The sequence below is a fragment of the Perna viridis genome, chromosome 10, assembly GCF_037379345.1.
Source record: "Perna viridis isolate PV_CMFRI_1.1 ecotype Kerala chromosome 10, ASM3737934v1, whole genome shotgun sequence".
Taxonomy (NCBI): Eukaryota; Metazoa; Mollusca; class Bivalvia; order Mytilida; family Mytilidae; genus Perna; species Perna viridis.
This window is the reverse complement of record NC_142454.1, coordinates 28,634,642-28,695,589: the sequence shown is the minus strand read 5'-3', so window position 1 is coordinate 28,695,589 and position 60,948 is coordinate 28,634,642. Positions and strand designations below refer to the sequence as shown.

At 33.4% G+C, this 60,948-nt stretch overlaps 2 protein-coding genes across 3 annotated transcripts; both read right to left on the bottom strand.

The window, feature by feature from the left end:
- Positions 1-2,142: 2,142 nt before the first annotated feature.
- On the bottom strand, positions 2,143-13,902 carry LOC148605255 (uncharacterized). 2 transcript variants are annotated; one of them, XM_088548082.1, is made up of 2 exons: positions 13,788-13,902; positions 2,143-4,628 (listed from the first exon to the last, which is right to left on the bottom strand). In XM_088548082.1, the coding sequence occupies exon 2, from the start codon at positions 4,460-4,462 to the stop codon at positions 2,348-2,350; it is 2,115 nt and encodes a 704-aa protein (XP_088404208.1). In that variant the 5' UTR covers positions 4,463-4,628; positions 13,788-13,902; the 3' UTR covers positions 2,143-2,347. The 2 variants fall into 2 exon arrangements, with proteins under 2 accessions (XP_088404208.1, XP_088404210.1); XM_088548084.1 differs by having other exon boundaries at positions 13,803-13,902.
- Positions 13,903-18,280: 4,378 nt separating this feature from the next.
- On the bottom strand, positions 18,281-35,324 carry LOC148605254 (uncharacterized). Its single transcript, XM_088549648.1, has 2 exons — positions 35,209-35,324; positions 18,281-21,611 (listed from the first exon to the last, which is right to left on the bottom strand). Exon 2 carries the CDS (start codon positions 21,447-21,449, stop codon positions 19,293-19,295), a length of 2,157 nt encoding a protein of 718 aa, XP_088405774.1. The 5' UTR covers positions 21,450-21,611; positions 35,209-35,324; the 3' UTR covers positions 18,281-19,292.
- Between the last annotated feature and the right edge of the window lie 25,624 nt (positions 35,325-60,948).

The window sequence follows — 60,948 nt, the reverse complement described above, 5'->3', positions numbered from 1 at the left end:
TGTAAGGGAAATTTATAATTTAAAAACTAAAACTTTTATCATAAATCTTAGTACTGATATGATCAAATTCGAGATGAAGGTCAAAAAGGAAAAAAAAGTGAAAAGTGCTGAGCAAGCTGTTTCTATATTTCCTTTATCTCGAGCTCTGGTGAATATATTGAAGGTAACTTTTTTCCAAAAAATGGTTATTAAGTGGCAATACATCATCAATATATCAGAATGTGAAATTAAAGGATTAAGCATGTTTTATATTCTATGCTTTACGATATTCTGAAGAAATTCAGCGTATGAATATAAAACAGGTCGACTCGACTAAAAGATTTATGAAAGAATCGGTCTTTAGATATACGACTGCGTTTGGATGGACGAACGGATATCGGTTTTCAACATGACGACCATCAAGAGACTGGTGTGCAAACAGTCAGGTTTCTAAAATGATTCAGACCATTATAAGAGTAATCAAGGGAACCAAGGTTATAGCGGTAATCAAAAGAATGTAATCCAGGGACAAAGACCAGACATAGAAAACAGACATACACAACAAAGAACATAAAGGAACTAAAATCATACATACAAAGTAACAAAAGTAAATGAGCAACTCGGACTCCACTAAAAACTGGGAGCATGGACCAGGTGCACCGGTAGGGTAAGCGTCCTCTGCTTTTCTAGAAACACCTGCTGAGTTGCTGATAAAAAGTCAAGTCCGGGGTAGACAAACGAGGAAAGGAAAACTATGACCCGTTGAATAAATCAGTTTTCATGGTGCTGATGGATACACCATAACGATCCACGAGTTCATGATGACGACCATAAAACTTCTGTAGTGATGACTTCAATCTTGTAGCAACATAACCCTGTTCCAGAAGCCTGTTTGTTAGAGTTCTAGCGCGATACAAAAAGTCTGCGTAGTTTCGGCAAGCTCTGGCATAACGTATGAGTTGTTGTATGAACATTCCATACGCAGAAGCCGAAGGGATGTTGCCACAGATGAAAAGAAAGTTGACAATTCTGAATGAAAAGTCATCAAGTTTGTCGTAAAGTTTGGTCAATAGTTTTCCTTTACCATCGATTTCTAAGTGTAGGTCAAGATATGAGGCTGACTTCACAGTGTCTGTAGTATCCTTTATCTCAAGTTCTTTTGGGTAGATGCGATGTATCAAATCCCCGAAATTAGGATTGTTTAAAGAAAACACGTCATCTATATAGCGGAAGCTGAGATTGAAGGATCTAGCCAAACAATATTCTTTCTTTCTGATCAGATCAGCTATAAAGGCATCCTCATAAGAGTGAAGGAATAGGTCAGCTAGTAAAGGAGCACAATTTGTTCCCATTGGAATGCCGACCGTTTGTTGAAAAACACGTCTACCACACTGGACAAATATGTTGTCGATTAAAAATTCCAGCATTTTGTAAACATCTTCCTCTGTATATTTGGAAGATGATTTGGAATTATTTCTTACAAAGTATGAGGAATCTCTACCAAGAACTATATATTTGTATCTAGGTGTACCATCTTTTTTTGGAAAAACAACGATGTATAATGTTTTTAAGTCGGGAGTTTAACTGAGTATGGGGAACAGAAGTATACAGTGTTGAAAAATCATCGGTTTTAATGCTATTATATTCAGATAATAGTCTTGAACTGATTGTCTCCAAAAGTTGTGAGTATAGAAGTTAAAAGTTTTGAAAGAGGTTTGGTGGTACATTTTGCAGATCCAGCTATGAAACGTTGTTTGTATGGATTCTTGTGAAGTTTAGGAATCCAGTGCATAGACGGTAAATCACAATCATCGTCCTTGGTAGAGAGACCAAAAGAGGATAGCACAGATTTATGGTTTTCCACAATCTCTTCTTTGGAAAGAGTGGTAGCAGTGTAGGTCTTATCACTGCTATTATTTTCTACGTCTACCTCTGATAATAAACATTGGATATAAAACGTTTGTGAGGCAATAACGATTGATTACTTTGAATGTACTTTAACTCGTGGATACCGTTTTTCGTGGATTTGGGAAAAAAAGTTAGTGGATCCTTGAATTCATCGTTTTGAGGTTTTCAGTATGTACACCATTGGAAATCTCCTTTGCCGTCAGGAACCAAATTTTGGTGGTTTGGCCTACCTACGAAAACAACGAAAATTGATACCGCACAAACAACAGTACTTTCACAGTATATAGATAGAAGTGCTGTTCAAATGTTCTTTGTGTAAAATGCAAAATAAATGTGTTAATCAAGAAGCATTGCAGATGTTTCCGTAATTATAGTTGCATCAATTGCATAAATATGAACTAGTATTTTTCTTTGCCTGACGAGCTTGAAAAGAAAATTTCATAGTTTCTAAAGTAATTTATTATGATGTAAGGATTTTACAAAAGCAAAATTTTTTTAGATGATGGACGTCTATGCAATAAGATTGTTGTCCATATTTATTGATACGGCTTACATCACCAACTAAATCGAATGATTTGTTCTCTTCGTCAAATCGAATAGTTCCTTCAAACACAGCGTCTCCTGGACTTGTTTGGAGGGTAACTTGGTAGTCAATATATGATTTTGCGCGTTTCCCATACACCACGTGACGATCTAGGACGTCATTTTTACTCTCTTCGAAACGAAGAACCTTGTCTGACGGAATAATTCGAATAGCATAACGAATTGCTTTTACATTTAATCTTTCACATACTTCGAACACAGTTTTTAATTGGTCATTAATCTTTCCTACCATAGTTTTACCAACATTTATCGCAGTCTCGTTTTTTACGTCGAGATTTTCGTGGCTTGAACATGTGCACCAATGCGGGAGAATGTCAGCATCTTCACAAGATCTGTCTTCCGGAATTTCATTGAAAAGACTTAAAGTCCTTTTTTTCTTTACTTTACCCGTTGTTTTTCCATCAAAGTATAAAATGTGTTCTAAAGTTGCAAATATATCGAAAGGTGTTACAAGTCTTTGAGTATTTATTTGTAAATTCTTGCGAATTTGAGGATATTTGTTTAGGAACCAAGGAGGCGGTACTATTAGCATAAAAGGAAGACGTTCTTCTAATTTACCGACGAATGTTTCTCTGACATCGCCGAATCTCATACCATGATCACTGAAGAAAAACAAAATGGTGTTGTTAAAGTTTCCCTTTTCATGCATCTCTTTTAAAAAATGAAAATTTAATTTGTCTGCTTTGTAAGCTTCTTCTAATGAATCATGTGTAAGCTTTGTGGTAAAAGAAAACGAGAAATAAGGATCAGAACGAAAGAGATTTGCAAACTGTTTAACATAGTCTAATATCAACTTAGTTTCGGTGCGACCATGCATACAATGGTGGTGAAGTGTCCAAATATCAACGGTTTCTTTAGCAGCAACACTGAGAGGCCTGTTAAAATAGTCACAGGGAGGCTTTTCAAACCCCGCTTTGAGGTAATCAAAAATAGCAATGTCAGGATGATCTTCAGCGTAAAGTGTACGATACCCGTTTTCTGAATAGTTGTACCAAATGAAGTTGTATTTATCCATTGGAATTCCTTGGAGTGTTTCGTTCCATGGTAACTCCTCAACATATTTTCCTGCTGTCATGGGAACTATATTGACAAAGGTATTATCTGCAACTTTATTATATCCAAAAAAATCAAATGCTGACATGGAGTTTACAAGATATGTCCAAGTTTTTTTCATATAACGAAGCATGTTGTTCCTGGATATTGAATCCAAACCTATCATCATAACGCTTTCTTTTCGATTTTTCGCATTCTTAATTAATTTTTTTATGCATTTTTTCTCTACTCTGTCCTTCTTGAAAACAAAAGCAAAAACATTAGTATATGATACACCACCAGTCTTATTAAAATATCTCACTCTAACAAATTCGTCGGAAATATTAGTTATAGATGTAAGATTGATTCCCGTGGCTCTGACCTCGAAATAATTGTGATCTTTCGCTTCATCGTAAGATCGATAAATAACATCATAATCGCAGAACTTTATATCTAAACCAGAAGCTCTTATTGCTGTCCAATTAAGATTGAGGGAAGTTCCGACCTGGTATACTAAATCATACTTCACGGGACATCTTAACTCAGATCCATTACGAAGCATATGTTTAATTGATTTATCAAACGGACCAATGTTTGGAATTTTACAGGCGGAGGTATCAACAAGATATGCACTTTTTGTTGAATTATTTTCTTGCTTTTGACTTGGATTTAGTGATGATTGAACTGGTGTCTGTTTTGAAGGTTTTGAAGAGTTAATATGTGATTGTCGAGATGACAAAACGTGTGGTTGTTCAGATGACCAAATATGTGACTGGTCAGAAGAAGGGATGTAGGCTTGATTAAAAAAAGAACGATACGGTTGCTCCCAAGACGAGCTATATTCGTGTATATAAACGAGTTGAAAATAACCAAAACATATATAGATGAAAACACACATTCCCAGTAAAAAAAACAAAACAATTATTCTACTATGATTCATTCCTTTGATTATTTTTATTGTCGGCAGGGCCACTAAATGAATAATATAGTCCACTACAATGGATTGGTTTGTAACATATATGAGTATTTCTGGTTCATCTGATAGTCATGTATGTGTCATTATTCTAATTGAATATACCCATATGGAGTTTATTGACGAATATAATCTGCAAATAAAGAAGAAATAAAAATAAACAGGACTTAATTGTCAGTCTCTGTAAGAATCAGGCAGAGGGTGAAAGATGGTATAAAACCATTTTGAATGTGCAATTTGCCCATTTGCACCATCAGAATCAATGACATAATAGTAGTTTTCCTGGAAAAGCAGAGGACGCTTACCCTGCCGGTGCACCTGGTCCATGCTCCCAGTTTTTAGTGGAGTCCGAGTTGCTCATTTACGTTTGTAACTTTGTATGTATGATTTTAGTTACTTTATGTTCTTTGTTGTGTATGTCTGGTCTTTGTCCCTGGATTACATTCGTTTGATTACCGCTATAACCTTGGTTACCTTGATTACTCATCCATATCATGTTGGTAAATTGAGTTACAATTTCATCGCAATGCACCGAAAATGATAATATCAGCGGTAGATAACTCTGTCAAAACCTCATCTTTCTTACATTAAATTGAAAAATTTCCGAGTAAAACAAGTGGTCTTTTCAAATAGAGAAAGCATCCTTGGGTGAATTTAGACTGTCAAATAGATGGGATTTTGACATGCATACTTCTGTTTTTCCCATTTTGCCTATTTCTTACAAAAACTATTACTTTAAAATTAATTATTTATTGACTATCATATATTGCGCTATCAGCTCATGATATGTCAATTCCTTCGTATTAATGATAGAAGAAAAAAGAACATAATAAAAATCCATGGAAATTGCCGGAAGCGCCCTTGAGTTTTAAGTCGAATTGTGAACGACAGAAGAACAGATATGCGGACGGACAAAGAACGTAAACCATGATACATAAATATAGTAAAGTTTCCTAGAATGCTTTATTTCTTTAGTTATTTCTATAGTTAAAAAATGACAAAATGAATAATATATTCTCCGACAATGTTTGCCATTGATATGAGTATTTCTGTCTCAAATGATATGTTTGTTAAAATTGTTAACAAAGAATTGTAGAGTGAGCAATTTCTTCACCGAACTCAATTTGCATAATTTTTTTTTTTTATAAAATAAGATCTTAATGTTTACTGCGATTTAAACAAAATGATAAAGGCCAGATAGAGAACTTTTATTATCCTTCATGACTTTTAAAATAACTGCTCTTTTTATCTTCAATTTAAATTCACATTATTAATAAATCAGATATTATTAGAGCAATTATTATTATTAATTATTATTATTAATTGTTATTATTAATTATTATTATTAAAATTATTATTAAAAGGTAACAACGAAAAGTAAGTGGCCACATCTGAACTTTGACATGACATGGGGAACCAAGTGCCAGTTTTAAGTATTATTTCGGTATTGTGGAAGATACCTATACTTAGAGAATAAAGGTAATATTATAACATTTCGTTCCGCGATATTTTAAGTGGAGTATCATATGAGTATTCCGGTCGTTTTGCTTGGTTTCTTACACCCAGATAAACGATATGGGCCGACTTACATTCAACTTTGTCAGTTAAAATATAAAGTGGAAATCTATGGAATTAATAATTAGGATTATTTTGCCAACTCAGCAACATGAATAAAATTTGCAAAGCTTTGAACGGCAAGGTTAAAGGAAAGACTATACTTTGTTGAAGAATACAAGTCGAAGATCGAAGCATAGAAAAGACTTAAACATTAAAGCTTTAAAGTACTTGATTAAACAGGAGTTATCATGTAACACTGCACGAAATGATACGTTTAAAACTTTTAATTAAATATGACATTTCTAGTTTAGAGTTTAAAATGTAATTTACTGCAATTATTTTTTATCTTTCATAAAAAATAATTTTTTTTTATTAAACTAAAAATTTATTCCAATTTCCTTTAGATTTAATGTGTATGATATGTGTATGAAAATAATTATCAAAAAATAAATTTTAATTTCAAATGTTTTAATAAGAATTTAAGGAAATTAAATTTGTAGTATAAATACAAATTTACTTATAGTATAAGATACTTATATACATCAAATTTTCATTAATTTATAAATCATTCAACTTGAAATTTAGGTTCAAAATAATTTTTTTTTTCGTTTTCCTATATGATTTTTTTTAAAGTAATTTTACTATTTACATTTACATGTTCATGAATTTACTGGGTTTCTATTTAATATGTAAGTTTTGGTGAAGAGAGTTACACTATTTTTATTTTCTAATATTTACGTTAGTTCTACAACCTATTTAAGCTAATGCTGTTGAAATGAATTTTGTTCCGAATCAAAAATAAGAAAAATATTTAAATCCCCGGATTGTTGAACAAACTAGAAAAATAAGTCATCTCCAAAGTAGCCAACTGGCCCTTTCCCACATTCCCTTTCCACCTTCAGAATCAAGTAGGTACTTCCGCGGTGCCCCACTATTAAACTGTAACTACTTCGCAAAATGTTTCTCATCTAACATATTAAACGTTATATTTATCGCCCTTTGATAACAATGGGACGTAATTGATGTTGATCCTGAAATCGCGGTATGCAGTGATCAGTAGTGATCCTCTGTTTGGATAACAGTCAAGATAACAAATAATACAAATGTACGTTTCTGAACTATTAAATATTTAGACTATATCACCATATGATATCACCATAATCATAAATAGAAGTGCAAAATGAACTAGATGCACAGCGATTTCGATCGCTAATTTAGAGTTTTGACATGTTTTATATGGATTTTATTTGATTAAAAATCGTACATTCACATACGAAAATGAACTCTTGAGACCTATCACGAGAACATTAAAAACATGGAAATTATTAATGATTTAACATCTTTGTCTGAACAGTGTCATATATATAATAATAATTTACTTGTCTCTTTAACATAACACTGTAATCTGTAATTGCAAGGAATGCCATATAAGATTTGGTGATGTAGTTGATATGAAAAAAAAAAACAAAACAAAACAAATAAAAACCAAAAAATTAAAGCCATTGTATGAAAAATTCGCATAATTGAGAATAATGTAAATATCGGTTTTAACCTCTCATGGAAGCTGTGGGAAGAACGGGCTATAGGTCAGATAGGTCAGTTCTAAAAGTGTTGTAGAACAATCTTACGAGTTCTACCAGAGACAGCTCAAAAATTTTACTCGGAGAGCTGGCTCTGCCAAAAAACTGTCATAAGAGGTGGCTCTACCAGTAGATCTGCTCTTGTACAGCCGGCTCTGCTACGACTGTCTGTACAGCTTGCTCTACAAGTAGACATGGCTCTCTGCTACAACAACCAAAAGAGCTGGCTTTCTTAAGGTGCCGGGAGAACTGGCTCGGCTGGAACAACCAAAAGAGATGGCTCTACTAAGACTGTTCATGTCACTTTGTGGTTTAACCTTAGAGTTCTCAAGATTAAACATTGAAAACTTTTTTTTCAGAAACTGCAAAACCGGATCAAGGCACTAAGAGCAAAAAAGATGCCTGCATATGAAGAAGAAGAGATTACGAAGGCTCTTAAGATAGACCTTATGTCCAGTGAAGAAAGCGATTCTGGAGATGATACTCTTCTTGTAGCCTGACCCATTCCCTGGTTATCAGAAGAGTATAAAAAGGCCATTGAAAAACTGGATAAAAAATATCAAATGGATCTAAATGCCCAGGGTAAAAAATTAAGATCTAAAAGAGAAGTTGGTAGGCCATCCAACCGACCATGCCCCAAAAAACCAATAGATCTTGCATGGGTATTTGTATAATTGTACAAAACTAAGCACTTGAGCTAAAACAAAATGCTTACACCATGACATTTATACTTGTTGTCATTTTTTTTTTCAAAAATTGATATTTTTTCATCTTTTTCCCTTGGATCATTCAAATTCTTTTGATAATGTTAATGTAATATCCTCTGTTATTACCCATCTCTTATAAATGTTATATGGCAATCACCTTGTTGGTCCATCCGTCTGTCTGTTTCACAGTACTGTAACAGATTTCTAAACTTCCCTTGGAGGGAATGCTTAGATAATTGGAAAACTGCTTTTGTTATCGTGACATGTAAAGTACCCCTTTTCCTAGTTTGTCAATTTTCAACTTACTGTTTACAGTATATTGTTGATTGAGTGTGACATAACGGGCTTTAAGTAGCTATATATGAAGATTTTGAATTGAATGGAACTGAAACACTTTACTGGTATGTTAGATGAATGAATCCTTCTGTTAATCTCATTTCTGTACATAATGGTGTTGTTATTTTTGAATAATTTCCGCTGTCAGTTTTCTTTCTTTAATAACTGATCATATAGTCTTTATAATAAGGTTAATGTTTTCATTCATGAATAATCAATATTTCTTTCTGTATAGAAGCAAAAGTAATCAGGCAGCTGTTTGCATTGTTTCTCAAATTCTCATGACTTTTTTATGCTAATATTTTTAATATATTTGAATGGGTATAAACAAGGGTTTTCCATCTCAAATTATTATAATTATATCTTAGTTCAGACTCTTAAATGATGTATTCATTGTGTTTTATCATGAACATGCCTTCAGGTTGACACTTATTCAATCTAAAATTTAGACATTATGAAAAGTATGCACTGTACAGACGTTCATTTTGTGAATAAGAGGTGCCTTAAGCTTGTCTTATACATTTTATAATCAGAAGTACTAACATTAACACTAATAAAGTAGGGCTTGTTATTTACTAAAGAAAATTTAGTAAAGAAAATTTTCATACAAAGGGAGAAAACTCAGACTATTCTTTGCATAGACCTGAATTGACTATAGGGTCCTAAGGTCATAAGTTAGATCCATTCAATGGCCTAAAATTGTGCTGAAATGTTTATTTTTTTAATTTTTTTACAGTTAAAATGTATGGCCATGGGTGGTTAAATGCAATGAAATGTTTAAACAACATTTTAGCACAATTTTTGCTTATTATATTGATCTTATAACCTCAAGTTCCTGTGGTCATGACACTATTGCTAAATTGAGTTTGTCTCCATAATAGTTTTTCCTCCAGTTAAACCAACAAAATTTTGGGCTTAGTAAACCATTGACTATACCCTGCCAAAAGATAACTTTGAGCTTTTTGGAGCATGTTGTTTTGCATTTTTTGTAATATTTATTATTGTTGTCTCATATGTACAATGGGAGGTAACTCATTTTTTATATAATTATTTACGAAAAAAAAACTTTTTAAGATTAATAAATAATTGAATGCATTAATATGTGTTGCCTTTATTTCTAAATGAAAAAAAAAATATTCGAAATGCAGTATTTGTGTACCCTTATATCGTATCAATTAACACTTAGTAAGAAAAATCATTATGCTCCAAACAACCTTCAAATATTGAATGCAAGACAAATTAAATAATACCATGAATATACTCATTGAATACCACGAATTAGCTGCATAAATGCTGATTTCCTAGCACTGTAGTAGATACAAGCATACATTTGCATACACAATACAAAAAGGTCACACAAAATGTACAAATAATTCACCCTTAATTTTGATATTTATTTTCATTTAAACTTGAAATTTAATCGACAACATAGTTTAATGGGTTTATTTTCTACTTAAATTATATATTTATCTAAATTTAATATACTTGAAATTAGAAATTTAACACAAATGCATTTAATTAAATTATAAATTTAAAACGAATACATTTAATTAAATTATAAATTTAAACAAAAATTATTTTTTTAAATACGAGGTTTATTCAGATTTAATATTGCCCTTTAAACTGGTATTAAATCTGGGAAATTAATTGTCAAAATAAATCTGGTTTAAATGAAAAGTAAATTTGAAATTTTCCACTACTTTTTTTTCACTTTACACTTTGCAATTTGAAATTTAAAGTTCATCAAATGTTAATTTAATTTCATATTAAATGCATCATTTCATGCAGTGTAATTTTTGCCAAATTATTGACGTTCTTCGCCTACTTTTGTATATGATCTAATTTATACAATAAATAAAATTCATTCTAATTTGGTTTGAGAATTTGTCCAAGGATCGTGGACAAGTACACACGTAAGATGCTTTGTTTTGTCATCAATCCATAAATGCCTCTTGTCGTAAATTAGTCGGTTTCTCAAGTTTTAAAATGCCTACCAAAGACGTTATGTACCTTATATTCGTTAAAGGAATTTTCCCTGTTTTTGTCTTCATGGTATTAACTGATGACAATATTTATGACCCTCATAGCCAGCCTTACACATGTTACAAATGTTTTTTTTATATTCTTGCTTTGTTGGAGGTATAAACTGATCAAGGTTTTCGTCCGTCCATCCTTTCGACCACAGAAGTTTCGTTTTTCACCAACTACTTAAAATTTTGACAAATGTTTTATATAGGTAGGCCATATGGTAAAAAAAGAATTCAGACTAAAGCGATATCAACTTTTTGTAATATGATTTCGTTTAAATTTCGACCATATCCTTTGATTTGGCTGATAAATAAATGAATCAAAAATGGGTTGGCCAATTATGTCACATAAATTACGACAAAAATGACTAGTCCGTGATAAAACAATGAGAAAATTAATGGAGTTTCCGCGATTTATTTCGATTCTAATACGACTAGTTTCTTCATATTTTTGAATAGACACAGCCAATGTGTTGCACGAAATGGCAACTGTTTTGGAGAGAAATTATGTTGTTACGGTCTGTAAAATTGGGTAAAATATTACTATGACTTCGCGAAAAAGACCATCATACGTCTATGACGTTAGTTATATGTTCATCACATGTTTACCGTGCAAAATTATCATCCTGTGCATATTCATGCACAGAAAGCCTATGTAATAAATAGTTGGTAAAAGGTGACGAACGAGTCACTTCAAATTCAATTACTGACCATCAATGTAATGACCATTGGTTTTTTATCAACAAGTATTAAGCCCTGTCTTATCCATATCGTTTACTGCATTGCAATCATTACAGTAGAACTGTGATTTTTAAAAAAGCACGACAAAACGTCAGATAATTACCCTTTATTCGTTATAACGTCATTTATTATTAGTATTACGGGTTAATGTATCACGAGTTTCTCGGCACTTTTAATGGATTGCCTGATGACAACCACAGACCTTCAACCCTGCCTCTCATGTAGTGCCATTGCCAAACTGGTCTTAAAAATGTACGAGTTTTTCATATAAGAGAAAACGGACTACGGACATTACATAACGTTATATTACTCAACATTACCTCTGTCGAAAAGTAATTTTAAATTGATTTGATTTATCTCGCTTTATCTAGAAATATATAATTATTTTAGTATACTGAATCGGTTAGAATTATTCCCCTTTTCCTAGCTTTTCTTCTTGTGTTATGTACATTCGGATATACTGTTAAGAACTTTAAAATGAATATTCATTTATAGAATTTATGGAAAGTAGCTAGAATTGAATTTATCATAAGCAGTTTACAGTTTAATTGCCACATTTATACCTAGTTAATAAAGTCCAAATGTTTTATATGCAATGCATTGTAAAAAGTAAGTATTCTTTTCGGACAATGCAAAATTATTAAGTTCAGTCTTTCCACCCAATACACATGTTTTAGTTGAAAGTGCCTATGATAAAATGAGGCATTTGTCAAATGCCAAATTTCAATATGCAACTTAGATATTAATCTGTTATAATGGACTACGTTTTAACTTATTTAAGAAAAAAGTTTAGAATGTCACGAAGAAAATCGGTTCCTCCAAAATTCACCCCGTAATGCAATTTTAATGAAAAGACCCCTGTATTTTTACTAGCTCATTATGTGGGTTATAAGGAAAGTAAGAGATTTTCTTTATACTGTCAGAAAATATTTATAACACGTTGTGTAAAAATGTTTTCAAACATCCGATTTAATGCATGTTTTAAGCTGTAACTTTTGCGACAGGTATTGTACTACTTAATATAGAAAACATGTATTGAAAAAAGTTATTAAAAAAAGACTTGCACGTTCCAAACAAAAATTCCCCAACTTTTCAAGGGAGAGCTTGAACTACTGAAAATGACATGATTTCCACTGCTTCTAAGTACCATACTCAGCAAAGGAATGTATTCCCCTCGTCTTTTCAATGTAGCTTTCATTAATGTGCGGCTTATTAGTATTTCACAATAAAAATTGATTAAATTGATATACCATGAATAGTGTCAGAACAGGGATCATTGTGTTAATACTGTAGTACCTGTGGTCCTTTTCACAAAAAAATCATAAGTGTAAAATTAGTCGTAAGTTATGACGTCATAGTAAATCAAAGTATAGTGACGTCACAACTTACGACTAATTTTACACTTACGATTTTCTGTGAAAAGGACAACAGGTATCAAATGGTCAAAACAATTCACTAAAGAAGATTTCAGAGTAGCCAAATATATTTAAGTAGCACTCCAGCTAAGAATCATGCAAAATGTGATTCATGGGTAAAAAACCTACATGTTTTTATTTTTGATATTTTGTTTGAATTGCCATCATAGTAAACAGAAACTCACGTTCAGTTTTTCATATAACCTGTGTTCTTAGGAGATAAAAATTATATAGAATGCACTGTACATTTCAAAATTAAGGGAAATAACTCTGTAAATGTCGCTCAAATACAACAGAATCTACTGTATTTTCAATGTCAATTATCTCCTAAGAGCAGGCAGATTTGAATGAATAATTACACATTTCATAGTACAGACCCATAAAACAACTTAATTACAAAAATAAAAATATGTAGCCTTTTTTGAGGTGTATAGTATTTTTCAGATTTTGCATGATTCTTACAAAGACAGATACTTAAGCTGATTACTAGGCCCCAACCTCTAGGCAATAACGTTTTACTCAGCTACTGAGTAAAGACCATACGCAGCAGATGTGGGTATACTACTGCACATAAACAGGAAATGTATTATTTCAAAATCAAAATTGTCTCGTTTGTCATATATTTTTGTACTAGGATGACTACTTTCGTCGAATTCGAGGTAAAGGTCTAAAAATGACACAGTGTCATAATTCTCAATAATTTTCTAGTTCTGATGGAAGACAAATTTTAGCTTTGAGATAGGTTATCAAATGTATTTGAGTTCTCGTTGACAATCAAGACTGCAATTTCAGCTTAGAAACTAGGATTCCGACTCATAAAGAATAATAAATAAATACTAGTATTTGATCGACAATTTTCCAGCTCCATCAACCTGAATATTGGTTTCTTGATAACAAGAACTGAGAAAAAATGCAAAGTTAAAACTTACATTATAGTGACTGACCTTTCTTTCCATGCACAATATCTAACTTTTACAATGACGACTGTATACGATGCAACATTCTCTTAACACATCTATATGGTGAAACATAACTTCCTTAACCACGTCATATTATTTTGTTAACAAAATATCAACGTATGTTTACATATTTATAGCGATTGTTTCCATATTTCCGGGTTTTACCTTGAAAATGACAGTTGTTAAACCGGCTTTCCTTTTGGCTTATTCCCTTTGCAGAGTTGTAGAGTTTATCATTTCGGTAATTTTAAAATCAAAATTTTATGATTTTTGTGAAAAGGACCACAGATACTACATTATTAATTATTCATGGTATATCAATTCAATCAATTTTTATTGTGAAATGCTAATAAGCCGCACATTAATAAAAGCTACATTGAATAGACGAGGGGAATAAATTCCTTTGCTGAGTATGGTACTTAGAAGCAGTGGAAATTATGCCATTTTCAGTAGTTCAAGCTCTCCCTTGAAAAGCTGAGGAATTTTTGTTTGGAACATGCAAGTCTTTTTTTAATTACTTTTGTTAATACATGTTTTCTATATTATTTCAAAATATCCATAGAAACAAGATGGCGGATAAACAATACGTTCAGTGCAAAATTGTCGTAGGAAAAGTAAATTTGATTTTTTTTCAATCTCGGAGGTAAGAACGAGAAATAGATGTATGAGAATTGTAGTACAGAACGACATATATTAAATGGCAAGTTTTTTAAAGGTACTTTTGAGTAATAAAAAAAAATCTAAAACTGCAAACAGACTGTGGTGAATTCGAGTATAGTCTGTTGTCCTTTTCACAAAAAATCGTAAGAGTAAAATTAGTCGTAAGTTATGACGTCATAGAAAATAAAAGTATTGTGACGTCATAACTTACGACTAATTTTACTCTTACGAATTTTTGTGAAAAGGACCACTGTATCCTACTGATCATTGCAGGTCAAATAAGCATTATAATAAAATTATGTTTTGTTCAGTGAATCATTGTACAAATGCATAAGGTCTTAAGAAATTCTTGCTGAAGGCATGTTTTCGAATACATCAGAGCTTTAACATATCATTGTTAATATTTTGGTAGAAGGCAACCTTTATCGAATAGCTTATATGTGCAGCAAATTCCTTGCGTAGCATAAAGCCGATGATAAACAAATTCAAACTTAACAAGAAACTCTTGACATGTTACAGCCTCTTATTGAATATATGGACCGTAACAACATATCCAGTGAAGCTTACCAAAATATTATTGACCTTGGTCTTACATAACATTTAAGTATAAATTTAGGAGAAAACATCAAGAGGCCAATGATGAATATTTAACCAAGAGTAACGTGAATATTTCTTGGTCAAGCCGAATGTGACCTTAGACTACTCTGGAAAATGATAAAGCGCTTTAAACCGAATAAAGGGAAGGTGTATCTAGAAATCAGCCCCAACGATAATGTCTATAACACTCCCGAAACTATTACAAACGCTTTTTCTGATTATTTCAGTCGTCTCTATAATCATGATTCGAGACCCGACAGGGTAGTCTAGAACGTTAAAAAAAACCCTTAGTCATGATGCAGACTAATTTGATACAGATATGAAATTAATAAACTCTTACCCGGTGGCATAATCAATGAAGCCGAGATCAATGCGACGGATGAAAAATTAAAGAGACAAACAGCTAATGGTTGTGACAAAATTTAACAAGAACATTTGACATTTGGTGGACGAACCCTTTCAAAATGTATAGCTAGTCTGTTCAACTTAAATGTTCGAGTAGATAAAATTCCTGAAAAATGGAAATATGGTCTTATTGTTCCAATTTTCAAAGAAGGGGATAAACAGAAAACTTCATCTTACAACTACAGACTCGCCAGATTTCTACTTTGTATGCTTAAGGTGTTTGACATTAGTTTCCTAATTGCCTTACAGCAAGGGTTTGAATAGTACCTATGTTGCTTAACTGTATTGTTTAATCTCCAAGAAACAGTTGATCCCAATCTAGAAATGCTTGGCAAAGTTTATATGCTTTTCTAGACAGAAGAAAAGCGTTTGATTTTGTATGGCGTGTTAGTTTAACGAATAAACTTTACACACTACTTGGAGTTCACAGTAAATATGATTAATTATACATGTCATGTCAATACTACAAGTCCTATTGCTGTAAATCAAACAAAGCTTCATTTAGTTCCTGTGTCAGACAAGGAGGTGTTCAATCAAGTGTTTTGTATATAGTATCTATTGATCAATTACTATAGAACTCTAAAATTGTAATGCCAAAACTGGTATTCTTAATGGAAACAGCTATCGCCTAACTTAAGCTTATGATTTTACGTATATAGGTGTAATACCGCATGGTCTGCAGCGCATGAAAGATATATATTCAGATTACGCATATAAGAGGATTTTTTTTAATTCGAAGACATCGTGTATTGTTTAACTTTAATTTAATTGCAAATAAAGAAGTACGCACTAGGTATGACAAATTCGTAATGAAATAATTCTAACATCAACTCATAATACAAATTTTGGTATTGAACTGAACTTCAATTTGACTCACAGCGACAGGTTTGAAAACTTGTATAGGAAGGGAAGAATACGTTGTACGCTAAAAATATTTCCGATGTTAAAGGGACTTTCCCTTGTGCTTCACTTGATTTATATATATTACCTACCATGTTGTATGGTTGTGAAGAATTGTCGAAACTTTAATCAACTGACATGTCAACTCTGAATTAAATTCAACATTTTGTTGTTAAGTGCATACATGGGTTGAAAAGAACAACGAGATCTGATATTTGTCAATGTATTCTAGGACTTCATCCTATTCTTGCCTACACTGACAGACGAAAGAAAAGTTTCATTTCCTATAAAAAAACTTTGTAACTTAGATGACACATTTTTTCCAAAATTTTTCTTACAATGATCTTTCCGTACTTCGGCGCCTGTTATAGAAATTGTTATGGGTTTACACCCGATTTTATTGACATTCTAAGTAAATATAAGCTTTAAAATTAATTAACTGAATTTATATTATAAAGTGTTTTCCCGCCCAAACAAGTATGAAAATCAATTGTGAGGACTGCAGTCGATAAGAATGAAACCGAATATTGGCTAAGTAGAGAGAACAATATCCTGGTTCCTGGGACAACGTTCCAGGTATTAGCTACTAGCAATACTCTCTTCATAAATTGCTTATTATCTGTGTGTAACATACTGAATATTGCGATCAGGAACCAGTCTAAGAGAACAATGATACAGAATTTTTCCGATTAAGAAAAAATCGTTCTCGTGGTTCCTCGTTTCCTTAAATATTCCCGTATTGCTCCTGAAACCAGAACTCCTCTGTTTAAACTTAAACTCATCACTGAAATACCTCATGCAGCAGCAGGGCAGTGCCTTGTATGTCTTCGAAAAAATTATAGTTATGTGTATATATACATGCATGTTGCAACTGTTCCATTAATAAAATGTTGCAAAATGTATGACAAGACATTATCCTAGAAAACGTTTTCTTAAATATTTGTCTATTGTAGCACATTAGATGAGGACAGCTTATATAAAGCACTGTTAGGTAATTGCCATGTGATGGAAAATTACGGACAGACGAATTTATTAGGCTCTGTCACACCCATATCGTTCAATTATAATTCAAGAGGAATTAAAGATATAAATAGACTTTCTTATGCTTGTAAAAATTTTGATGTTTTTGAAATCATATTTTGACATAATGGAAAACATTTTCTTTATATTGTTAGAAAATATTTATACTGTGAAAGAAGTATTGTTCGTTGGGTTCCAATTTTCGTGGTTTTAGTGGGTAGGATAAAGAACGAAATATGGTTACCAATGAAAAGGGGATTTTCATTAAAGTGTATACTAAAAATCTCAAAACCACGGATTCAAGAATCCACGAAAAAATATCAACGAATTAAAGTACTTTCACAGTAACATGTAAAAATGTTTTCCAACATCTTAATGTATATATGATTTAAGCAGCAGTCTTAAAAACAAACAAAAAAAAAAAAACAAACAAACAAAAAAAAAAAAAAAAAAAAAAACAGACATGAGATGATTCATGCATATCGTTTCAGATGTATTTCTTGTTCAGGAACAGATTACATAATCAGTCTTAGTTTTTCATTTGGTTGTTTTTTTTTGTGATAAAATTATATAGATTGTACACGAAATTCGCATTTTGCAAGAGATTTGGTTGATTTTTGCAAGAGATAAATATATGATTTTCTAAAAATCCATATCTGAATGCAGAAATGATTATCGTTATTTGAACAATTCAGTAAAGATCATTAAGCTGTACATTGTTGATGTCATTCTCAGTCACATGTACATGTACGCTAGTCTACATGTAACACTAAAACAAAGCATTTTAATTTTTTTGGTATAATTCCAGAGTTATTGACTTTGTGATGACACAGAAATAAAATAAGATTTTTAGTACTGATAATCGTTATCTATAAGGTTAATCAAGTAACATGAATTTATTCTCATGAAACATTTCACATGAAAAACAAACACACATGATTCAAACCAATGTATATGTAACAGCAATTTTTCCGGCCAATAAATATTTACTTCTAAACGCATCCAATGTACAACGACTAAAAATTACAGTCAACAGCTAACCAATAAGTGATAAGAACTGACATCAATGGAAATATGAAATAAAACATGTCAAAAGTTAACGAACGTTTTTATGCATTGCATGAATTGTATATGCTCGTTTAAGTTCTAAAATGCATTGCCGTCTACTTTTCTCAAATTTCTCTAAACACTCTTGCACCTCTTATGTTCAAAAATAACACATAAAAAATAACACGAAGTATGACTTTCTGCATTACATTCCTCTCCACCTCTCATTCTTTCCGCATTATTATATTTCTCTCTTAGTCTTATTACGCACACATTCATCCTTACTTATCTTTATTTTCTTTAAACTGGGGCTTTATTATCATTGCTATAACACCACGATTTCTCTATTTTCAACGTCTCACGTTTTCTTTCCTCACGTTCGGCAAATTCGTTGTAGGAAGAGGAAATCATATTTTCAGATTGAATATCATGCATCTTTACTCCAGGCGTCGATTTCACAAAAAGTCGTAAGTGTAAAGTTGATCGTAAGTAATGACGTCATAACAGAAAATAGCATTGTTACGTCATGACTTACGATCAATTTCACACTTACGACTTTTTGTGAAACTGATGCCAGAATAGCATTCGAATTGTAAACTTTTGTTATATGTTTAGTAATATAGTTTACGATTTCAAAATGTCCGAAATAAACAATTTATCAATTCAGAAATAATTACTTGAATTAACTATTGAATTTGTCATGATGAAATACGTTTTTAGCTTTCTCTTTAGTGATATCTTGCAGTTGAAGGATTGTATAATTTCAGCATTTACATTTGCAAATACATGATTTTTTTTCTATTGTGAGACTAGTATGAATTAAAAATGTCGTTGGTTCTTAATTAATCAGGTTTTCTGGATCTTACAAAAGCAAAATTTTCTGAGATGATGGACGTCTATGCAGTGAGATTGTTGTCCATATTTATTGATACGGCTTACATCACCAACTAAATCAAATGATTTGTTCTCTTCGTCAAATCGAATAGTTCCTTCAAACACAGCGTCTCCTGGACTTGTTTGGAGGGTAACTTGGTAGTCAATATATGATTTTGCGCGTTTCCCATACACCACGTGACGATCTAGGACGTCATTTTTACTCTCTTCGAAACGAAGAACCTTGTCTGACGGAATAATTCGAAGAGCATAACGAATTGCTTTTAAATTTAATCTTTCACATACTTCGAACACAGTTTTTAATTGGTCATTAATCTTTTCTACCATAGTTTTACCAACATTTATCACAGTCTCGTTTTTTACGTCGAGATTTTCGTGGCTTGAACACGTGCACCAATGCGGGAGAATGTCAGCATCTTCACAAGATCTGTCTTCCGGAATTTCATTGAAAAGACTTAGAGTCCTGTCTTTCTTTACTTCACCCGTTGTTTTTCCATCAAAGTGTAAAATGTGTTCTAAAGTTGCAAATATATCGAAAGGTGTTACAAGTCTTTGAGTATTTATTTGTAAATTCTTGCGAATTTGAGGATATTTGTTTAGGAACCAAGGAGGCGGTACTATTAGCATATAAGGAAGACGTTCTTCTAATTTACCGACGAATGTTTCTCTGACATCGCCGAATCTCATACCATGATCACTGAAGAAAAACAAAATGGTGTTGTTAAAGTTTCCGCTTTCATGCATCTCTCTCAAAAAATTAAAGTATATTTTGTCTGCTTTGTAAGATTCGTCAAGATATGAATGTGTAAGCCTAGTAATAAAAGAAAACGAGAAATAAGGATCGGAACGAAAGAGTTTTCCAAACTTTTTCACATAGTCTAATATTAAATTGGTTTCGGTACGTCCATGTACACAATAGTGGTCTCTATTCCAAATATCATCCGTTCTTTCAGCAGCCAAACTAAGAGGCCTGTTGTAATAATCACCGGGAGGTTTTTTAAACCCTGCTTTCCCGAAATCGAAAATAGCAATGTCAGGATAATCTTCAGCGTAAAGTGTACGATACCCGTTTTCTGAATAGTTGTTCCAAATGAAGTTGTATTTATCCATTGGTGTCCATCGGATTGTTTCGTTCCATGGTAACTCCTCAACATATTTTCCTGCTGTCATTGGAACGATATTGACAAAAGTATTATCGGCAACTTTATTATATGCGAGAAAATCGAATGCAGACATGGAGTTTACAAGATATGTCCAAGTTTTTTTCATATAACGAAGCATGTTGTTTCTAGAAATAGAATCCACACCTATCATCATAACACTAAGACTTTCTTTTCGATTCTTCGTGTTCTTTATGAAATGTTCGGTACAGCGTTTCTCTACTTTATCTTTCCTGAGAACAAAGGCGAAAAAATTAGTGTACAACACATCCCCCGACTTATTAAAGCACCTCACTCTGACAAATTCGTCTGTAATATTAATTGTTGATGTAAAATTGGCACCTGTGTCTCTGAAATCGAAATAGTTGTGATCTAGGGCCTCATCATGAGATCTATAAATAACATCAAAACCACAGGTAGTTATTTCCAGACCAGAGGCTTTAATGGCCGTCCAATTAAGATTGAGAGTATTTTCGACCTGGAACACTAAATCATACTTCACAGCACATTTTAATCCAGATCCCTTTTGAAGCATATGTTTAACTGATTTATCAAACGGACCAATGTTTGGAATTTTACAGGCGGAGGTATCAACAAGAAAAGCACGTTTTGTTAAATTATTTGATAGCTTTTGAATCGACTTCCGTGAAGAAGGAACTAGTGCCTGTTTTGAGGGCGACACATGTAATCGTTCAGAAGAAGATACATATGGCTGTTCAGATGACGAAGTGTGCGACTGTTTAGATCGCAAAATGTGTGCTTCTTCGGATGCTGAAACATTAGACTGTTCAAAAGACCTAATGTAGGCTTGTTTAGAAAACGAAATATATTGCTGATCTTTAAACGGATCGTACTCGTTTATATAAACATGGTGAAAATTACGATAAAACATGAAGATGAAACCACACATTCCGAGAAAAACACACAAAAGTTGTCTATGACGCTTCATTTTATTTGATGATTCAGATTATCAGTAGATCCAAATTGATAATAAAGTCCGCGACAACTTTTTGGTTTGCAATTTATATAAGTATTTGTGTTTCATCTTGGATATTTGTAGCAATTGTTAACAAAAAATCCCATTTTATTGTTTTCTTTGTCGAACCAAAATCTGAAAATAAAATTGTAGACATACAATACAATAATAATTGTTATGTTATCAAAAAAAATTTCTACGCCATCTACACATAATACGCCAGTTCTTTTATGGGTCGCTTTTATTAATGGAATCAATAAATATATAACGCTTAACCAAAAGCAGTTTGAGTTATCATCAGAAATGTGAACGTCGACGACGAACGGACAAAGTGTAATGAAGAGAACCAAGATTCTAGCGGAAATCAAAAGAACGTAATAACACATTCCACATATAACACAGAACACATAACACATAGCAAAATACATCTATTGAAACGGGACTATAAGAAGATGGAACTTATGTTAATCATACATACCCAAATGTATTTGGAAGAGTAATCAAGGGAACCAAGGTTATAGCGGTAATCAAAAGAATGTAATCCAGGGACAAAGACCAGACATGGAAAACAGACATACACAACAAAGAACATAAAGTAACTAAAATCATCCATACAAAGTAACAAAGGTAAATGAACAACTCGGACTCCACTAAAAACTGGGAGCATGGACCAGGTGCACCGGTAGGGCAAGCGCCCTCTGCTTTTCTAGAAACACCCGCCGAGTTGCTCATAAAAAGTCAAGTCCGGGGTAGACAAACGAGGAAAGGAACAGATCAATTCCCTTTTGTACAAGGCGTATGTATACTCTACTTCTGTGTCTTTCATCTCTCATAAATAGATGTTACATCACTGAGCATATAAGAGGATATAAATCAAAGCTAGTCTCCCAATATTCTTTTTCTTTTCCCTTTCTTATTGGCCTGTGTATAATTTTGAAAACATATGCATCAAATAGGAACTGAAGTAGCACTCAAGCCAAGAATCATGCAAAATGTGATCTATGGTTGGAAAGACAACATAGTTTTAATTTGATATTTTGTTTAAAATGTTATAGTAAGCAGAAATTAACATGTGGCTTTTCGTAAAACCCTTGTTCCTAGGAAATACAAATTATACAGAATGGACTGTAGGATTCAAAATTAAGGGGGATAACTCTGTAAATGACACTGAAATACAATAGAAACTATTGAAATATCGGCGTGAATTAGACAGATTGGTATAGTTAGTCCCAAAATTCAACTCTGTAACCTTTTCAGGGGTGTATCACGTATCACAGAATTTGCATGAGTCGTACAAAAACTTCGTTACTGCGTAATCGTAATACATAAGAGAGGCGAGAGAGTGTCCCTTGTTTTTATACACGAATCTTAGAGTATTCATGAATATTTCCCCTATTTCTTATATTAAATTGTTGGAATTGGGATCATGGACAGAAAAAGCCAGTGCATATAAGAAATCAACAATTTATATCAACTGTCGAGAGGTTTGAATGGCACGAGTACAGGTAGTCTTAGTAAGATTAATAAATAAAAGTCAAAGTTTTGTTGATCAAAATCGATGTTTAAAGTCTCAATGTGTTTAATTGTTTCAAAGCACTTATTCATACATGAATGCCAAGCTTTTTGCACGGCAATAGCTTAGAAAACGCAGCATCAATCGGTCTAGATTTCATAATCGGCATATTTTTCTTTCAAAATAGATGAAATATAATCCATTGTTATAAATTTGATGATTTCGAAAGGGGAGTCAAAGGAACCAGAATTCAAACAGTAATAAAAAATAACATATAATAAATATGTACTCACTAAAAACATCATTAAATAACCAAAACAAAAAACAAAACAAAACAAAAAAAAACAAAAAACAAAAGTAAATGAGCAATGTACATTCGATAAAACACCGAGAGTACAGACCGGGAGCATTGTTAGGGTAAGCATTATCTGCACATACCCAACCATATTGTTGTAGCAAACATTCTCAAAACGCTTCAAGTTTATACTTTGTAAACTTGTATTAATTTACTTACATTCTATAATTTTAAATGAGCATTTGAAAAACTAAATAGTCTAGGCAAAGCGCATACAAAGTTGATGACAAGCTAATAAATGAACACTTTGTTTACGTGGGCAACACAATCTAAATTGTTTCAATCTCGGTATAGAAACAGACCTTCACTTCTCAAACAATTCAATTATAGAAATACTCCTTTTTTCAAAGGTTAAAAGATTACCCCAATAGACCAAATTCCAACTTGAAATTTTATCAACTGTTACAACAAAACGCGATAACCAACTACTTTTAAAAATCAACATATAAAGGCATTCGTAAAGCAGAAATCCTTTATGAAACTTGTTCAACTTTTTTAACACTAAATTGACGTGCTGATATGAATGATTTAAGAACTGTTTTTTTTTTTTATTTGATAGTACCAAATTTAAGGGCCGCTTCAATTCATGAATCGAGGTTTATGTACAAGCGGTAAATTGTCTAAAAGAGGATAGTACAAGTTTTATCTAGACAAAATTAAATCAAAAACATGTTTATAATTTAATTTTTAATCGATTCCAGTTTAAATCAAAATAGTATGGTGGAAGTTAGAGCTGGTCGGCCACAAAGCTATATACCTTTGCACTTACTACAACCCTAGAACATCCAATGAAGAGAGTATTAAACAATTTGGCAAGAGCTTGGAAAGAGCCTCCAGAATAAAAAATGCTTTCGTAGTGGTAGCTGGAGACTTTAATCTTCCTGGCTGGGACTGGAAAGGAAACACACTAAAGACGAACACTCAGTATGCAAAAATTCATCATAATTTTACAGACATATTAGACGATCATGGTCTTACACAAATAGTAGAAGAACCAACTAGAGGTATCAACACCTTAGATCTCGTCATCACAGTTCTAGTTTCCGTAGGACAGAGATCATTCCAGGAATATCCGACCATGACATTGTTTACACTGAAATAGATATCATTCCAACTAGACAACAACAGAAACCACGACAGATTCCACTGTATAGCAAAGCAAAATGGGAAAATGTTGTCAATGATGTCAAATCCATCCATGAAGAAATCATCAATATGAAGAGCAATGGGGAATCAGTGAACTCTATGTGGAACATTTTTCAGTCTAAATTAGAAGACAGCATAAAAAGAAACATACCACACAAAACAGCAAAAAATAAAGATGGATGTCCGTGGATAAACAGAGACTTAAAGAGATTGATCCGTAAGAGAGACCGATGCTATAAACGAAAGAAGAAATCTGGCAACAGAGCGGATAAGGAGAAATATAAAAAGTTAAAACAGGAAACACAGAGACAACTTAGGAAAGCATATTAGCAGTATATAGAGGGCATAGTGACACCAGAAACAGATGACCGTGCTGGAATTGGAAACTGTATGAAACGCTTCTGGACCTATATAAAGCATAAAAGATCAGATAACAACAATATACCACCAATGAAAGCAGATGGAACGTTACATCCAGATTCCAAAGATAAAGCTAACATCTTAAATAAACAATTCCAGAAAGCATTTTCAACCAAGTCCGAAGTATCAGTTGAATCTTTTACTGACACCTGTAGTATGAAAGGTACATACGATACCATGCCAGACATCCAGATTACAGAAGTGGGTGCTACTAAACTATTGAAAAACCTGAACCCTCACAAGGCCCCTGGACCGGACAATATTACACCAAGAGTCCTGAAAGAACTGGCCATTCATCTATCACCGATATTTAACATCATATACAGAGAGTCCTATAACACCGGAGAAATACCCAGTATCTGGAAAACAGCCTTCGTTTGTCCCATCTTCAAGAAAGGCAAGAAGTTTGAGGCTATAAACTATCGTCCAGTATATCTGACTTGTATCGCCTGCAAAATAATGGAACATATCATCACCAGCAACATTATGGCACATGCTGACAGACATGATATATTACATCCAGTACAGCATGGGTTCCGGAAAGGTCTGTCCTGTGACACTCAACTTGTTGAGTTTGTTGATGATATAACCAGAAACCTTGACAACGGTAAACAAACGGACTGTCTGATTTTGGATTTTAGTAAAGCTTTTGACAAAGTGTGCCACAGCTTATTGACCCACAAATTACATCATTATGGGATAAGAGGTAACACCAACAGATGAATACAAAGCTTTCTTTATAATCGAAATCAGGCAGTAGTCGTAGAAGGAGAAACATCCCAATACATACAGGTGTAATCTGGTGTTCCTCAGGGATCGGTTTTGGGTCCCAGCTTGTTCTTATACTACATCAACGACATGCCGGAAAACATCATATCAAAAACCAGATTGTTTGCAGACGACACTATTGCATATCTTACAATAACATCTGATATCGATAGGATAAGTCTACAAGATGACCTAACTAAATTGGCAGAATGGGAACAAAGATGCAAAATGAGCTTCCATCCCGAGAAATGCAATGTTCTGTCAATCTCAAGAAAGAAACAGCGTATTCAGAACAGCTATTTCCTCCATGGTCATGAACTGGAGCACGTAACAACTGCGAAATATCTAGGTGTTTCTATTACATCAGACATGAAGTGGAACCAGCACATATCAAACATCTGCAAGAAAGCAAACAACACCTTGAGCTTCTTGAGACGAAATCTTAACATCAGAAATGCCAACATTAAGGAGAAAGCTTACCAGTCATTAGTTAGACCAACCATGGAATACGCATGTACAATCTGGGACCCATACTTGAAAGAGGACAAACACCGGATTGAAATGGTCCAGCGTAGAGCGGCCAGATATGTATCGAACAGATACCACAACACTTCTTCAGTTACCAACATGCTAGAAGATCTAAAATGGCCAACACTAGAAGAACGTAGGCGGAGAGCTAGACTAGTACTAATGTACAAACTGGCAAATAGTCTGATGAAAATCGACGCGACCAACAGATTGAGCAGTCCAGCAAGACTCAGTCGAAATATGGGCATACACTCCTACCAATTACCATCATGCAACACAGTACTGAGGAAAGAGTCATTCTACCAAAGAACCATCCGGGACTGGAATGTTCTGCCCACTGACATTGCCTCTGCCAAGAGTCTTGAATCTTTCAAGGCTCATTTACTTGATTAAATTAATCAAGTTGTTTTTACTTGCATAGTTAATTGTACAGCACACTTTGTTAATTTTTCTTTTAATGGCTACTAAAAGTAAAATAGGGCATTGCGCACTAAAAGTGATAGTGACAGTATCATCAGTAATTGATGGCGGTCGCGAACTGGTAGAAGTAGAAGAAGAAAATTTTATTCTTAAACACAAAAGTTAAAAAAATGTTTGAATCGTGGATTGGGAACCATTTGATCGTAATGACGTCACATTACTAGATTCGTTTTTACAAAATACCCTATGTTGTGCAGAGGGAATTTGCTAATCTGAAATCAATGGAAAGCTTGAAAGTCTTTGGTGAAATTGAATATGATACAAACATATCACTGATTGAAAGAGCAATTTCCCTTACCCTAGGTCTACCTCCTTAAGTTTTCCATAAAACATGATATAGCTGAGCTGCCTTAACTGTATAAAAAAACAATGGATTGAATACCTTAAACCCGTTTTTACTTTGAAGGATTCTTTTTTTTCAGTAATTATCATAGTATAGCAGAATTACTCTCCATATTTGTTTTGGTTTCAGTATCGGGGGTTAACGGTTAACTCAGGGTAAAGAAAGAGGAAAAAAACCCTCCCATTGAAATATGGACTAAACAGCTCACTTATTGAATATAAATAGGGAGACTACAAGATAAGTTTAATTAATAATTAAATTGGTCAATCTATTGTTTTATCATTTGTTATTTTAGTATTTGTGTTTCAAACTTGGTTCCTCAATTAATAGAATTGTATATGTAAAACATGAATGTTTGTCTGTATAGGGTATGTAAGTCTCTTTATGTGACTCCGTGATTTCAGGAGAATGGGTCCTAGTCTACCATTCAAAAGCATGGAAATAGGTCATTTAAAGAGCATTGAATTCGGTGTTAAGGGCAAAACATCTTTTTGTGTAAAAAATATCGATAAAAATGACAAATATCTATTCCTACATGATAAAGGTATTAAGAAAAAACATCCGTACCCGGAAGTAAACAATTAAATGCAGACCGGTCTTCGGTTTTCAATACGTTCTACGTCGGAATTTCCGGGAAAGAAAAGGAAACCAGAACGAGACTTACATACCCTATTCCAATGTTTATTCATTAGTTTAGCAGAATAAAGTATCTAATAATATGGTGATATATTGACAAAGTGTACTATGGGCATGGATATGGTGTGGGCTTCAGATAAGAGTGTTAGAATCATATCAACATGAGATTGACTAATATTTTAGTAATGACAGCTTATTTTACTGAACAATGCATTGCCCCTATGGAAACGATGATGTGGAGTGACAAACCTACTATACGGTCTAAGTATACACCGAATACAAAATAATCAATCCAGTGTGAAACGTCATATCAGTATGTTTGTAATAAGACATTAGAGGCTAATTGTACTAAGTTGATTATCCCACCCAAAAAAAAAAAAATTAAAAAAAACAAAAACAAAAACAAAAACAAAGACAAAGACAAAGACAAAAACAAAACAAAACAAAACAAAACAAAACAAAACAAAACAAAATAAAAACAAAAACTAATTTAAAACTAAACATTTACAACAACAACAAAATAATAAAATAAAAAAAAGAAACAAAATAAATAAAAAACAAAATAAGAAACTGAACCAATTACAATTGCAATGTTCAACAAATCGAATGCTCTTAGAAACGTTTTTTTTTAATCAAAGAAAATGAGTCAAAATCTTCATAATATATGTGAAGCAAAAACGGAGCTTGTGACGTAGTGTACACAGAATAGAAGACACATGTTTTTTTTATATCCGGATTTTACTGGCTCCAATCTCATTAGATAAATGCGATATTTTATGAATTGGTTTTTAGCACTTCCGAGAGTTAAATTTTAAAACTTGAATCAAAGGTTCGAAATGTTACAGTTTTATTACCTCGACAGTTATAATAAAATCTACATATTAAGTGTGACATTTACGCATTTTTTACAAGGAAATATACTAATATTAACTTATTTTCCTATCATACAGAGTATTAGGACATTTGCATAATGCAATACGGGTGTTTTAAAATGTTTAATTAGATAAAAAATTAATTTTTTATTACCAAAACTGTTAACATAGGTTAAGAAAAAAAGTAGAGAAAATTCACTACTATATACATTTGAAAAAGTATTCAAGGGAACCAAGATTCTATAGGGAAATCAAAAGAATGTAATCCAGGGACAAAGACCAGACAGGAATAACAGACACACGCAACAAATAACATAAGATAGCCAAAACAATACGTACAAAGCAACAAAAATAAATGGGCAACTCGGACTCCACTGAAAACTGCGAGCATGGACCAGGTGCACCGGTAAGGGATGAGTACTCTGCCTTTCTAGAAACACACGCCGAGTTGCTCATAAAAAGTCAAGTCCGGGATAGCCGAAAGAGGAAAGGAAAACAATGACACGTTAAAGAAATCGGTTCTCAATGTGCAGAGCATCGATTACTTTATTTGTATGACCAAGACAACTACCTTTTGATATTACAAGTTCAGATAAGGATTTTAGATTAATCCATATAAGTAGCTGTTGTTTAGTTTTTTTTAGATGTCAATTTATACCACATCTATCACATAGTCCTTTGCAGGTATCTTACGTGGTGGAAAATCTTCATTGTGATCTATATAATTCTATAATGAAATGTCTTTGAAGAACATTTTAGGGGTGTTTACAAGCACAGTAATCAGACTTGTCAGGTTTGATCTATTTCATAGATTAATAATAACCTAAATTTGCACAAAATTCTAAAGCCTTGAAACAATGAGGCTTAAATTCAGTCCTTGTACAGCACTTGGTGAAACTTTTCGGTGCAGGACTAGCCTTCCCATTTGAATATTTTGAATACTTCTTGTATACATTTAATTTCGGATATAAATTCTTTGGTTCTAATGCTGTTGGTAGATCAGTCCTTGAAACACGTGTACAATGTACCGCCGAAATCTGCACCTTGATATGAGCAGTATTTTTTTCTATATAAAACTTAAACTTTAAAGATGAATCATAACCCGACTTCAATTGATTAACACAACAAGGAAGGATCTTTCACTTTGAATTTTTTAAAAAATTAGGTGTTTTATCGCTTTTTTTTTTTTGACAAAGTTTTAAGTTTTCTCTGACTTTTTTTTTGACAAATTTTTAAGTTTTCAATGACTTTTGTATGCAATCTATTACATGTATCGACAATAAATAACGTCCATTCTTTAAAAATTCTTAGACGAATTTGGTCTACTATAGGTAAGCACCCATGTAATATGTACAATAAATAATTGTGCCACATACAATGTATGAATAATTTACATACATGTACGATAGGCATACGATTATTATCATATAAATTATGTTTTTCGTACGTGAAGTTTGCTAGAAAACTTATGATAATAAAACGCTTCGCAAGGTTCCATATTCTTTCTGAGACGTTAAAGACAATCTGACTGCTCAACAGCTATTTGCCTTCATTCTTTGAATAGTATAATATATTTGTGATCCTCATGGCCAGATTTATATAACTGGCACCGTCGATGTTAAAAAAAATCCAATCTGATTTTTTAGGGATTGTGAATTCTGAAAAAATATTCAAGTGCTTTCGATGGTTTTTGCTTCAGTACTTTAACATTAATAAAAGGTGACAAAAAAAGGAGAAAAAAATGTGTATCGTGATAATTGATATCTATGATTTTTTTTAAATATCAACGTCTGGTGTTACATGTAGAAAATTTCTACAGACGCTACATAGAGGCATGTAAGAAATTGCAAGAATCTTGCATACATTTATTTAGAAAAAAGATGTCACAAATACAGCTGTGCTGTATGTAGTGTTAATTTACATTTTATTTTTATTTTGTTGTTAGCGTGTTGTTGAGATTCCCCAAACAGTCGTTTTAAAACTACCTGAATCATGTAATAGATTTCGTTTCCTATAATATTTAACCAATATTATTTTATTTCGCCTTCAAATATTATTGAACTGCATTGCAATATAGCTTTTTTGAAATACTGCATAATTATGCCTAATGAGTGATAGTTCAATGCCAAAATAGCTGGGACACACTGGGACCAAGTATTGATTATTTTTTCATACAAACAATATAAAGCACATGTATTCGGTCCTATACGAGGTGAATACCCAGATAAGCCTGGCATTCTACCTTGTTCCTAAGCCATACAGGCTGTATTTGTCAACAAAGTATGCGACGTTATCCGATAATCAAACATCTGTCAATGAATTTCGTAAGTATGTTTTCAAAATTTAGTAAGAGACGAAACGAACGCCAGCCGAGCTTGATAAAATGTCTCTAAAATTGTCTCTCGATATATTTTTGATTAAACAAAGCCAATGAGACAAATTAAGAGAAACAATTGTTACAAAAAAAGGGTTAAGCCCCAAAACAGCCACGAGTGCGCTATTTCTAAAATCAAAACGATGTTACGATTTGTTTGTTTGCTTGTTTGTTGGGGTTTAACGTCCGAGCAGCAATATTTCATCTATATTCAGACGATGAACATGAAATTGATGATAAAATGAACATGAAATGATGATGAAATAAAAAAGGGATGGGACACAAGGACAATTTGGTCGACAAATTTTGATTGCCACTGGAAATAAAGAGAGGTGGGTAGGGTCGGGCAATTTAGCCTCTTGTGGTGGAGCCCTATGGTTCCTACTCCGGGAGAATACCACAGTAGGGTTCTTTAACGTGCGAGGAACGTGGCATCTTTCCCAACACGGTGCACCACTATGGTTTGCGGTCAGGTTTTCCGTATTATAGCCTGACAACCCCAACGTGTAACACGCCAGGGGTATCCCATTCCACCGCCTGGGGCACACATACCAGTTGCTCTGTGGGCAGAGCGCCCTAACCCCCGGCTAGGGTTCTGAGCACTATTAAGTCGCCTTTTACGACAAGCTTAGCGCTACTGCAGGCCTATTCTTTTAACACCCGGACCTGCACGGGGAGGTTACGATTTGATAAATAGGAATGTTTGGGAAAGTTTGTGACTTTCAATGTATTTATTTGTATACTTTATAATGTTATCTCGACAATCCTTTATGTTTCACTGTTAATCATCGACGTCAGTATACATACACGGATAGAAATGAGATTGTCAAATTCCGCTGACTGTCAATATGTGTGATAAAAAGGGAATGTTATACTTGTGTATTACGCACATAACCGAAGTGTTTTACTAAAATTATTTATAAAGAATGGGGGGTCTTAATTTCTAATCTGCATACCTATGGTCATTCTATTCAAATTTGTGTTTATTCGGGATTAATTGCCGTTCTGTTATTTGTCTTTATAGTAAGTACTAATGATTTATATTACCGTAAAACCTGCCTATATACACAGGAAACATTTCAATGTATATTTTTCATATGTTTTGAAAACACCCGGTAAACATACAAAATGTATGTTTCTCGTTTGTTTTTTTTTAATATTTTTAGGCCACTATGAAAAACATATGCAAAGCACATGTTTAGGACCAATAAATTAATTCATGAATGAAAAATAAATAAAAATCAAATGATAATTACATGTGTACACATGTATATATGTCTTCCATAAGATTTAATGAATGAAAAATTAAGATATGGTTTTCATGTAATTTAGAAAAAAAAAATTTTCTTTCCTTATTATTTTATAGGCACAAATATAATCACTCTCTATACGATGGAGGAAGTGGATAAAAATTGTAATAATAACAAAAACAAAAACAAAAACAAAACACACGTCAAAGATTACAGTGTGTACTAGTAGGATAAACGAAAAAAACGAAAAATTATTTGATTAGCTATTTTTTGTTTTGTCTAGATACAATTACATGTTAAACTTCTACAAATTCAAGATGAAAAAAGAAAAGATTTTAATGAAATGAACCATTTAGATGCAGACAGCACTGTTAAAAAGAGAAAGTTTTCAAACATTTACTGAAAATCAAATATTTTAGTTAGATACATGTATGAAGGAACGAAATTAGATCGATAGTTTTTTTTTTACATTATTTTGTACCCGATTTTAACGAAAACTCAAACGATTACATATTTTTAAACCGACTTATACGAACTGAACTAAATGAAAAATCTGAAGAATAAAGGATTTACGCGAGTACATGTTATCGTATCCCTAAATTTTCAATTCATCAAAATTTTCTCTTTGAGAAAATGTGTAGTTCACTATCTTATATTATCATTTGATAATAGTCCAAATAAGTATGTGAACGGAGCAATGAAGTACTACAAGTCTGGGTAAAATTCAGGCAGTTGGTGAAACATTGTGATAAAACTGGTACTGCTTCTTCTTTGATATTTGGGTTTTAAAGCAATCAAAGCATATAAAAAATAATAGATAGATCAGCTTTGAAAATAAGTTTTTACAGGAACAGTATCGTTTTTTTTTATTAAATACCAGGTTTTTATCGTTTTATTAAGATATTTGTTGGATGACTAAATAGTTTTATCCTGCAGGATATTTGTTAAACGAATAAAGGTATACGGTTATTTTTTTGCTGACGTGTATCCGTACATTAGCAGGTTATCGACTTTCTGGCTTCTCCCACTCACGTGATCGGCGGAACTACTTTTTTCTGGTATGCGTAAATTAATCATGGTCGCCACCATAAATACGATATAAACAAATTGCGATTGTGTATCCGGCTCATCTTTTTTTGCTGTTTTGTTTCGTTTTCACCCGAATGAAATAAAAGATTTGATGTAAACCAAATAATGATTTATTTTTATTTTTTACACCGTAATATAGATGGCAAATCCCAAATCTCGTTCAGATTTGATTCATTATCAGTTTGCAGACGACTTCCCCTGTCATTTCAGTTATGTCGGACTCGGAGCCATAGTGTCCGTCACAATTTAACATAAACTGGTCCCCACGTAAAGAAATTGAAGCATTACAATATAATAAAACTCTTGAAGAGACAAATGACCAGGAAACTGCTATGGTCTTGGATTTATTACTGCCTAAACCCCAAGACAATGAATCAGAGGAACACTACATTATAGATCTGCCCATACAACTGCCTCCTCTTCTTCAAAAATCTCAAACAAATATTCCAAATCCCAAAGAAACTAGTGCACAAATTTCACCCCTGAACTCTACTGCCATATACCAAACAGAAACAAGTCAGCTTCCACCTTCCTCGCGAAATTCAAAACTTGAATGTTCTTAAAATCGACTTTACAACATTCAAAATATTTGTATTTACTGTCCATTTTACTTATTTGTCTCTTGAAATTAAGTAAATTTTGATACATTGCTTATGTTCTTCAAATAGCTTTGACGGATTATATGGTGCGGATTGAATTTCAATGTTTACTGAGTCATGCGCCATGCGTATTAATTTTTTTCTTTGGGTTTACGATCGGGGCTCCTCAGGGGATATGCATTTTAAAATTTTATTTTAAAAATGTACACAAGCACAAAACTATTAATATAACAGGATAAAAACAATATAGGTACATTGTCGAAAATTATTTAAGATATGTGTATTCGGCTTGGAACGGGGGAAATAGCTCGGCGGAGCCTCGCATTTCCTACCCGTTCTGTCGCCTCATCACATATCTTCAATAATTTTCGACAATGTACCTATATTGTATATAGCCTGGGTCTTTAGTCCTGTTGTACACGTGTAATCTTATAAGGAGTAATCTTTCATCAGCAATCTTATAACCTACCCCCCCCCAAAAAAAAAAAAAAAAAAACCCCAAAAAAAACAAAACAACAAAACAAAAAAACAAACAAAACAAAAACAAAACAAAACAAAAACAAAACAAAACAAAAACAAAAACAAAAACAAACAAAAACAAAAACAAAATAAAACAAACAAACCAAACAAACAAAAAACAAAAACAAACAGAAACAAACAACAAAACAAAAAAAAACATCGACATAGCTGTACATTTTGTACCAAATCTAGCATTGGGAAGTTTTATCATAAGGAATAAAGTAATAAAGTCGCCTTGATTTATGGGGGTTTTAACTTGTTATACTACAAATTTAGGGAAATAATCTGTGATAAAACTCAAGTCTAACGACTTGATCTATCCCCAAAGCAAACTAAAAGAAACTGGACAATAATGCTCTTGATCGTCAAGTACTTGCAAATTTAAAAGAAGTGAAAAGCGTTTGTAGAATTGTGTCAGCGTATATGGTCAAAAGTGATGTCAATTCTAATAGTGTTTTATATAAAATAATGAATTCAATTTATTTTATGCAAAAGCATGTTAGCTCAACCGGGAGATACACAGAAGAATATTTTATTTCAGAACACGTTCACGCGTGGCTTAAAAGTTCATACATGTTCAATGTTCATGACAGTTTGATCTTCAGATTGTAAGGTCAAACAGAAGCCAGTACTTTATTTCACGAAATAAGTCTTTGATTAGGATATAAAATTGAAGATTGAATGGTTAATACGCACAGTTATTACATTGTAATAGATACATCTTTACTGTTTGCCGAAATGTAAAAAAAAACATAAAATACAAAGTAAATTTTGAGAGTAGTATTGTAAGGCACCATGCGGAGTTGTAAATATGAAAAAAATATATATTTCTGATTTTACCTTTTTCGAAGTGTAAATCCAACTTCAATTGTAAAAGTTCAAACACAATATGTTTATTTAACAGCACGCCTGACCTCACCTAGTCTGTGCTATCAATAGTGATAAGAAACGAGATGACAACTGAGTTTTTATCTCAATTTGGTCAATAACTATACGTTGCATAATATAGTCGTCGTAAATTCTCTCGTTTCTACCCAATAATAATATGGGTACGTGGAAAGAAATTTGTGTTTTGTTTTAACATTTTTTTTTGTTCCGAATGAATATTTGATTTCGCATTGAAGCTGACGTCATTGATAAATAAATCTCTCTGCGTTTGTCCGAAGTAACACAAGAATGAGAGTCAGAATCTCTCAGCTTACATTAAAGGGGGATAGCTAAGGTCTTATTAAACTGGTTCAACCCCATCCCAGACAAGCACCTATGCACAGGAGATGTTGATCATGATAAATGTGACTGTGTCGTTATTTTACTTTTTAGTATATATTGAAATATCATCGTTTTGTTTCCGTATATTTTTTAACTTTTCTGTCGGGGCCTTTCAGAGTTTGATTAAAATTATTGAAGACCTTTTGGTGATCCCTGGAAATATGAACTTTCTTCACTTTAGGTTATACGCAGGCGCAGTTGTTGTATTTTGTAATATCTGTTTCTTTTTCTATTAATCAGATTAAGATACATAAACTAAATTAAAAACTGGGTAACCCTTGTCATCTGTTATCTGTTGCATACCGAATGTGGTGACCTTTCTAAATTATAAAGGAATTCACCTTAACCTGTCACATATAAAGACAGGAAAATAATACCAAACAAATCAGGTTATTTAAATACACAGGTTAACAAGTACTATCTTAAAAAAAAAGGTAGCCGATGCAGTAAAATTTGTTCTTTTTACTTATAATTTTCATCAGGAAATAACACATTGCACGCAATTCCAATTTCCGATACAGTTTTTTCGAACGCCGCTAAGTTATCAGTATTTGGACAATCGGGAAACAGAATTGCGGTCGGATGACTGGCGTTTCCATGGAAGAGCGTCTTTAAAAGAGTAAAAAGCGAAACATTTTTTGACTGTATCGGAAAAAAATCTGGTCATTCTTTCTGAAGTTGACAACAAGTGTCAGATTTAATATGATTCCAGGAAACATATGTCAAATTCAGTAATTAGTCGGGTATCTTAAGGTACTGGATTCTGTAATAGTTAGGTACCAGATTGTGCACGATTCAGTAAGAGTCAGGTACTTGATAATACAGAATTCAGTAATCGTAAAGGGTCAGATTGAATAGAATTACATAATACAAAGGGATCAGATCGTACAGGATCCGGATATACATGTAGTAAATACTCATATTGTACAGGATAAAGTAATTGCAAGGTGTCAGATTGTGTAACATTCAGTAATAGCAGATGGTACAAGATTCAGTAATAGTCAGGTGTCAGATTGCAATGAATTCAGTAATACTACTGTGTTGGATCGGTCAAGATTCAGTAAAAGTCAGAAAACACATTAATGACCAGGGTCAATTGTCAGATTGTACCTGATTCAGTAATAGTCATGTGTCAGATTGAAAAGGAATCTGTTAAATTGAGGTACCAGATTTCATATGATTCATTTATAGTCAGGTATCAGAGTGTATAGAATTTTGTTATAGTCAGGTATCAGAGTGTATAGAATTCAGTAACAGTCAGGTAACAGATTGTACAGGAATCGGTTATAGTCAGGTGTCAGATTATACAGGATTTAGTTATAATTAGGTGTCAGATAGTACAGGATTCGCTGAAAATCAGGCGTCAGGTTGTACAAGAGTCAGTAAATGTCTTGCGTAGGGTTGTTCATGATTCACTTATAGTCAGGTGTCAAATTGTACAGGATTTAGTAATAATCGGGCGTCAGATTGAACAGGATTCAGTTAAAGTCAGATACTTGATTGCACAGGTTTCAGTAACAGTCAGGCGTTAGGCTTTATAGGATTGAGTAATCGTAAAGGGTCAGACTGTACATTATCCAATAATACTAATGAGTCAGATGGTACAGGATTCGATTATAATAACGACTCATATTGTACAGGATTCAGTTATATTGTCGGGTGTCAGATGGTACAAGATTCAGTTATTGTCGGGTGTCAGATGGTACAGGATTCGATTATAATAACGACTCATATTGTACAGAATTCAGTTATATTGTCGGGTGTCAGATGGTACAAGATTCAGTTATTGTCGGGTGTCAGATGGTACAAGATTCGATTATAATAACGACTCATATTGTACAGAATTCAGTTATAATGTCGGGTGTCAGATGGTACAAGATTCAGTTATTGTCGGGTGTCAGATGGTACAGGATTCGATTATAATAACGACTCATATTGTACAGGATTCAGTTATATTGTCGGGTGTCTAATGGTACAAGATTCAGTTATTGTCGGGTGTCAGATGGTACAGGATTCGATTATAATAACGACTCATATTGTACTGGATTCAGTTATATTGTCGGGTGTCAGATGGTACAAGATTCAGTTATTGTCGGGTGTCAGATGGTACAGGATTCGATTATAATAACGACTCATATTGTACAGGAGTCAGTTATATTGTCGGGTGTCAGATGGTACAAGATTCAGTTATTGTCGGGTGTCAGATGGTACAGGATTCGATTATAATAACGACTCATATTGTACAGAATTCAGTTATATTGTCGGGTGTCAGATGGTACAAGATTCAGTTATTGTCGGGTGTCAGATGGTACAGGATTCGATTATAATAACGACTCATATTGTACAGGATGGATTCAGTTATATTGTCGGGTGTCAGATGGTACAAGATTCAGTTATTGTCGGGTGTCAGATGGTACAGGATTCGATTATAATAACGACTCATATTGTACAGAATTCAGTTATATTGTCGGGTGTCAGATGGTACAAGATTCAGTTATTGTCGGGTGTCAGATGGTACAGGATTCGATTATAATAACGACTCATATTGTACAGGATTCAGTTATATTGTCGGGTGTCAGATGGTACAAGATTCAGTTATTGTCGGGTGTCAGATGGTACAGGATTCAGTAAGGGTCAGGTGTTAGATTGTTATTAGATTCAACAGGGTTCAGTTGAAGAAAGAAGTCAGATTGTACAGGACTCAGTAATAATCAGGCGTCAGATTTGATAGGATTCTGAAATACTTGGTTGTTGAAAAAAAGATTACTTAGGATCATAACAAGAGAGATGGTCGACTGTAAGATAAATTCATCTTTCGAACGTTCGAGTTGAACTAAAAAAAAATTATGTGGCAGAAATAGGATGGTATCAATTAGACTTTCCCCGTTGATGGTGAGCTAAAATTGTAATTTGAAAATATTCTACACTGATGTTTTTTTTTTTAATATTCGATTACGTTGATATATGAAGACTTGTTTGTATTTCTATGTTTTGTCCCGGTAGTCGAAGAATTCAATATTGCAAATTTACCTCCATGGTGGTCAGCTAGTTGACCGCAAACGTGTCTCCGATTTGAAGAAAAAAGGATACCGCTTTATCGTTGAACAACAGACCTATATGTAAAAGAATAGAAGAAAGAACACATGAATGAATACATGTAGCAAACTTAAAATTTCTATTTTGAATTATTTATGATAAACAGTGCATGCGCATATTGAATATGATAAAATTTATACTACGTTCAATTATAACTGAAACAGCTGTTTGCTACGTAGATTCATTGCTGAACCTCATTGGAGATAACGATTACTTTCACATTTAGTAAAAATCATATTAGAGTCAATCTTTTTATGTTTACAGACTATTGCTCCAATCAGTCTTTCGGGTTAGAAAGTTTGCTGAAAATTAAAATTAAAAAAAGACGAAGTCAAAGTCGGGAATTTGAAAAAGGTCTATGTGATATTTTTTTAGCAAAATATGAGAGAATTCAAAGATTCAGCCAAAGACCGGGACACTCTACAAAGAACTTCCGAACACATGTGTTTTTAAACAATGATATGTATTATGTATAAAGTCGTAACATCAATGTGAAGCGTACGCGCGTCGTTTGTGACAATGCATAAATAATAAGATTCTTTTCTTTCAAAGTGTATTTACAATGTAGTTTTATTTGAGTATCGATATACCTTCGGAATTTGCATCTGATGTGTGTGCTGAACATACAATGAAACCGGTCTAATCTGAACCCAGAATTAACCGAAAACCTCTCTAAACCAGACTCCTGTTGAGGTCCCTTCATATTAACTTTAATTTATTAATAAACCGAACACCTGTCTAAACCAAGCGAATTCTACAGTTCACAAGCGGTTCGGTTTAGACAGGTCTCACATATATCAAATAGTTTTCATGTACCGCAATTTCATTCTTTTAGGGGTCAATCAATGATTGATAGATATATTCTGAGTATTTGGAAAGAAATATTGACTTTTCTAATTTTACAGTCCTCGGGAGAACAAACGCATCAAGGCAAGCACGACAATGCCAGTTTAGAAAAACAAATCATTTTACGATGCTTGAAAGTTTAAAAAGCCCGTAATAACGAAATCAAAGATTCGAACACTGTTGATTTTTAGTCTTCGTGACGGTATCGCATTATTCAACTTAATAATAACTGCACTTAGTTACGGCCTCCGTAACGGCGTCGCATACTTTTTATTTCTTTTCTAATACATGTATGACAAATACGGTAATTTTTGACAAAAATTCCCAGGCGTAGCCAAAATAACGGCTGTTCCGTTTAACCTCCCCCGTATGGAACTTGAATTATATCATCGTATGTGTAAAATGTGTGTATTTATAAAAATTATAATTGATTTCAATAAGATAACCTCTCAGCCGTTAAATCATCGCGTAAACGTTTTTAAATGAGTGTTTTGTCTCGAAGCGACAGCGAAAGAAAAGAGACAGTGCGCATGTGCTAAAGGTGGGTTGTACCGACATACACTGTTTGACGATATGAAGACAACATAATAGAAATAACTTTAATTAGTAACGGCTTCGCATAGTTCAACTAGATATAACTGCACTCAGATAAGGCGTTGCAAAGTTTAATTATAAACTACACTCAGTGACCTCGTGGAAACATGGACATGTACTATCCTTTATAGACAAGGTACATCGCATTTATATGTAAACTACGTGTTAAGAACAAACATGTACTCTATCTTGTTGTAGCCTGCTCGTCATTGGTTTGATCCTCTAGTCATTTAAACTTTAAACTTTGGTAGTAACTACTTATATATTGTACTTTCAAGATAAGTGGTTAGCTTGGGTTCACAATAATGTGTCCGAGTAGTGTGTCATGCCCTTTTGACTAACTAGAAATATTGTATCATACTGAATGAAAGGTCACGGGTTCCCATAGAACTTAATTGGACAACAGCCATGCAATATCCAACTTCATTAGCATTAACATTGCACATGGACAGTCCGCCTCTGGCGAAAATGACTATCTTGGAAGAATTGCAAATTTGAAAAAAAAATCTCAATTCATGTTACAAATATGAATTATAGTTCAGTTCATTTCCCGAGAAAAAAACTATAAGGTCTCCCTCCCGTTACCCAATGCATTTATTTCTCGTGAAATATAATAATTTAAACCATAACTCCAGTACAATTCAGCAGATTAATACAAATGTAGTTCCTGGTAAATTGCAAAACTACATAAAATGTTCTTGCTGTATACAAAGTTTCATGAAATCAGTTTAATCAGTAGTTTCAGGGAGATTGCAGTCACTAGAAGCGTTACGGACGATTTGGGTCACGAATGGTATTACCTTGTGAAGACCTATGAATATTTCTGTTATGGCCTCCGAATATTTCTGTTATGACCTCTGAATATTTCCGTTGTTTCAAATATTCTGAATATTCCCGATAAGACTTGAGTATTTAAACGAAGATATTTGAATATTTCCGTGAATACCAGATATTTTCATGAAGACCAAAATATTTTTATGAGGACCTCTTTATATTTATGTGAATACCGCTGAATATTTTCATGAAGAACTGAATATTTTCGAAAAGAGAATAAAAATAATGCCGATAATATATTAGGACAGCATAATATCTGAAAATCATCACATTCCTGTGAAAGTACCAAATCGTCAGTTTCAAGCCAATCGTGCAACGGACGGTCATCTGCCACGATGGTTAACTTCAGCTTTGAAATGATGCTGACGGGCCTGCAGTAGTTAGATGTTTGCCGCTGCCTGTACATTTCTCATTGGTCAATTATCGATTCGCGTTAGTAGGATTTGGAGTGAACTAAGGCGAAATTGGAACTTGTGTAAACATTGAATTAAGTGCTACAATGTGTTATTATACATGTAGCAATTAAATCTTATATACACATGTACATGTATATGTAGATCTTTATATTGTTTGTTGGTTATTTCATTTATTTTTATTTTGTGAGTGATTAAGTGGAATTACTTGGGTTTCTCGCTTAATATTTTTTACGAATGTTTTTTTTTTGGGGGGGGGGGGGTTCAGATTTTAATCAACTTTTAGTTTTTTATTTGATAGATAGTATATGCATATAAACTGTGAAGAAGAAAGTTCAAAATAAATATGATATGACTGAGCACTTTGATAATAACTTGCCTAAAAGAAGCTCGTCCAAAATATTTATTAGCGTACAACAATGAAGAGGCAAATTAAAATGTTCATTAACAACAACAAAGACCTAGCAAAATCGACATGAAAGCTTGTTTCCAGCACAACATACATGTAAGTAAATGCAACCGTGGAAGACAGTTTCAGACTGAGCTTAGCGTCATAAATTGTGAAGGTCCATGTAAAATAATCAATGAAGCTTCAGGATGCGTGGTGCTACAATGTTACAGTACATCTCAAAAATAGATGCAGTTCTTACTGCAGTAGTCAGACTGAAGCTGTCGAAAAGATCTGGTTGTGACCCTAGCATACATGTACCTCAATGGTTAAAATTGTTTACGAGTTTTGAAGAACGAAACTGCAACAAGTTACGAAGTTTTAAGTATAAGCAAGTTAACTTTAAATGATATGATGATAAGCTTATGTCATTTAATTTTTAATCACATATGCTCTCAAATAAATAATGTCAATTATTGATATTAAATTTGATATTGAATAAAGAATATGGAGATTACATGTTTAAAGTAAGTTCGTTGATAATAACTTCATTAATTTAATTCAATCATATGCATATACACTCATTAAATTTAATACAAAAATCATATTTCATTTCTGAACTCAATTTTTGCTTTTTACATGTATTTAGTCCCTAAATCGTATGTTTACTAACACATAATCAACAATTATATATATTCCCTTGGCTAGGTTCTTCTTTTCCTTAGTTGATGAACTCATCCAAACAAAGGTGAAAATATTGAAAAATGTTCTGATTCAAGTGTTCAGTGATATACACCTACAGTGCTAATACATGTAAGTACTTTCTATCGAAATCTATTGAAAGTCAAGGTGTTTATCACTTACAATTACGTAACTATTATTCAAATCGGAAATAAACATTATTGATAAACTTTTTAGTACGTAAACACCAGATGAAAACAGACTTTAAAATATGGCATTAATGCAATGTCGGATTCTGGGGTAAGGTGCACCCTCTCTTTATTGGAAAATTTGTTATTTTCATCTGTAAAATTGACCAAAAAATGACAAATATTGTCCTAGCATCCGCCTTTTTTTCTGAGGATCTCCGGATGGCATCCCCTCTTTTTCAAAGTGTCTGGATCCGCCCCTGCATGTAGGTCCGCAGAAACGGGTCAGGGAAATGAGCTCAAAGTGAAGTACCTTTTTAATTGATTTAAAATTAAAATATGCAGCTCATGAACTAAGAAAAAATTAAAAGACATGTTTACTGTACCTTAATTCTGTACGCTTAATTATTTTATTTAAAAAAAAATGGACAACTGTTTACCTACCCTATCTCGCCCATTTCAGCTATCGCCACTTTTTCCAATGTCCCAATTAACAAATCTAAAAACAATTGCGATGGTCAGTTGTAGGCTATGCCGAACTCATATTATTGTTTTTATTAGAAATAAGATCAAAATATTAAAAAAAATCATATACGAAACTTCTCGTATTATCCTTTAAGATATTAGAATTACATATTTGATTTCGCTTTCCTTTGCCATCAGAAACATAAAATATTTGTTAAAACTGGTTTTTAACATGTTTTTAGGTTCTTGTTAAAGTATTAATTACCGTATTTGGCTGATTTTTTTAAAATATAAATGAATAATAATAAATTACAACTCACAAGATAAAAATGTATTTTGAATGAGCTTATTTTTATGTTAATTGATATATAAGGGCAACTCTTTTGCTATACTTGTGTATAATGATATTTTGGAACCAGCTGCAGTCTGCTCTATGGTGTGACGGTTTCCTCGTCATTCATTGAAGACCAATGGGTGGCCATTTTTCATTCAGGTTTTTTGTCTCCTTGACATATTCAACATCTATTCTCGTTATATTAACTTCAACTCGGCGGGTGTTTCTAGAAAAGCAGAGGACGCTTACCCTACCGGTGCACCTGGTCCATGCTCCCAGTTTTTAGTGGAGTCCAAGTTGCTCATTTACTTTTGTTACTCTGTATGTATGACTTTAGTTACTTTATGTTCTTTGTTGTGAATGTCTGTTTTCCATGTCTGTTCTTTGTCCCTGGATTACATTCTTTTGATTACCGCTATAACCTTGGTTCCCTTGATTACTCTTTCAACTCCTAGTAAAACCGAATTTTAGTTCGATCTCGAATTCGTAGACTACATGTATATCAGTAATTTGTTTGCGTAGTTATAGTGGCATTTATCAATGCTAAATGTTTGATAAATCGACTAAAGGTGAATAAATGTACATATACATGTAGTGTAAACCATGCATACGAACGTTGATTTGTTTTTGAATTTTCAATATGTCACATGCAGTTCGTGATAAGTAGGAGTACAATGCAAAGGACCAAGTCACGACTTCTTTGAGACCTTAAGATAACAAAGTGCAAGTGCATTGCATATAATTATATACTTACTTTACAGTAAAACCTGACTAAATTTTGTACTTTAAAATTTGTTTGCTTTAGACAGGTGTTTGGTTAAGACCGGTTTTCTGTTTAGACAGGTATTCGGTTTAGACAGGTGTTCGGTTTCCAAAGGTTTCAAGGGTAAAAATACATTTGAATAGATGTAAAGAAACTAGAAAAAAAAAACGCCTGATTTAGACAGTTTTTGGGTTATTCAGGGTTCGGTTTAGAAATGTTTTTGTGTTATTCTGGGTTCGGTTTAGAAATGTTTTTGTGTTATTCTGGGTTCGGTTTAGAAATGTTTTTGTGTTATTCTGGGTTCGGTTTAGAAATGTTTTTTGTGTTATTTAGGGTTCGGTTTAGAAATGTTTTTTTTTTGGTTATTCAGGGTTCATTTTAGAAATATTATTTTTGTTTGGGTTATTTAGGGCTCGGTTTAGGGCTCGGTTTAGAGATGTTTTTTGGGGTTATTCAGTGTTCGTTTTAGAAATGTTTTTTGAGTTATTCAGGGTTCGGTTTAGAAATGTTTTTGTGTTATTCTGGGTTCGGTTTAGAAATGTTTTTGTGTTATTCTGGGTTCGGTTTAGAAATGTTTTTTGTGTTATTTAGAGTTCGGTTTAGAAATGTTTTCTTTTTTGGGTTATTCAGGGTTCGTTTAAGAACAGTTTTTTTGGGTTATTCAGGGTTCGGTTTAGAAATGTTTTCTTTTTTGGGTTATTCAGGGTTCGTTTTAGAAAAGTTTTTTGGGGTTATTCAGGGTTCGGTTAAGAAATATTATTTTTGTTTGGGATATTTAGGGCTCGGTTTAGAGATGTTTTTTAGGGATTATTCAGTGTTCGTTTTAGAAATGTTTTTTGAGTTATTTAAGGTTCGGTTTAGAAATGTTTTTTGGGGGGTTATTCAGGGCTCGTTTTAGAAATGTTTTTTGGGCTTATTCAGGGTTCGATTTAGAAAAGTTTTTTTTGGTTATTCAGGGTTCGGTTTAGAAAAGTTTTTTTTTGGTTATTCAGGGTTCGGTTTAGAAATGTTTTTTGGTAATTCAGGGTTCGGATTAATGAGAATTTACTGTATATTTAAATTCTTAGGATAGAATTATTGATAAATATAATCGAGGCGTATTCTGTACGCATCAAACAAAGGACCGGACAGGGACAGGTGCATCTAAAATCTCAATCCAAGGTTTCATCTTAATCATTTTATCGTATAAAAACATACCAAACTAATATAGGTCAATGATAGGGCTTGCGAGCTTGGTTTTGACTTATGCTTTTTCCGGAATTTCTTCTATTGAAAAATGTTTTAAACTGGAGACCGATTGTATTTAGTTAATTTAGTTACCTTCCGGGTACAAAAATACTATTTCCATCGTTTCAAATATTCTGAATATTCCCGTTAAGACTTGAGTATTTAAACGAAGATATTTGAATATTTCCGTGAATACCAGATATTTTCATGAAGACCAAAATATTTTTATGAGGGCCTCTTTATATTTATGTGAATACCGCTGAATATTTTCATGAAGAACTGAATATTTTCGAAAAGAGAATAAAAATAATGCCGATAATATATTAGGACAGCATAATATCTGAAAATCATCACATTCAAGTGAAAGTACCAAATCGTCAGTTTCAAGCCAATCGTGCAACGGACGGTCATCTGCCACGATGGTCAACTTTAGCTTTGCAATGATGCTGACGGGCCTGCAGTAGTTAGATGTTTGCCGCTGCCTGTACATTTCTCATTGGTCAATTATCGATTCGCGTTAGTAGGATTTGGAGTGAACTAAGGCGAAATTGGAACTTGTGTAAACATTGAATTAAGTGCTACAATGTGTTATTATACATGTAGCAATTAAATCTTATATACACATGTACATGTATATGTAGATCTTTATATTGTTTGTTGGTTATTTCATTTATTTTTATTTTGTGAGTGATTAAGTGGAATTACTTGGGTTTCTCACTTAATATTTTTTACGAATGTTTTTTATTTGTTTCAGATTTTAATCAACTTTTACTTTTTTATTTGATCGATAGTATATGCATATAAACTGTGAAGAAGAAAGTTCAAAATAAATATGATATGACTGAGCACTTTGATAATAACTTGCCTAAAAGAAGCTCGTCCAAAATTTTATTAGCGTACAACAATGAAGAGGCAAATTAAAATGTTCATTAACAACAACAAAGACTTAGCAAAATCGACATGAAAGCTTGTTTCCAACACAACATACATGTAATTAAATGCAACAGTGGAAGACAGTTTCAGACTGAGCTTAGCGCCATAAATTGTGAAGCTTCAGGATGCGTGGTGCTACAATGTTACAGTACATCTCAAAAATAGATGCAGTTCTTACTGCAGTAGTCAGACTGAAGCTGTCGAAAAGATCTGGTTGTGACCCTAGCATACATGTACCTCAATGGTTAAAATTGTTTACGAGTTTTGAAGAACGAAACTGCAACAAGTTACGAAGTTTTAAGTATAAGCAAGTTAACTTTAAATGATATGATGATAAGCTTATGTCATTTAATTTTTAATCACATATGCTCTCAAATAAATAATGTCAATTATTGATATTAAATTTGATATTGAATAAAGAATATGGAGATTACATGTTTAAAGTAAGTTCGTTGATAATAACTTCATTAATTTAATTCAATCATATGCATATACACTCATTAAATTTAATACAAAAATCATATTTCATTTCTGAACTCAATTTTTGCTTTTTACATGTATTTAGTCCCTAAATCGTATGTTTACTAACACATAATCAACAATTATATATATTCCCTTGGCTAGGTTCTTCTTTTCCTTAGTTGATGAACTCATCCAAACAAAGGTGAAAATATTGAAAAATGTTCTGATTCAAGTGTTCAGTGATATACATCTACAGTGCTAATACATGTAAGTACTTTCTATCGAAATCTATTGAAAGTCAAGGTGTCTATCACTTTTACGCACAACAATTACGTATATATTATTCAAATCGGAAATAAACATTATTGATAAACTTTTTAGTACGTAAACACCAGATGAAAACAGACTTTAAAATATGGCATTAATGCAATGGCGGATTCTAGGGTAGGGTGCATCCTCTCTTTATTGGAAACTTTGTTATTTTCATCTGTAAAATTGACCAAAAAATGACAAATATTGTCCTAGCATCCGCCTTTTTTTCTGAGGATCTCCGGCTGGCATCCCCTCTTTTTCAAAGTGTCTGGATCCGCCCCTGCATGTAGGTCCGCAGAAACGGGTCAGGGAAATGAGCTCAAAGTGAAGTACCTTTTAAATTGATTTAAAATTAAAATATGCAGCTCATGAACTAAGAAAAAATTAAAACACATATTTACTGTACCTTTATTCTGTACGCTTAATTATTTTATTTTAAAAAAATGGACATCTGTTTACCTACCCCATCTCGCCCTTTTCAGCTATCGCCACTTTTTCCAATGTCCCAATTAACAAATCTAAAAACAATTGCGATGGTCAGTTGTAGGCTATGCCGAACTCATATTATTGTTTTTATTAGAAATAAGATCAAAATATTAAAAAAAATCATATACGAAACTTCTCGTATTATCATTTAAGATATTAGAATTACATATTTGATTTCGCTTTCCTTTGCCATCAGAAACATAAAATATTTGTTAAAACTGGTTTTTAACATGTTTTTAGGGTCTTGTTAAAGTATTAATTACCGTATTTGGCTGATTTTTTTAAAATATAAATGAATAATAATAAATTACAACTCACAAGATAAAAATGTATTTTGAATGAGCTTATTTTTATGTTAATAGGTATATAAGGGCAACTCTTTTGCTATACTTGTGTATTATGATATTTTGGAACCAGCTGCAGTCTGCTCTATGGTGTGACGGTTTCCTCGTCATTCATTGAAGACCAATGGGTGGCCATTTTTCATTCAGGTTTTTGTCTCCTTGACATAATCAACATCTATTCTCGTTATATTAACTTCAACTCGGCGGGTGTTTCTAGAATAGCAGAGGACGCTTACCCTACCGGTGCACCTGGTCCATGCTGCCAGTGTTTAGTGGAGTCCGAGTTGCTCATTTACTTCTTTTACTCTGTATGTATGACATTAGTTACTTTATGTTCTTTGTTGTGTAAGTCTGTTTTCCATGTCTGGTCTTTGTCCCTGGATTACATTCTTTTGATTACCGCTATAACCTTGGTTCCCTTGATTACTCTTTTTCAACTTCTAGTAAAACCGAATTTTAGTTCGATCTTGAATTCGTAGACTACATGTATATCAGTAATTTGTTTGCGTAGTTATAGTGGCATTTATCAATGCTAAATGTTTGATAAATCGACTAAAGGTGAATAAATGTACATATACATGTAGTGTAAACCATGCATACGAACGTTGATTTGTTTTTGAATTTTCATTATGTCGCATGCAGTTCGTGATAAGTAGGAGTACAATGCAAATGACCAAGTCACGCTTCATTAAGACCTTAAGATAACAAAGTGCAAGTGCATTGCATATAATTATATACTTACTTTACAGTGAAACCTGACTAGATTTTGTACTTTAAAATTTGTTTGCTTTAGACAGGTGTTTGGTTAAGACCGGTTTTCTGTTTAGACAGGTATTCGGTTTAGACAGGTGTTCGGTTTCCAAAGGTTTCAAGGGTAAAAATACATTTGAATAGATGTAAAGAAACTAGAAAAAACGCCTGATTTAGACAGTTTTTGGGTTATTCAGGGTTCGGTTTAGAAATGTTTTTGTGTTATTCTGGGTTCGGTTTAGAAATGTTTTTTGTGTTATTTAGAGTTCGGTTAAGAAATGTTTTCTTTTTTGGGTTATTTAGGGTTCGTTTTAGAAAAGTTTTTTTGGGTTATTCAGGGTTCAGTTAAGAAATATTATTTTTGATTGGGTTATTTAGGACTCGGTTTAGAGATGTTTTTTTGGGGTTATTCAGTGTTTGTTTTAGAAATGTTTTTTGAGTTATTCAGGGTTCGGTTTAGAAATGTTTTTTGGGGGGTTATTCAGGGCTCGTTTTAGAAATGTTTTTTGGGGTTATTTAGGGTTCGGTTTAGAAAAGTTTTTTTTGGTTATTCAGGGTTCGGATTAATGAGAATTTACTGTATATTTAAATTCTTAGGATAGAATTATTGATAAATATAATCGAGGCGTATTCTGTACGAATCAAACAAAGGAGCGGACAGGGACAGGTGCATCTAAAATCTCAATCCAAGGTTTCATCTTAATCATTTTATCGTATAAAAACATACCAAACTAATATAGGTCAATGATAGGGCTTGCGAGCTTGGTTTTGACTTATGCTTTTTTCCGGAATTTCTTCTGTTGAAAAATATTTTAAACTGGAGACCGATTGTATTTAGTTAATTTAGTTACCTTCCGGGTACAAAAATACTATGCAATAATTATCAGAATTTAAGTACTAGTCCACATAAATTTCAGACAATTCCAATGGTAAAGTGATTCATGGTGTAGAAAAAAAACAACAATCAAACGATACTTGTTCAGTTTATATTTCACATAACGATAATTGTTTATGTATTCAAATTTGCATTTTTGGGAAAATCGTACATTTATTTCCCAATAAAACCAACCAAATCAAATAAAATCAAGAACGATAACTGTTGTAAAGTGCCAATTTCATGTACAATCTATATAATTTTTATTTTGATAGCGCAACGGCCAAATGAAAAACTAAGACTTGCTATGTGATCAGTAACTGTTTCTGAACAAGAAATAAATGTGAATTTAATTGGTGGGTTATTCACATGCATGAATTACCTCCTGTCTGATTTTTATAAAGCCTGATACTTACTTATGTAGCGTCAAATCAATATAACGGTCAACATAGTATGTATAAGATGTTCCTGTTGATATCAAATCGTAGTCGTTATTCTTTAACAGCCACGACCTAAGGTTTTGAACATAGTGGCTTACTCCATTGTTTTTCCCAGTTGTACTATTTAATTTCGCCCTCATCGATCAATGAATATGAGCTCAGTATATCTTTATTTAAAAGAAAGTTTCTGTTGAGAGAGGAATTTTTCTTTCCGAAAAAGCTCTAAAATTATGTTTTTTATTCAGCAGTAACCGGATTTAAAATAAAAAAAATCACATAGTAGAATATCAGGAAACATTTTTAATAGTCTTTGGCTCGGTAAAAACATGCTATCACAATTTGATATTTTTGATAGACCCTCCCTCCTGGCCAATAAAACCGTAGGTGCACAGTGTTGTCAAATTGGCCAGGATTCTGATAGACTATTTTTTGCTTGTGTTTTTTTTTGTGTGAATAAAGCCGTTACAAGTTATTGCCGCTCCAAATTGTGTCTGTTCGTTGTCAATAAGCAGAAAATTATGTATTTTTTAAAGATTTTGAAAATTCATTGACTGTCATAGGTAAATTATGAAACAAAGTTAAGGTGCCATATATATCTTTATTTTTCATAAACCAAATTTCCTGGTAGAGAGAGCAAATATTGAAAAAAATATTGAAATAAATAGATAAATAATACACATGTACGTGTCAGAAAAATCTTCATTTCCAAACTAACAAGATTCAAGAAAGTACAAAGTCCAAGAAAGCACCACGGATTTACACTTTTTTGGTGAAAAGAATAAAAACAGAATAATAATTCAGCCATGACAAGAAAGGCAACTCTAACTCGAAAATAGAACTGAGAAAAAAGATGGTTAAAAGTAAAATCGATTTGACGTCGTCTATGTGTTAGTCAGATGTAAAAAATAATGATTTTTTTCATCCCTTACCGCACAAATTAAAAATGAAATTTAGCAAAATGTCAGTGCAGATATACTGAAGAAATGATTTGTTCACTCATGTGCGTATATCAGTGTTATAAAATGCAGGTAACTGCTGGACAGGTGATTATCCATGTTGAACGTTTTCGTCACGTTAATGGGGGTAATGTTTTTTGTTCCACTAGTTTCTTTCAAATTTTTAGCGATCTTTCGGTCGCTCTTGTTATTGACCAGGGAACCAGATTAAGAACCAGATTAAACAACTGGCAATGACTATTTATAGATATAGGAACCCTCCTAATGTATATATGACCTATATCAGTAACGAGCCTCTGTGTCTGAATCGATAACTTGGTAATGTTCAATGCTAACCGATCATTTCATCTTTTAATGTAAATTTCCGTTCTCATACAAGCAAAAAACAAACAAATAAACAAACAAACCGCAGCATAATGTAGAGTAGTAATATATAATTATGCAAATTATATGCGAATGTAAAGTTCTGAAATTACGAGTTCAAGAAATCGCTACCATTAGTAGCCACTTAAAAATACTCTATCCACCCACGGAATGTATAGCGTAAGATCAATGCATGTTCTTATAGGGATGGCGCGTTCTGAAATATAAATAATAAATATCTCAATATCATTCTTCGTCGGAAATTGAGTTAAATGAAAATGATCATTTGAGCTTTAAAGATGATGTCCATGTAAAAACCAGGCAATGGGTTGCACATGGCAAATCTTGTTTCAAAAATAGTCCTTTCTCACATTAAAATGTTGGTGAAAAAAATACATAGAAAGCATTGGAATTAATTGAAAAAGGTAGATAACTCACTAATTTTGTGCAAAATTTGGTTACTTTGTTAGGGAACTTTAAAATGGTTTTCCGAGCCATCCATTGTCGCTTTAATTTAAAAAATCTTTTTTCACTATTTGACTAGCGGATGGTTTATGATACTATATTGTTCCTCAATAACAGTAAACGAAACTAGATTTGCCATGATGCTATTTTTAAGCTTCTTAATACAGGTATAAACCGGACATTGATACTTTTAAGGGCACACATGTAAATACATGTATAGAGAAAACAATTAGATAGTGCAATTAAGGGATCGTATTTCTTGTACATGCACATTGTATTTAAACCTGGTACATGTAACCGGTTTTCGATTCGTGTATTTCGTACTACATATGTACAGAATATTGTACTGTTTCGAGACCCATGTTTCGTTTTTTTAACGCCGGTTTTCATATAATTTACGGTCATTTTCGGAACTAAAAATATTTTCGGCGTTGCGTAAGTAATTTACTCAAAAATAAATGAAATCTAAAGTAAAATGATCAACCTTACAGCGTTTGCCTCATCGTTAAAACAGTGTCTTTGGCAGAGGTTTAAAACAAATTACTCCGTCCTCAATGGCACAGTCCTAAGTGTTATCACCTAAGAATACATTCAATAATTTAAAACTTGAAATTGAAACTAAAAAGGAAATCGTCTCCCTCCGTATACGGGTAGTCTTATTCCGGCTTGATTCAAATAGTATTGGCAATAGGCTCTAGGTAGTACAATACAGTTAGGTCATTTCTGAATATTTGGTCTCATTTTGTTGAAATAAAGCTGTTTTGGTCATAAAAAAGTGCATATTTTTGAAATCCTTGGTGTGTGGAGGTTCAAATCATTTATAAGTAATTTAGTGATTACTATTATAAAATCCAGTAGCCATGGTAAGATACTGAACAAAATATTACTGAGTTTTAGTACAAATCAGGGGTGCCTTTCCAAAACTAAAAGCCAATTACTATGTTTTATAAAATATCAGGCACTTAGACACTACCACAGGATGAAAGCATGCATGGGGTAGTTAAAAAGGGTAAAAATAATAAGACCCTTTTCGATTCATTCTCTCACAATTTTAGTTCCAAAAGTTCGTGCAAAATAAGGTATTTTGAAAATCAGCCATCTGATGCTGAGGAGAGAACCTAATACGGCAGGGGACTGAAACGTTCCTGATACCATTCTTCCTTTAAATTACACCTGTTTACCATTACATATATTACATCCTTCTATGTATAATATAAATGCTTAACTACATTTAAACAATATATCCACCAAATTTCAACTTTTAATTTTAAGTTTTACAAAATTTGACCGGGGTAACTTGGTGTGCGAAACAGTGCACCTTAATGTAACTGTATAGTGCACATCTACGTGGTGCTTCCTTTTCAATTGATTTTGTCAATTAAATATCGAAAATATATGATGGCGGTGTTATTCAAGATAGCCCTAGATTACATAATATTTATTGATACATAACTCAACTCTGTATCATTTTTTTTTTCGCAAGCCAAACTGATTCCGGTGTTGACTGGGGTGTGTATGGTCATCGTTAATTGATATCTTGTGTCGTCTATTGTCTACACGTCAACTGTCGTTACCAGTCGTGACGTAGATTCCCTTCTTAAATGTTTGTTTATGTAACCAAAGCAATTGTTCTTGATTCAATCCTGCCACCTTAAGTTTGCAGAATGCTCAACCACATGCTCAACGCCACTGCAGTGAGGATAACAAAGTTCCATGTCTTCCTTTCCTGGAATGTTTATTACAAGCCGAACAAGTAATCACTTTTTTATTATTTGTAAGCAGACGTACACACAAACAGTACTCGTTTTTATGTTTAAAACTAGTCAGGCGCGTAGCTGAGGCCAAATTGAAGTGTAGGCAAAATTACGGCAGGGGGTCTGGGGGCCGCTTAAGGCGGAGCCCTGGTAGGGGGTTGGGGGGGGGGCAAAGCCACCCCCCGAAGCTCCGCGGAGATAGCGTTTTAGAGCATCATTTATGCCTCTCCTGGATGTATTTTATCTCAAAAAAAAAGGAAAAATTCAGTGCAGACAAAAGCTTTTTCCCTTACGGCAGCTACGCGCCTGCAAGTGCTCTATAAATTTCCTTTAAACTTGAGCTTCGTATAAACTTAATGAATTATTCAAATTTTATACCAAGTTCATGTTTAACGAAAATTGATAGAGCGCTACGCGGTACTAGGTCGACCCTTACGGACTACGAAATTTAAAATAAAAGAATCACTACCCGGTCAACAGTAGTAGACCCATCGGGACGATTTAGAAGTAAATTATTGGAAAAATAATCGGAACAGCACTTTAATCTGTGACTTTGGCATTCCCCCCAAAAACGTGTACAAAAACAGCTTTTTTCATTTAGAATAACCAGTGAGAATGCCGCGCTGACAGGAGAGTTCCACTTATTGGTCACGCGGGAAATGGGAGATAATGTAATTTTCGTTTTGGGTTCTGTTGTAAAGAAACCGGAAGTGAACATGCTTGCTAAAAAGCATAAAATAGACATTTTTCACGGAAAAAAATCGACATTTTGCGGCTGTTTTGAAGCGATTGCAAAGCAAAGATGAAGTAATGGTATATTCCACGCCTTCAATATGATTGACGAACATTAAACAGGCTAATTTGTGGGTCCTCTAGACGATGTTACAAACAATTTAAAGCTATGAAGAAAGATACATGCTGTGAGTGTGAGGTACAAATATATACCAAGCCCAAAGCCCAATAGCTCATCATGTGTTTCATGAGTTTTTTTCGCTATCATAATCAGCTTCCCTTCTCGTAATTCATTCTCGTTTGAATCATATTTTTTAATTCTTGAAGGAAATATTGAAGTGAACATTTATTATTTCTTTTTTTATAAATTTGGATGGTGGGGGGGGGGGGGTCTTTTGCTGTGATCTCTGTGAATCCCTTAAAATGCTGGTTGTTTTGTCCAGTTAAATTATTAAACAACCGTCTAATATTTTGGAAAGCTAGGTCTGCATGACAAATGATATATGAAAATCATGAAAAAAAAAAGAAAATATGGGAAGTAGATTGTACTGGAGCTGTAGATCCAGATATTTTCAAAATTAAAGAGGACCTTTTTTCTTCCTTCAAAGTATTTCTTCATTATACATGGAGATGTCAGAACTTGCCCATCCTCTGTTTAAATGAATGATGCTTTTTAATTCCTGTCCATCTGCATGACCAAATCAGAGCTTTCAAAACATGAACTAAATATTCTCCAGAAACCACCACACACACATAAAGTATATGAGCACTTGTTGACATCCAACTGTACTGTAGAAATGTGTCATTCTTTTATAATTTTCATTATTATGCATATAAAATAACTGCATAATTACCTTTTATCAATCAATAGATACTTTTTCTACTAATATATGGGATTTAAAGAGACATGTATTACACAGACATAAATTTTCTGAAGGTAGTACATAAGAAAAGGAAAGGATTTTCTTGGATATTTGTTCCTTCCAATGTAGGTCTGTTTATTCTTGCAGGAAAGTGAATTCTCTTTGTGAGAGGGATAGCTACTCTTCAACAATTATTTTGATATGTTGGCATGTAGCATTAGTACCAGTAACCTCAGATTGACAAAGACCACATAGATGTAAAAAAAAACCATAATTAATTAAGGTTGACTTGTGCATACATGTACATTTGTTTTTGAAAAAACAGCATTCAGCATTCATACATTATAAGAAGTGTCTCAATGTCAGAAACTTAAAATATGGACTTGTGTGATTAACAAAAACAGACACAGATTTCTGTTCTAAAGCCGAAAATACAACCATGAATCTGCATTAAATCTTAGCATGTGGAACCTGAGCGAACTACGACTGCTTCTTTAATTTCCTTAAATTAACTTTTGTTTTATCTTGTTCTTAAATATTCATGTTACAAACGAGGAAATACATCATGGCAAGTATTGAATTTTTATATACGAGACTTCAATACATTTGTAATTTCATTGTTTTAACAAACGATTACACATGCATATATATAGTGGTGAAGTGTCGTCTAAAATATCTTGAAATAAAAAAAAAATCTACAACTTTTTGACAGGTATTTTTTTCTTATAGCTTAGCTCTGTTAATCTTATGTTCTATTTAAACTGGTTCTTTAATGAAAATAACTGATAATATATTAAGATTGTGATGGTATACAAATGTAAAAATATACTTGTATTTACTTATCCTTTATTTCTATAACCGCTGTAACCTTGGTTACCTTGATTATTCTATGATATATATTGTAAATAGGTGAACAGTTCTATAACCTGATTTTTTTTCATGCCAGTTCACGAACAGTGTAACTGGACCTTTTTTTATATTATGTCCATCGCTGGTTTGAGTGAGTGATTTTGAGTTCTCACCATTGAGGAAAAACAGCCAACACATAGCTACTTTTTTGAAAAAAATGTAATTACAATAATCCCATCTGTCAGAATTTATTCGAAATAGTATGTTAATGCATGTTCATGTACATAAAACATTTTAGTACAACAGCAATAACACCAGAAATATATTAGCAAAATAAAATAAATACAAGCTCAGCCTGAATGTTTTGTCCTGGATTTCTATGGTATTAAAGAAGCCTGTATATTTGTTAGAATAGAGAACACACGTCAGCCAACAGAATATCAAATATCCACCTTTTGTGTACAAAGAAAGATGGAAACCAGTTAAATACCAAAGATACTACTGTCAACATTCAGTTGTCTGATTTACATCAAAGGGAAAAAAATGAGCTCGTCCATAATGCCAAGCCTTCAAAATGGCCGTCAAAATCTTAGTTATATCTCGGTCATATTTGGAGTTAAATAGAGTTATGATGGGTGTTTCTGGAATCGAGAGACTACATACACATCTTGCCGTCCTACTTACGGTCGTCCTTTGTAAAAACAATCCCGGGGATGCAATTGTGTCAATTATTTCGGACAGTGGTATTTACCCGCCATATTTTTTTCCCTTAACTCTCGCCGACGAAGTGCCTGACTATCCAGGTAAATTTTGAAGAAAGTGGGCATAGAAAAATGTTGACAGTATGTCAGTCACCTCGAAAAATATGTTTTATATACAATTCGGTTTATCTGGATCTAAATTCTCATAATTTATGACAAAACAATACAATTATCAGAGCCGCACGATGTAAACAAAGATCAACTGCCAAGACGATACTAGCGCCACCACGAAAGAATCGGTGACGGACTGATCTTTCCGATGGACAAAACATGACTACTTTTCTACCTCCACCGAACGCGCTCCGACTGAACAGGTGATTGATAATTTGTTATTGTAATGTAAGGTATAACGTCATAATAGATCAGCATGTTGTGACGTTCTACCTTACGTCTAATTCTACACTTTTAAAAGACGTTTGGACGGACGAATTGCTACTTCAAAGATTTTTTTGTGAAAAGGACTGCAGGACAATCATTTACGTTCTATGTTTTTGCGCTTGACTTGTCCCGCTGCTGTGTACTTCCTATGACGTTAGTTTATTGTCGATGTTATATGTACACACGTTGAAATGTACACGTACACGTTATAGCGTTTGCGAATCACTTATCGTGCATTTACACATTGTTTAGCGTTCGTTTAGAAGCGTTTGTACAAACGCACGCTAGCCGCGTTCATGCAAATGTACGCTAGGTGCGTACGTTTAAAGCACGATAAGAGCGTTCGTTTAAAAACAATTTTATACATTCATTATTTTCTTTATTCAACTGTTATTTTAATTTTATATTTTTGTTATAATTATTATTTTTTTCTTTTCCATTTTCTATTTACCTTTTTTTCCTTTATTCATGATTTGTTAATGTTATTACTTTTCATCGTTCGTCTATCGTGCGTTTAAACGCAGGTTTCGAGCTTTCGTCTATTGTGAGTATCCGTTAATGGTGCAGTTGGTGAGCGTTTAGCGTGCGTTTAAGTATCGTGTGTGCGGGAAACCTGAACGTCTCAAGGAGTGTAGGTAGTACAGTTTCATTTAATATCTACTACTGTGGCAAAACTATCCCTTTCAGTGTCACTAGAGTATTTTCCTATTTCATGTTAAGCTTGTTACCTCGAGGTGCATGTAAAATATTGTCGTCAGTGACGTCAATATGGACGTGGCGTCAACAAACCGCTCTAGAACTCTGACAAATAGGCTTCTGGAGCAGGGTTATGTTGCTACAAGATTAAAGTCATCACTACAGAAGATTTGTGGTAGTCATCATGAACTCGTGGATCGTTATGGTGTATCCAACTGCACCATGACAACTGATTTATTCAACGCGTCATAGTTTTCCTTTCCTCATTTGCCTACCCCGGACTTGAATTTTTATGAGCAACTCGGCGGATGTTGCTAGAAAAGCAGAGGAATCTTACCCTGCCGGTGCACCTGGTCCATGCTCCCAGTTTTTAGTGGAGTCCGAGTTGCTAATTTGCTTTTGTTGTTTTGTATGTTTGATTTTAGTTACTTTATGTTCTTTGTTGTGTATGTCTGTTTTCCATGTTTGGTCTTTGTCTCTGGATTACATTCTTTTGATTACCGCTATTACCTTGGTTCCTATGATTACTCGTCAACAAACCTTGCGTACATGTGTCTTTTCTAGAACAGATTGTAAATATATGCATGGGCTTTTTTTCTTGTCCAATTTTTTCTAGAACCGATTGTCAATACATGTATGAATGGGCTTTTTCTTCATTTTCAATTTCATATGCTTTACAGAAAAAAAAGGTCAGCGAAGAAAACAACTTTTTTGACAATTTTCTGTATGAAAATCACCATTTATCTTCTATATAGTATGGAGTTGATATTGCCTATAAGCGAGCACAAACACAGTAGTTCTTTTTGACCAGTTTTGTAACATGATAATAACGATAAGTTTCTCACTATTAGTGACAAAAAGTAAGGTTATTATTAAGATGAATAAAAACATAAGGTATAAACTGATTCGCAGATGCATTTATTCATTTACATTTTTAACTTATTAAATTTTCGATTCTAGTATTTTGCTAATGTTTGTCTTCCTTACTGAGTCTGGACGAAGTAGATTGCGATATGCCATTTTCATAAATAAACCTTGAATCGTCCTTTGCTATTTAAATTTTAAGACGTTCAAGACATCGTTTAGTTAAAAGCTAGAAAAAACTGTGAGAACAGCTCATTAGGTGATACTCTTGCTACCATCCCTAGACCACGTAGGAAACCCAAAAAGTCATTTGATGAGAACATAAAAAGTGCACAATGACATCACGTGATAAAGGATGTGAGACATTACACCGGTTGCAGAGCAGAAGATTATCTCCTATGGTCAACCATTGACAAAGTCCATGTTTTGCCACAGGAAACCCCCCCAAAAAAATCACATGATAAAGAATGTGTGAAAGATTCATTAAATTCAATTCAGATGTTTTTGAGAAGTTACGCATCGTCCAGAAGCCTTCCCTGTAATTTGAAGAGAACAAAATTAAAGAAACATTATGTAGCAGTATAGTCTATAAATTCAAAATAATGGTTTTTGCTTCACTTGCTAATACAATGTATTCTTGTCAAAATTTAAATCAGCATATTGCTAATGAATTGAATGTTTCATTTATTACGTTTCATCGAAGTGTAAAGGCATTGACAGTAGCACATTTTCAATTAAGCGTGCTCTCTTTATGTCCAGATCATGTGCCATAGAATATATAAAAATTGGAGATTTGGTATGATTAATCACTGATCACCAACTAAATGCAATTAAACTTCTACGTGTCACCATGGTCTTCAATAATGAGCAAAACCCATACCATAAAGCAAGCTGTAAAGGCCGCCCAAAATAATTGATGTGGAGCTATTCATAAAAGACGAAAATTTATACAAAAAAAACCAAAACAAAACAAAACCAAACAAAACAAAAAAAAAAAAAAAACAAAAACAAAAAAAAAAAAAACAAAAAAAAAAACAAAAACAAATACGACGAAAAACGAATAACGATGAACATAAAATACAACGTTCAAAAAATGTGCAATAAATATTATCAAACCTGAAAAAAAATCTTTACAAAGACCCGTTGTTGGCTCAAGGTCTTTTGTAAATCTTTTAGGAATGATTATTAATTATGCTGGAATTTTTAATCGACAACATATTTGTCCAGTGTGGTGGATGTGAGTAGTTTCAAAAGGCCGATTCTGCCACAATTACCATTTTCAAGCAGAAATCCTGCATAGGACCCCAACCCCGACGACCGGATGCAAACGGACGGCATTCCTATTGAGCATAGGGTAAATACAAGAATTATGTCTTTCGTACACAATGGATTCGTTGACATTCCCACAGATGGGGAGAACTTCATCAGCGAAGACGCCTTACAGGAGAAGGTGCAGGATCAGAATCAGGAAGCACTCAAATGGAAGGACTTACCCACCGGTGTGATCTATAAGATCTTGGAGGTGGTAGAAGTGGATGGAAATTTCGGCAAAAGTAGAATCCTCACTCCGAAGGATCGAGACGGAGGGACCACCAGGATATGGGCCTGCCCCTTGCACAACAAAGAGAAGGGTCCTTTGCAAGGAGCTTTCGTTCGGAGCACTGGATTCAAGGTGAGCAAGAAATCTCAGCAGCAGTACCTCTCCTATGATCTGGTGAGGAAGTAATAAAAAAATAATCGAGGGCTATGGGTAAGGGGTTCGAAATTTCCCAATCCAAATTACTGGATTGGGAAATTTTTTTTTGGTCACTTGAAACTGATCTGGAGGATTCTGGAATAAGCGTGGGGAGCGAGGCGCGCGTTGAAAGAATCCCCCTATGGCGCATGCGCAGTAAGGTCTTCACTAAAAGTGGTGGCCGTGGAAGGTTTTCGCAGCTGCTGCTTTTCGTCGTAGTAGAAGCTAAGACATTTCACAACCCCTGCAAATTCAGATTCATCGATATCATCATCCTCCAAACCTTTCCTCACTGCATCTTCGATCTTGGATTGGTAAGATCTGACGATGTGCACGGTATCTTCATGCTTCTTACGCTTTTGGCGGATGCGCTTGGCTAGCATGGGGAGGAATCCACCTTCTTTCTGCACATTATACCTCACCTGCTTCGGACTCATCTCCAAGACCATACCTGCCCACTCTGTA

Excerpts from the sequence above, each read along its gene's own strand:
- LOC148605255 (XM_088548082.1), bottom strand. The coding sequence starts at position 4,462 with ATGAATCATAGTAGAATAATTGTTTTGTTTTTTTTACTGGGAATGTGT.
- LOC148605254 (XM_088549648.1), bottom strand. The coding sequence starts at position 21,449 with ATGAAGCGTCATAGACAACTTTTGTGTGTTTTTCTCGGAATGTGTGGT.